At 41.4% G+C, this 72,089-nt stretch overlaps 2 protein-coding genes across 2 annotated transcripts; both read right to left on the bottom strand.

Moving 5' to 3' along the window:
- Nucleotides 1–19,537: 19,537 nt before the first annotated feature.
- Nucleotides 19,538–39,468, bottom strand: moxd1 (monooxygenase, DBH-like 1). The gene is made up of 12 exons (XM_076271848.1): nucleotides 39,075–39,468; nucleotides 37,828–37,974; nucleotides 36,701–36,868; nucleotides 36,463–36,546; nucleotides 33,755–33,934; nucleotides 33,528–33,630; nucleotides 32,785–32,951; nucleotides 32,248–32,439; nucleotides 30,865–30,924; nucleotides 28,036–28,178; nucleotides 25,556–25,724; nucleotides 19,538–21,165 (listed from the first exon to the last, which is right to left on the bottom strand). Exons 1-12 carry the CDS (start codon nucleotides 39,336–39,338, stop codon nucleotides 20,959–20,961), a joined length of 1,884 nt encoding a protein of 627 aa, XP_076127963.1. The 5' UTR covers nucleotides 39,339–39,468; the 3' UTR covers nucleotides 19,538–20,958.
- An 8,171-nt stretch (nucleotides 39,469–47,639) lies between these two features.
- Nucleotides 47,640–48,644, bottom strand: LOC143110326 (trace amine-associated receptor 13c-like). Its single transcript, XM_076273205.1, has one exon. It carries the CDS (start codon nucleotides 48,642–48,644, stop codon nucleotides 47,640–47,642), a length of 1,005 nt encoding a protein of 334 aa, XP_076129320.1.
- Between the last annotated feature and the right edge of the window lie 23,445 nt (nucleotides 48,645–72,089).

The raw sequence follows: 72,089 nt of genomic DNA on the forward strand, positions 1-72,089 counted from the left end.
AATACAAGTCTTGTCCTGTTGTCATGAAACAATTTGATTAGTTCTTCATCACAGAACAGCATTACATCACAGACCACTGGCATTAACAGAACTGGAATCCAACCATCAACAGAATTGAGATAACTTTGCTCAACTTCAGAGTTCATCTAGTATATTTGGTCCAGCCCATGTGGTTATCCACTCACACAAAAGAAAAAAGTCCAGTTTTCAGATGGTGTCTACAGGGACGTTTATGGGTGACTTGTGTACTGTAAACGGGATTCTGAAGTTGGTCGTCTATAGAGCAGGGTCCCAGCGACAGTACAGGGCACCTAATGACGTTTCAAGTGACGACAGCTCTACCGTTTATGTGTTTACTCTCCAAACGCCCCTTTCACAGACCGTGTTGACTTATCTCACCATAAACCTGCGAGCCTCCACAAAGTGATGGGAACCTTCAGGAGACTGTTGGTTGGGTTTAGGTCCTGCGGGGTAGGGTGGGGTTGAGGTTAGTGGTGGGATACGGTAGAAGAATGGGGGGAGGGGGGGCTGTCTCCAAACAAGCATAGATGTAGACAGATGGTGTTGGGGGCGATGTGGGAGCATTTTTGGATGCTAGTGATGGAGCTGTTGGGTGGGTGGTGGGGGGGTTGTGTAGTGACTGTAGTCTGACTCACGGCAGCATATCTGGTGGGTCTGGTTCACTGAATACTAACAGAGTCCCACAGCAGGCTCCTTGAAGGCTCAACAGTGGTGTCTGGTGTCCCAGACCCACTCCCCTCCACAAGATGGGTTCTCTACCTAGCAAATACTGACAAATTGTTCGGTCAGTCCTCTTCATTGCTGTGGCCATTTGTGATCAGCAACATATCCAAACAAAATGCAAACTCTTGATGAGGGCACCAAATGAGGGCAACAAATACCAACAAGTGCTTTGGTATTGTAGCAGAATGAAGTGGTGCAGTGCCCACTTTTCATTCAAGCACAGGTGGCTGCATCGTGAGTGGCTCTCGGTAGCCAGATATGGGCCAATCAGTACAACAGTGCCTCTATTTAAATTCAAGGACCCTCATTGTGTTATGCCAGACGTCAAAGGCCCGCCCCTTTTTACCGCCCTGACAATTGCCATCGCCGCAGGTATGATCACGCTTCCTGTGCTATTTTACTGGTAAAGTCTTTTTATATTTTTACTCACACTTAGTGCTTTGTCGTAGAGTCTCCCCCTCCCTGTGCGGCATTGGCCTCCGGCTGGCTGGATGTGCGTCCAGTGCAGTCCCCGGGTATGTTATATCCATTTGTACGAAGTGAAGTACTCAAGTAGTTCCCGTTTTAAGTGAGTATTTTGTGTGTTCCAGGGATCACCTATGTAGCAGGGGAGCGGCTGTCAATTGGCTACATTCATTGATAAGTACTCTGCTGCTTTGCCTACATAATTTTTAGCCTACGACTTCATGTGCCCGTCTAATCAGCACCACTGGTCCCGCGGTTAACGTGGCCTGCAGCTAGCTTGTCGTAGCCTACATAGTGGGATTACGCATAGAGGCCTTGGACTAGAAAGCCGCTGGAACTGATTCGGGTGCTATATCGCTCGTTAGGAAGGAATGGGTGCTTGACGAACGGACCCCATTTTATTGATTGTTTTTCTCTGTTCTGCGTTGCATCCTGTTATTGTCTGTGTTGTTTGTAGCCTACGTTTGTCTGTCTGTTTCTTTGTTTCTTATACACTTGACTGGAGGCCGTTTCCCCTAGTGCTGTTGATCGCCAAAGTGTTGACCTTTGTTTTGTGATTTGTCTTTCTGTTTGCACTAAACTTTGTTAATTTGTTTTGTCCTCACTAAGGGGAGGCTGTGAAGCTGCGGATCCTTAGTGTGACTGTTTGTTTTATTGGTTGTTGTTTGATTTACTTTGTTACACTTTATGTGAGCTGTCTGTAATCCTTGTCCGTCCCCTCTGATTAGGTGCTGAGAGCCGAAAGTGGGAGCAGTTCCTGGTGGTGATGGGTTCCCATCTTTGTGTGCTGTGACATTTGTCTCTCTCACTGAGTGTATCATTGCCGCATGTGTGTGTGTGTGTGTGTGTGTGTGTGTGTGACCAAGCACGTGTGATTGGGTGCCTCCTTCGGATACTTATTATTAGCCACTGCCCTCCCACCGGTAAGCCTCAGCCCTCTTCCTGTTTTATGTGTATGTGAATTTACAGTGTAAAAATAAACTAGATGTACCGCAGAGCGGTACAAAATATGACCGCCGCCCAGTCCAGCACATGTTTTCCAAAAATAAGTCACGCTGAAAGGCATATATGATTTTAACTGTCTCACTGAATTGCATTATGCACACTCAATTCTCACGGGTATCTGCTAGACAACAAGTACCAAAACATGATTAGTTCATAGATTTCACATGTAATATACATTTTATACAACCCCACCCCCATCTTGCCTGCTCATAATTCTGAGAAATTCTTGAATTGTGTGCATGTGTGCGTGTACATGTTTATGTTTATGTGTGTGTGGGTGGGTGTGTGTGTGTGCATGTGCATGTGCTTGTGTGTTTGCCTGTTTATGTGCCTGTGCCTGTGTGTGTGCATGTGCATGCATGCGTATATATGTCTACTGTGTGAGTATGTGTCATACGTAGGATTACTATGAATGTATGTGTGTGCGTGTGCATCTGTTTATGCACATGTGTGCATATGGAATGGGTTTACATGACCCCTGGAGGCAAACGTACGCAAAAAATTGGTCATCCTAGGCCAAGATATTCACAGAAAACTGTGTCTGCCCTACCCTCCTTTCGTGGGGTCCAGTCCAGCGGGGGGGCTACAGATCAAAACGAAAAAAGGAGGTTCCATGCTATCCATGTGGGGTTACATGCCCACCAAGTTTCGTGTATCCCGGTCTTACAGTGTCCTGGGAATCCTTGACGGAAATTTGGACATGCGAAAAAGAAAAAAAAAAGAAAAAAAAATCTGACTAAACCTATATGACCGCCGCTTCGCTGCGCGGCGTTCATAATAATTGTTTTTATGGAACCATGTCTCTGTCAGTTCTACGAACCTGAGTGCCCTACTGGGTTAAGGATATTAATCTCTGAATTATATCTTTGGGTGAAAGTCCCATCGTGGCGTAGTCAGCTATTGTGTAAAATCCCTACCACTTGCCACATTATGAACTACCAACCAACACCCCCCCCCCCACACACACACACACACACACATACTTTCCCAAGCCCCAACCCTCGGTTTGGAGTCCCACCTCAGGCCGTCTGCAGCGTCCCTCCCCACCAGGGTTACACACTCTGTCCTGCCAGCGGTAAAAAGAGAAAAGGGACTTGGCTGGTTGGCCGGCAGGCCGCGGGAGCCTTCTAGTTGCAGCTCCGAGAGAAAAACGAGACTTTGGAAATAAAACCAGACAGACCCAAGTGCCTTAATTGGTCACAGTGGGCTCAGAGGAGAAAGACATAACAAAAAAAAACAGAACATACTGGGTGGGTATGATCAAATCAATAAGAAAGAGAAAGAGAGAGAGAGTGTGTGTGTGTGTGAGAGAGAGAGAGTGAAATAAGCTTTTAATTTTATGTTGAGGTTCCAGACATTAAAAACACAGGTTGGCCAGGAGAGGCTAATTGTAAACGTGTGTATTGGAGCCTTCCCATTTCATTCCACATTTTTCTGAGGGAGCACTCAAACATGCCCCCCCCCCCCCCTTCAACACACAAACACACACACACAAGCTAGCCTAAAGGATTTATGAATTCATCCTGTCATTCATCGAGTCTCTAATTTCTATGAAACTGATTTGTGATTTGCTGTTCACCAGCAGCCATAATTGATGCATGTGTTTTTAGCACATTCTTTTGCATATTGCATATATCTTCCTAAAGTATGAATAAAGCTGTGACAGAATTTTGTGAGCTAATGGTGTACAGAAAGATAGATAGAGAGAGAACGAGAGAGGGAGAGAGAGAGAGAAAGAGACTGCCTTTTTAAAAACTTCAAATGTGCAGATATGGTGTGATTTATAAGTCCTTGCAGGGTGTGTATCACTTTTTAACAGATTGCGCAGTGCAGTGCAACGACCGCATGTTTATCCAGGTGTGGAGTATTTTGTGCGGGACAGCCCATAGGTGGCATTTCCTCCTCTTACGGGAACTGTGTGTTCACGGTCCACCCATGTTCGCGCCAGACGGCAATTATGACAGACCGGGGCTGCATTCGCCTGCTCTGCTCGCTGGCACGCAGTTTAACGCGGGGTCAGAGTCGAGATACGACACCCACAAAGCGCCTTTGCCTGTGCCGAGACCTCCTTTTTTTTGGCCCGCACTTTCATCTACAAAACACCTGTCCTTTCGTGTCCGCACACCCGCGAGCTCAAACACTATTTGCCCACTGCGCTCGTCTTCCGCGGAGCTTTGGTTTTCATGGGGAGAGATGTGAGAGGAAACAGATGTGCTGCATAATTAAGAAGGCATGTCTGTGAAAAAATATGGTAGTTCAGTAGATCAAGCAGAAAAAAAGGAAAGTCAGGCGAGCCATTAGACACGCACACAAAAAAAAGATTGCTACTCAAGCCATTGCATATTTGCATGGTACAAAAGACTTGTAAAGAGACTTAGAAAGTCTGTACATTGTTGATGTGCACTGCATTATTTCAAGACTCTGCAAGACCTCATCACCAGTTGGAAGCAATACTGTGTAGCCCTGCCTGGGGAAATTTCACAATGGAAATGTACTATTTTGAGTATGTTACAGTATGTATTTTCTGTTCTATAAGATAGGCCTACATCTCATGACAGACATGTACATCCTATGAAACTTTGCATAGCATAGCCACTGGAATGTGTCCTGTAATGATATTGTTGCATATTCTCAAATTCATCTAAACTACCTTCAGTAGCAAGCACTTATTCTTATCAAGCGATTGCACATGGATTGAGAGTGATAGCTGACCAAAGAGGAAAATCACAAACAGACCACAAATATTCCTGCCTTGTAGGTGAATGTGGATCTCAATTTAGCCATTTTTAAAATATACTAACCCCATTGCCTGGGCTTAGGCCAACAGGCACAACAGTCTGCAGCCATATGTTCTGAGGGCGAAGAGAAAAAACCAACACAAATGGCATCCAGCCCAACTTTAAGATAGGAGAACATAGAGAGGGTCTGACGAGAACAAGGGGGAGCCTGTTCATATTATAGCCATGCAGTTGTAAGGCTGTTGCTTTAAATCGTTTGTGCTTCTGTCTATTTGTTACTGTAAGTCCTATGCTATTACTTGCCTTACTACTTGCCTACTTGCCTTACAAAGAAAGGGATAGGCAGCTCAAAGAATACATGGCTCTTTTCCTATATCCTGTTGGAAAATAGTGGTGTGTATTGCACACCATTGGTGAAGGCAATAATAAACATCTGGAGATAAACTGAAAGAAAAAAAATATTAACTATGTTCAAGCCATGCAGAGATCTGCAGCAAGCAAATGGCCAAGAGAATATTAAGTAGATTACTGCCAGGAATATTTATAACACATAGATACAGTAGCTATGGCTAATTACAAGATAATTACAAGTTTGACCACCCCATACCTTCATCTTATGACAAGAGCTTGTTTGTAAGGTTGATGGTTGTTCCTAATACACTTTAGGATCTAATGCATGGCCTCAGGGGAACTTGCATTGTTTACGTGAAGATTGAGTAAATTCTAAGAAATGTTAAGAGCCCTGTGCCCTCAGAACAAATAGTCCTTAATCTACAGTGTTATACAACATGTAGGACTTTTGACAATGGCTGTGTAACAACATACAGTGAGTGACCTTGGCCTCCTTGGTCTTACTGCAACAGATGTAGATACAATGACAGGAGGACCTCCATCGAGTACCCACAGCTTGTGTGTTGGTTGTGCTTACATGGGGCACACATTTTGGTCACTCTGTGTGTGGCGTGATGACGCAGGGGTAAGCGGCACACGTGCAGGGGAAAGAGTCCGTGCGTGTGTGTGTGCATGTGTGTGGTCGCCCCGTGAGTGTGGCCGCATGGTGTTCACTTCACGTAGGTCTTTCTGTGGTTTGGGGAAATGAGGCCGAAAGGACCAACCAGGGGTTTGGCTCAAAGCACAGATAATTCATAAGGCAAAAATATCTAGGGACAAAACAACTCTCCCCTGCCACGAATCAAAGGACATGAGATGCTTTCTTTTTGCTTGGCTGCACTCTAAACAGCCCGACATGGCATTGTTCAGAGGGAGCCATTGTCCGTTTCCTCTCCACGGACATCGGTGCGTGGCGGAGCAGCAGGTGAGAAGAATCATGGAGGTCCAGCGCCTCAGGCCTCAGACAGAGCCTCAGTCACAGCCACAACCACACACGAATGTGGGAACTGGCAGAGATGATAACCAAAGTAAACTCCTGCATTTGTTTGGAGCAAGACAACTATGCCAGACCCCCCCACCACCCTCCACACGAGCCAGATTTCCAGTCTTGACTGCCCTTGGTTACTACACTTTGTTAAATATACCATCCACGTCCTCCCATCCCCACACCCCTTGGCCTTGACATGACAAAGGCCTTTCTCATCTCTGTGACGCACAGCTATAGGCATGCTCGACGGCAGTCAAAGTTCGAATGGTGCACTAGGGGTCACATTCTGTAGATTCTGATAGCCATGATGCAATGGGACCGGAATTGAAGTGAGATCACTTAGGGCTCTCTCTCTCTTTCTCTCTCTCGGGGGGTGGAGAGTGACCCGCGGTTCTGTTTTCAGAACAATGAGGTTATGGGCCTGGTTTGCACCAGATACAGCATGCAGCCATGGAGCCGTCCAAGGTATACTTTTTCTGACACATTTGGGTCTCGCTTGTTTATAAGCAGCGGGAAATGTTTTTGCGATCCGCTAAAAATGGTTTTAAACAAAACTCTACAACCTCATTACAACCCTTTAGGAAAGTCCTTCTACTTGGCAGCACAAAAAGGTCTTGTGAGGACACATCCAACCCCCCCCTTAAGTGTAACTCTACATTTAGCAACTTTTATATCATACAGTAATCTGTTCCACCATTAACTTGTCTAAACGTAGTGTAGTGTAGTATGATGGTATATGGTGTATCATATGTGCAGCACAGTATGAAACTATATGGTGTGTTGTGGGACAGTTCAATAGGCTTTAACAAACTATTTGAATCGATGTATTAGCCATTAGAGCAAAAAGAATTGTAGCCTAAGCCTAGACATATCTCAGTATTGTGAGAGTTATAGTGGTGATTGGAATGGTGATTAATTCATTAATTCAGTGATGGTCACTAAAACCAGTGTTCCAATGTCAGACCATAAACCCAATGGCTGAAATCAGGAGGAACTTGAATCATGACCCCATTAAAGCATTGGCATGTATGCTAAATGCCTTTGAATGGACATTAAATTACATTATCCTGTGGACTATGATCTCCACATAGACAGATAGATATCTGTGGCAAATTCCTTCCTCAAATCTATCTGGACTTTGTCCTTTGAAAAGGGTGAAGATGAAATGCTTGATTTTCAGAAGTGCAGTTCAGCCTGTGAAACGCTCAGACGACATGTAGGCCAGCCAGAGGAGCCTCATACCATGAGACTACAAGGTGCCTGTGACAGCACCATGAGATCAAATCAGTGTTTGACAAGACCAGGAGAAAAAAGGAAAAGAAAGACAGAAAGACAAAGAAGAAGGGGGAAAAAAACGAGTGGAAAGGTTGAGTCAGCAGGAAATGAAATGGACTGCCCTGGCTCTGTCTGAAAGCTGACCTTCTGTCACACTGGGTGGCTATGTCCTTAATCAGTCGCTAAATCTGCTAACAGAACTATTTTTTTTACCTCTGCCGCAAAAGGTGGAGAAGTCTAAGGCCTTTTGTGTCCGTCTGTGTGTGTGTGTGTCTGTGTGTCTGTCAGACAGCCGGCGCTTCCTATCTGTGGCCAGTAAAGCACTTTTGTATTCACGCCAACTGTCAAACCACTGACCCCAAGCTTGACCACTTGGATTGAGGTCAGACAACTGGTGGGAAATGTTACTTTTTAAAAGGCTGCTGCTAATAGCTTGTTTTTCAGAGTCAGGTGCTTTACTGTAACAAAAGGGAAAGCAAAGTGCACTAGTCTAAGTCCTGCCATCATGTTGTTGTGCTGTAGTACTTTGTGTGTGTGTGTGTGTGTGTGTGTGTGTGTGTGTGTGTGTGTGTGTGTGTGTGTGAACGCACACGTGTGTGCATGTGTGTGTGTGTGTATGTGCGTGTGTGTGTGTGTGAACACACCTGGTGCTACAAAGACAGGCCTGTCGCTGAGTAAAAAACATCACTGAGTCATCATGCGTGACCCTTACTGGTCCAGGCCTCTCGGGTTTGTCAGAGGCCCTCCAAAACAACAAAACCGTGCAAACATTACACATGGAAAACTTTAACACCTAGCAGAGAAGGTGGACGTCCGCTGAGTGGACCAGGCCCCTGTCTGGGAGTCCTGTTGCTCTCCCCTGGCTAATGCTACCCTGCGTCATCGAATCCCACAGCCATAATGAAAGAAATCCAGACTACTCTCATGCTCTTGGCCACATCATCTGAGTGTCGCTTTCACAAAACTATCACACACACACACACACACACACACACACACACACACACACACACACTTACAGAACAAAAAAGCACCAAATCCTGTTGACAGGTCTGCTGGATATAGGAATTTCACTGATCACTGAAGTCTGCACCAGGATGCTGGTCACCTTCCACACATACTGTAGGTGCGTGCAAGAGCTACACAAACGTGCACCAAGCATAGCTACTTTCCACTGACTCTTGCACTCCTGCACACAGTTATATGAAACTGTCTGAAAGTTTGAAATACGACAAACCTTTTTTTTTTTTGCTTGAGGTGTGCAATATGCACATGTGTGTGCAAGACCTACACAAATGCAAGTATATGCTTCTTTGTTTTTCCCACTCTATGACCAGCTGAAGTCCACTGGTGCGCCATATGTGTAGGTGTCAAAATATTAGCCAGAGCGTAGCCCCTGAAGCATTGCGCCAGCTCCTGCTGACACATTTAGGTCCCTGCAGGACGCTGCAGAATAAATGATATGGCCCAGCAGTTGGTCAAACTCAAGGCCCCTGCCACTGACTGCCAACGAAGCTGGGTTGGAACTAGAGCCACGACCCTCGGAGCAAACGTGGATGTGTTTTCAACATGATAAATTTTTGTCTCTCTTGGAGTGGACATGTGTGTATGTTTGTGTATGTGTATGTGTATGGGTGTGTGTCTGTCTTCTGTGTGTATATGTGTGTGTGTGTGAGAGAGAGAGATAGAGAGAGAGTGTGTGTGTGTCCTCCACAGCTCACTGGAAGAAAAATCCCCTCAGTAAAAGTGTGAAGTGTTTAGACAGAGAAGGCTTGGTTAGCACTGGGCCGGGGGCGCTGCCGAGCTGTTTGCCCGGGGTCAACAGTGTCTTCTCCTAACCCCGGTCTGCTCGGACATTCCTACGTTGTTCACAGGATTTACTGCCCTGCACGGTTTACCTCAGGTCACTCTCGAAAGAGCAAAAGTGGAGAAAAACAACCCCTCTTAGAAGAACCTTCTGAAGAGACCCTTCACTTTGTCTCATGAACCATTAACAGTGCATGAGTGACATTCTCTCAATCTCTCTTCAATTAGGGAAGAGGCTATTATACATTGCTGTGCACCACAATATAAAATCCCCTGTGGAAAAAAAGAGCTAAGGCTAACTTCAAGCAATAAGCTACTGGTAAACAGTGAAGCTGCCAAGTGCAAACAATAAAATTCCAGGATGCGTGCTTAGCAAGTGAGACTCAACATCCATGCCAGTGTTGCGTTCCTGCTTTTTACATCACTGTCTTCCATTGCCAAGCGTTACCTCCCCGTTATCTTTGTGTTGAAGTATTCTAAACACAGAGTCGCCGGGCGTCCTGGCGCACAGGCCTCATCGTTGTCTCATCACTCACGACTAATGAGAGGGAGTGAGCTCATTGTTAATACTTGCGTAGACGGTTGCCAAAGATGATCTTAGTAGTAGCTGGCTGCATCACTGTATAAGCTGTATGAGGCAAGACCAGGTGAATATGAAATGACGAGAGAGCATTTCAGACATGTGAATGTTTAAACAAATTGGTGGAAACCAGTTACAGTCGGTGGATGGATTGATTTGGAGAAAGTAAAGACAAACTCCTGAGCATGACATGAACATTAATTAATTTTTTGACTGTACAAGTCAAAACTCTCTCACACCTTGTTCATCATTGCAATTGCGCCAAAGCCAACAGAAGTCAGTAACTACAAGGATTGTAGAGGGATAAAAGATCATTTTTTAAAAAAGACATAGAAAAATCATGCTTGTAATCATGTACTTCTGCTAAGGTGATGTTCATTATCATATCTCTTCCTGCAAGCAAGGGTCAGAGCTCGATGGCTTGAGGCAAATATTATAGGCAGAGCAAGATATTTCATGAGGAGCCACTTTCGGGAACTCGGATCACACGAGGGGGGGGGGGGGGGGGTCAAAATCCCCCTTTATTAAGTCTATGACCATAGCTCAGAATTTCACCACATATGCTAAGATCTTGGTTCTTCTGACTATTCTGACCATTTTTGAGCATTCCAGTCTGTAGAAAATCAGGTGTGCGCCTGTTATTTTTTTTTGCTGCTGTTGGCCGATTGCTACGTACGCTCATCAATACGTCAATGACGTGCGTCTTTATGCAGACAGGACTTGATCCCTATTTCGCGCCCATAGACATGAACTACGACAAACTATCTTGCTCTGCCTATGTCTAATCTTTGCTTGAGGCTTTTGGAGGTAGGCTGATGGAGGTGGTGATTGTGGTGATGTGTGTGTGTGTGTGTGCACATGTGTGTGTTGGGGGTGGGGGGGTGCTTTGAGCTTATAAACACCCTGCTGGTATTGAGTGATCCGCATTAGCCTCGTCGGGAGCCGATAATCATTTTCTCGTGGCCAAGATTTGCGACGGGCGAGTTCCGTTTATGCATTCCTCAACGCGGAGAGGCCGAACAGCATTAGGGCCAAATCTTGGCGGAGGTGAGTCTGAGTGGTCTGCTTGCTAATCTGCGCTGATTGAAGTGGCATCATTGTTTTGCAGGAACATTCCATATGATTTCTTAAGCTTCATCCATAAGATGCACAGACGAGAGAGGATTGGGATTGGTGGTTCCGCTAAAGGCGATTGACTGTGAAAAGAAACAACACCATCCTTTTGCAAAACAAGGAAACACAGTAACAGGGCCTGTTTTTAAAAAGGAGTGGATATTTGGATGGATATGGGATATTTCATAACAAGGGATATAAATAGTGAACTGAAACTGGAAACGCTTCTATAGCAAAGTGAGTAAAGCCATTGATACTGAGTTGATAATAGGTGAAAGAAAGACCCTGTTCTTTTTCGCTTGCCATGAAAAGAAAAACTGATATTTTAACCTTGCACATGCGCTTATTCTCACCACACAAGCTTCTGATTCGGGAGGAAGTTCATCATGTCCAGTATAGCTTAATTGAAAGGTCAAGCTGTGAAAATAAACAGGTCCAGGTTATTTTAAGACTTTAATTAATTATATTTCTATTTATACCACATCAGCTTGACTTTGGACTGGCCTGGAGAGGTATACTAGGAATACTAGTGCTTAAACACACATGCACAAAAAAACACACACATACACGCATACACACACACATGCACACTCTCACACATACATACACACTAACACATACCTACAGTATACCCACTGAAGCTCACAAATACATACACACACAGCCATACACACACACACACATGCATACATACACACAAATACACACTATTGAAATATCTGAATCTTAAATAAACAGCATGAAGATACAGAGAGAGAGAGAGCAAAAAAACAGGCCAAACTTGAGAATTCCAGAGAGGTGCACTGTATGCTGTGCGGTTGATGAGCGGTCACAAAGAGATCCTGTGTTGGGGGGCGAACGTGGAAAGAGGGCCTAGCATACATTCCTCCGAGCATAAGGCCCCTCTCATGCCTCTGTCGTGGACGTGTTTTCGTAAGCTACTTTAGAATGTTTGTGCAACCCCTTTTGACCACTTCATTAAAAATATCTTTTGATGCAGCTAGCAGAAGGCTGTATGTCTTGAAGAAGGCCGGCTTCAACTGGTTTGAAAAGAGAAACAACTTTTTTTTTTGGAGGGGGGGAGTAAACAAACAAGTGACATGATTCCCCCTCTTTTTTACAGACAAGCACAGCAAGCTGATAGAGAGATAGAAAAAGAGGAGTCATGATATTATGTTATCATGAGAGAGAGTCATGATATTATGCTATTATGAGAGTCATGATATTATGCTATCATGAGAGAGAGTCATGATATTATGCTATTATGAGAGTCATGATATGCTATCATGAGAGAGAGTCATGATATTATGCTATTATGAGAGAGAGTCATGATATCATGCTATTATGTTTTCATATAAACACCGGAAACTCTTTTGGGAGATTCTGTACAAGAGATGCTTATGTCGAACCATCTTTTAAACACAGCTAGGCCTACTGTTTAACGTTCCCATGGACTGCCTTTTGTGTGCAACTGCTGTCTGACAGGAAAGTAACAAGAGACAGGCAGGTGTGCATGCACATCCACCCACCCACATGCCTAGACTCACTCACTCACTCACTCGCACACACACACGCCTAGACTCACTCACACAAACACACACACACACACACACACGCACACACACATATAAAGATGTACACATGGCGAAACGGAAACAGGGTCATCTGCTCTCGACAGTGAGTGTTACATGACGAAAGTAACGGCAGTGTGAGAGCAAACAGCAACCATTCAAACCGGGGGAATGTTTTGCAGGTGTCACTTGGCCAGCTGCAGGAGCTGTGTTTGCGGTCGGCTAGGTGCTACGGATACGCGCTGGGTGCAGACACGATGGAGCTTCCCTCGCACTTCCTCCCTCTCTCCCTCTCAATCGTTCTTTCCCCCGCTGTCTCGTTCAGCCATCCACCACGCCTTAACCTTTCACATCGCCAGTTACGCCATCCCTCACCTTCATGCCAAAAACAAAGAGTACCCCCCCACACCCACCCACGCCCTGTTTAATAGTCAGGGGCAGGCTGTTATTTTTCCTTTATTGATGGAAAACACCGGAACCGAACTGAAACATCATGACCCCTTTAACATCGTCTGGCCGTAGACAGGGGAACAAAAGTTCTATTTTATTGTAGAATCCACTTTCCTCTGGAAGGCCCTGATTGTCCATGAAGAAAGACAGTTAGACAACTAGCTACTGTTCATTTGGCTTAATCCTCTTGAGGAATTAGAGGAGAATGGGGTACTCGTTTAACCCTTACCCCCCCCCCACCACCACCCCTTTCCGCATTTGATTCCTGTAGTGTCAGTGGGAAGCCCCCCTTCTGTGGTTGTTCAAAAGCGGGTGTCACAGAGTCTTCTGGAAGGGGGGCTACACGGGGGAGTAGTGGGCTGCTCCTCGTGTGCCTCAAATCAAAAGCCAAGGCCCCTGCAGCCTGCTTCCCTAATGCGCTATGTAATTTCAACAACAAACACTGTCTGTCGTCCGGGTAACAGGCTTGGGAACTTGTGGCGGTTTTTACTCCGTTTTGTTTGGCAAAAAGAGACGGCCTGAATCTTCGACGGCAGCAAGCGAACACGCACTCGAGGCCTCCCCCCCCCCACTTTTGCCTTGCGTTTTCTAGTTTTTTTTTTTTGGCTTGTTTTTTCCCCCCTCTGGCCTGTGGCTATGACCACATCCAGCCATTGCGAAGGCCATCGGAAAAGGGCGCCGCATTTTTAAAACCCCTATGTTCTCAAAGTACTAATTTTTCATAGAGAATGTGATAATCTGATGACAGTGGAGAGCTCAGTAGTCCTACAGGAGTTGGCAAGGTTGTAATGGAAAGGAAGGAAAAAGAGCAAATAAGAAAAAAAAAAGCAAAGAACAAAAAACAAACCAGTTCTTAAAAGCTATTTGGTCTTAATGTACACACACACACTACCTAGAAATGAGGTAGCTCTTCTGTTTCTGGACTCAGTGTTACAGGTGGTTTGCTCAAGGCCTGTGCGTCACTTGTGGTGGTGGATCAAATGCTTGGGATTGTTCACAGGTAAGGGGGGAATGTGAGTAACCTTGAGGGGGGGGGGGGGGTCAGATGCTGAGCATTGTCCTTGGCTCAGGCTGCACCGATGCGTGTTTGCAGAAGTCCATGCTGGTGTTCTGCTTCAGCTTGGTGTATGTGCATCTAAGTACCTCTTAGATCATTAGTGGGTCTAAGTTGTACATATGCAGAGAGAGAGAGAGAGGGAGAGAGAGGGAGAGAGAGAGAGAGAGAGAGAGAGACCTGAGCAAATCAGGTTCTCAACATTCCCTAGCTACTGTGTTTCAATCTCTGCGATGACAACTGAGCACCTCCTGGTCTGGGCGCTAATAAATAGAAACTGTTTCATCACTTTGAATTTGGGCCCGGCTGTAAGGTGGCCCAGTGTTGCACAAACACACACATTAGTCCCTAAAGAGAACGGCCAGATCAAATATTCCTGGGAGTCGCCCAACAACATCAAACAGCTATAAGGCAGAGTGACATTTGCTGAGAAACAGCAGGTTTGGTTGAAGGCCCTAATACATACTACAGCAGGTGATGTTGCAAAAACATCAATATTTGCGCTGAAAAAAAAGGGTTCCCGGCCATGAAAGTGGTCTTATGTCAAAGCTACCGGAGGAAAGAAATGTGAGGATGTGTGTGTATATGTGTGTGCACATGTGCTTGTGAGCGTGTGTGAGGCATTCCATCTTTATTTATTACGCTTAGAAAACATACTGCCCCTGCTTTTTTATTTATTTATTTATTTATTTAAAAGGAGGACCACCACCCAGCACACTCTGCCTGCAAATACGAAATTTCTTTTGTACATAGATGTGGAAACAGCCATGAACAACGAGCTGTCTCCAAAGTAAAGTTTGCAGATCCACAGAGGGTTTGACATGAAATTTGCTGGAATGTGTTGTGCAAGGGCCCTGTGTTTTTAAGGCCAGGGCCCTGTGTATATTGAGGGTAGGGGGGCTTGCTTTATTGGGCGGTGCAGGAATGTACATTTTCTAACACAGTTGTAGCTTTTGGTTTCCAGCTATTTCCCCTCACTCACTGAAAGACAAATAAAGATATATATTTCCCGTGGGCCGGAGCTAGACCTAAAAATACTGTCAGCATAACATTATTGCGGCATCTGGGCTGGCAGTTCGAGTCTGTCTTCAACGTGAGGGCAATATATATGAGGCCGAGAGAGAGCTGTGAAACAAAATGGCCAAGACAACATTGGCTGTTACTAAACTGAACATGATTCAAACTTTACAGAACACAAGGCTTAATAAGTCACCAGATCCTAACTGTAGTTAATTCTCCACATCAATTATTTGCCACAATCAATTTGTTTAGTTGTATTGGTCATATTGATCACCTCACAACTGTTTGTTTTCTGTTTTTTTTGCATCCCAACACTCTACCAAGACTGTTATTCTATTCAGATGAATCAGGACATTCTTGATAGACCATTAGTGGGTAGAACTAAATGTACAGTATGTGTTATACTGGCCAAAGCATCTGCCTTCCCACACTGCACTGGCAACAACATCAACATGGCGTGTGGAGCTTGCGCTGCCATAACCATGAAATGTAGGTCAGTGTGTGCTGGTCTGCAAGCCAATTATACAGGTACTGTACAGTCCGAGGGGGTGGAGGGCGGCCACTAATGAGGAAACCGTGCAGGCCAGACGAACATCTGCATCCCCACGGAGGCCGAGTCCATCCAGGGAGACAAGGCCCTGCACTCCAGCACGACGCGTGCACGTTTTACTGGCCCTGAGCGGTGAATATGAGGACTCTGATGGCTTAGATGCTGATTTGCTGCACAAGCATGGCTGATTTCCTTTGATACAGGAGAGGAACTATCTGGAAACAGTCAAGGTCCTCTGTTGTCGGTGGGGAAGACTGATATGTAACGACTGTGAAGGCCTAATTTACTATACTTACTGTAACAGACACCCTACTGTAACAGTCAGTCATCATAAAATTGAGGGCATTTAGCTGCCCCACCAGACCTGCTAGGCCCACAAGGCCTAATGGATCCTAAATACAGTCTTGACTCCAGTAGCACTGGCGACTAAAGGAGCTGTCAGTTTGATCATTCCCATGAGCGGATGTACAACAGAGGCCTTCAGCAGACCTGCTGTGTCTTCTCCCAGACGATGTGCCTGCCACTCTTATATAAGCAGCCTGGAGAATCACTTCAGCCGCACGCAAGCAGGGTGTTCCAACTGTTGACCGTGAGTCTGCCACTGTAAAACACACGAGACTGGGGAGGGAGAAAGGGGAAGGATGAAGGCTGAAAAGGAGGGGGGTGGGGGTGTGTGGAGGAAGGGTCGTTCCACGGTGGTTTGGCCAGACACGTATTTACGCTCCCCCTGCTGTTAAAAAGCCCCGTCTGCTCAGCCTGCAGAGAAACGCCGGCGACTGGCCGAGTCTGGGTTTCTCAGCACCGACTTCCTCTCTGCATCAATTATCTCACTGTTACAGGAAGAGCGAAGCATGTTCAGTCCCAGACATGAAAGACAACACACAAAAGCAGCAGCGTGCTGAGGTGACTCACTGTTCGGTCGAAGGACCTCAGCCATCGGCGATTGCCGTTGGAATAATTCCGACTGAGATTAATTTAACGATAAACCAGAGAGAGTGAGAAAACAGAGGCGAGCAGTCAGCCCTTGTGTCTATTCCAAGTCTGAAAGTACAGGCTGGCAGGACTGACAGACGTTTGAATGTCATGTTTTAGAGGTTAGTCACCAAAGTGAAAACAAGCGTGTCTGATGTGATGTCTGGGGAATGTTCAACCAAAACAGCTCATGTCCGTGTCCCAGGTTCTCAAATGGGACAAGGCTTACTGTAAATGAAAAGAAGAGTAGGCCTACACCACCTTGATCGAAACCCAGTGGTTTTTGAGACACATGCCATGAGTTAAATATACTTTCTGTTAGTGACAGGCCAAGAATAATGCTAGATAAGCTCAGTGATGTTTTTATTCTATGAGGAGGACTTGTTGAGGTCGAAAGCTATATACATCTTTCTACGATCCAATAGCGCTCTCTGCTGGTCAACATCAGAAAATGTTTATCCAAGAAAAGCAAGAAAATTAGTATTTCTTTCCTCTCCTGCTGTCTATTGTCAGATTGGTTAGGTTAATAGGTTGTTTTCCTTTGTTAAGCTTCACATTTATTCTGGCCCTTCTAATAACAGGATTATACTATACAATATACAATTGACCCTCAATGTCCCTCTAATAGACAGTTTTACTCTGACATAATACTGTGTCAATCATAAATCAAAGAAATGTAGTCACACACAGTACAAGAAAAATGATTGGAACAGGGTTTCAATCATTATGACTGAGGAAACAACCTGAGGACTGCTGCTGAGTAAACAGTAATGACTCCCCCAGTAAACTGGATGTGGTAATATACAGTAGTGTATCCTAGTGGCTAAGGAGATGAGCTAATATGCAGTAGCCAGAAAAGTTGTGGGTTCAATTCCCAGCTGCCACCATTGGGCACTTGACCTGGGGAGACGAGGCCTTGTAATATTTGACGTATGTAAGTTGCTTAAGTCAGTAAACTACACTGTTTAATGCATGGTCTGGGACCACTAACAATGCATGGATCACCTTGGTTTAGCAGGTTCAAATCAGGCATTGCTTTACTATATTACCATACCATTGCTTTACTATATTACCAACACAGACAGAATTTCCAATAGGCCCTTAAATATATTTGATTTTAAGATTATGGCGTGCTCTTAATCCACAGGAAAAATGTACTTCTTAGGTTCGGGTGCTCTTTGGCTCAAGGTTACAAAAAATGTCTTTACACTGACATGTCCTAAATGGACCAATTAAAAAAGCCCACGCGTATCGTAGGGCAGGGCAGGGCAGGGCACTGAAGAAGACTTTATGCTGCTATGTGTGGGCTTTTTTAACTGGTACTGGTCCATTTAGGACATGTCAATGTAATTAAAGACATTTTAATTAAGGAGTGCCTTGGCTGGAGAATTTTTTTTCTCTCTTTTTTGACAGAACCTTAAATATAATTTCGAAACCTGCATTAACCAAACATACAGTCCAACGCACTGTAATTCACCAAGCAAAACAAATGTTTGAGGACATTCAAGGCATCTTCCCCACACTTAAAGACAAATGTAGACTTCCAACCTGGCAATCATAACAGACTAGAGTGAACTGAATTAAAATCTTCCAGCGTTTGGCAACATCATTACACTCTCAAAACAGCATGAAACACGAGTGAGACAATGGAATGGAATGACTCGTGGACCAGGTGGAGTGGAATTTCCTGTGATGTGACAAATTCTCCTACCCCTTGTCAGGTGGTAGTTTCCTCAGCCTATAAAGATGCCAAGCTCAGTGGAGGACACAACACAACAACCATACCACAAGTAGCAGCAAGGTCATTCTTCAGTAAACCCTTCATAAATATTTACAATGAAAACAGACAAATAAACTGAGATTTCTTGGGCTCTCAAATTCCTGGGTTTGTAAACATGCAATATTCAGTTTACTATGTGAGGATCTGATATTTGTGGTTTATGAGTGACTTCTGTCTGGTTAGTATGTCAAGAATCGAAAGTGATACTGTGAGTCTATTGTCAAAAGATAGAATTTCACTGAGATGATCTCAAAATGAGAGAATGTGTTATCGTAAATGGATTCATACATCACATTAAACTCTAATTATCTATAACTAATCTATCAGTGTTAATCAATCATTAATCAATCAATTACCCTGACTGTTTACTAACAACTCAAACGCTCACTATGATTCCATTGGGACCAGCTCTCACTAGAAGCTGCCCATGAGCAGTCTCAGGTAGATGATGTCACATGACACAGGATGACTAGCAAGCAGCAGAGCAACACTTACCCAGGACACCTTTCCACCGGGAATCCTAGAAAAATAAAATCCTCTGCCAGCTCTGTTCTCCACCACAGAATCCACGTAAATGCAACAGAACATGCTCTCCCCACTCTGTTTTCTGAATACACATTGGCACCACTCGGCATTCGTTTAGTGTAATCGTGGTAAGTCGGCCCTGGGGGCCTTAAGGAGAGATGTTCCGTGCAGTACCAGGGAGTCCGTGGTGGTAACAGTGCTGTTATATAAAAGCACCTTGAGCTCTCAGGAGAATGGGATAATCTTGTCAGGCATCGGTTTCCACCACCTCTCCTTCAGCATGTACTCAGTCACCTTTTACTAGCAGCAACTTGAACAATTTCTTACACACAGACATACACACACACAATGCAACACATGAAGATGATTGATAATCTCATGTTGTTTCATCGTGTGAAACAGGCCACCAAAATAATTAATCATAAATGTATCAGATAATTATCAATACAACATAAACATAATAATAATCAAACATTTTTTTTAAAATACATTTATTGTTTTTTCCCCTAACATACAGAATAAAAAACCGGAACTAAATGTGAACCATTTTGTTTGGCAAATCAGAAAATGTATATTTATTTTCATTTGTTCCCTTTGACCTATATATTTGTGGCTAATTTTACTTAAGTGTGTGCAGAGCACTGAAATATCTATTCTTGTAAGGACCATGATGATATATGGGACTTTGATACAAAGAAAAATGTTGATGAAAAAAGGTTCTCCAAACGTTACGCTTTAAGTATATTTCCGACTGATCATCAGTTTAATGCAAAGTTACAGTAACAATGACCAATAGCATCTACATTGTACAAAAATTCCAAAATCGTGCATAACAGCATTAGCTAAAATTATTTTTTTTCATATGGTGAACAGTTAAACTCTGTGATCCCAATTAATCCACTTGTGTAGAAACAGGTCAGAAAATATTTGACTACACTGACTTGAGAGTGTGATACATATTTCTAAGATTTGACTCTCTATGGTTCTACAACCACAAACCAGAAAAAGTTGGGACGTTGTGTAAAATGTGAATAAAAATGTGTAATAATCTGCAAATGTCTTAAACTCAGATTTAGTTGCTAAAAGAACACACACAACATATCAAATGACAAATTTGACTGTTTCATGGAAAATATATGGGAAAATATACAAGGGAAAGAGCTGAAAAACAAATTGGATGGCCATGGTCTTTTGGACCTCAGATGGCACTGCATCAAAACCAGACCTGTTTCCAGACCTGTCATTGTATGGGCTCAGGAAAACCTCTGATAACCATTGTCTATGTGCACAGTTTGATACTCAATTCAAGAACTGCAGCCAAAATTGTAATCGCCAAAATTGTATTGATACAGAAAATACCACCGTCTTATCTGGGCCTGAGCTTGTTTGAAATGGACTGAGGTAGTAACATGGAATAAGGTCCTGTGGTAAGACTAATCAAAATTTGCCATTCTTTTTGGAAATCATGGACTCATCTGAGCTAAAGAGGAGAGGGCCTATCCAAGTATTTAACCTATCCAACTTGTTGTTTTAGTGCTCAGTTTGAAACCCAACATCTATGACGGTGTAGAGGAGCATTAGTGCCTACAGCATGGGCATCTTGCACATTTGGGAAAACACAACCAATTCTGAATGATGTATACAGATTTTGAGCATTTTGAACATATACTGCAATTCAATGTCTTTTCCAGGGAAGACCTTGAATATTTCAGGAAAACAAAGCCAAAATGAATTCTGCACATATTTAAACAGCATTTCTTCCAGGTGCTAAAATGGCCTGTCTGCTGTCCAGTTTATGTCAAATTAAGTGCATCATGGAATGAAAAACATGACTAAGAATAAGCAACTAAACGTCAATGGAGGTCTCAATTGATAAAAGGCTTTTAGTCAAGGACTAGGATTAATGTATGTACGGTAAAGGCAGGGCTGTGGTTAAAGGCTTGACCAGAGGTGTGCTGAGAATAAGAGGCAACAGGAGAGGAGTGCAGTCATAACAGAGAGGGGAGAGGAAGAGGAGGGAGATGAGGAAGATGAGGAGGAGGTAGAGGAAGAGGAGGCCCTCCTCCTTGGGCTACAGAGGGAGGTGGTGGGCTTGGAGTCACGCGGCACTTCAGGAGGAGGCACAGTCATGCCCTGAATCTGTGAGGGGAAAAAGAGGGGGAGTGAAAGAGAGAAAAAGGGAGTGAAGATGGGAAACATGGATTTAGAGTAAAATACTTTTACAGTGTCAACATGATTTCCTCGAGAACAACCCAAAAACATACTGATGCCAAAGATGTTAGTCACTATAGTATGGGAATAGATTATATAGGGGTGCCACAATTCTCCAAATCCTTGATTTGATTTAATTCTCAAACTTTTAAAAATTATACTGCTATAATTGAATTTCTTATGTTGTTTACTTTTCTGGACTTTCTGGAGTTTTGTTTTGAGGGGCTTTTATTTTTAAACTATGAATTTGGCTTAAAGGTGCTCTAAACGATGTTTCGCAGTTTCTAAGCTAAAAACATTTTTTGTCACATACAGCAAACATCACTTCACCATCTGCTAGCTGCCTGTGCCCTGAATACACTTTAAAAAAACGCGGCTCCAAAAACGGCAACAAAAACAACTTGGTCCAGCCTGGACCATAAAACCATAATAAACTGTTCCAGCCAATCACCGACGAGATGCGTGTTTAGGAGAGTTTCAGTTGCACAGGAGGGAGAAGCAAGCTAGCTCTCTCTTTGTTTGAACGTCAACAGAAGTGACGTTAGTTTAGAGCATCTTTAAGTAAGAGTAGAGTTACTAAACAGAGACGTGAACGTTACATCACATTACATTTGGCTAACGCTTTTTAACCAAAGCGACTACCAACAAAGGAAAGATCAAGGTAGAGTACGATAGGGACAAGTTAATGCACCAGTAAGTGCTACTTCCACCAATGGGGAACAACAGATGAGAAAAGTTTGGATTGGCCTAAGTGTACGGGTGCAGAGCCAGACCAAAGTCCTTTTAGGCAAGTCCCTCCACTCGGCAGCCATATTGTAACAAGCACTTATCAGGCATCTATATTTCAGTAAGAACTGTGTGTGCGCAAGGCTTCACGAATCACGACACACCAACCTCGCTCTAGCTGCGAGATCACAACACATGATTGGCACGCTGTGTCTCCTCATTAGAAAGTCTCTGGCCAGACATTCATCTGTTCATCTGAGGAGTGCAACGGTCGGGAGGTAACTATGCCTGTATGAGGGCATTCAAGTAAGTGGGAGCCGGGTAACATGTGCCCTTTTAGGTTGGTTGAAGACCAGGCGCAGCGCCGCGTGCTGGATTATTTGAAGGGGTTTCACTGTACAGGCTGGGAGACCTCAGGAGGGCGTTACAGTAGTCAAATCATGAGATAACTATAGCCTCTACCAGGAGTTTGGTAGCATATTGAGTAGAGATGCACCGATTGATCAGCTGGTGACCGGAATTAGACCATTTTCATGTGATCGGCCATGACCGGCAACCGGACGGTCAGTCTGAGACATGCCGATTTTATGCCGGTCAAATGTCAAAACTCGTGCGCCGCACTTGAAACATCATCACCCAGCTGAGTTTGCAAAGTTTGAAGAAGCTAGCAAAGGCCAACACTCAGGGCTGGATGTACAAGGAAAGCGCTAATACCGAGTTTTTTTCGATGCACAGAAAGTGAACGCTGTACTTTGCCATATTGGAATTTACTAAGATGTCACTTCATTACTGTTCATTTTCTCTGTTCACCTGTTACATTTTTTTAACAGCCATTCCATTATTGAAAAGTTTATTAAACTTCTCTGTTAAAATGTTCTATTAAAGAAAAGATAGAAAATAAATCTTTGTGTGTGCGGTAAAGTGGTTAGAAGCAAATCAGAATTGGCTATAATCAGTATCGGCAGGTCAAACTATGAAAAATTAATATTGAGTCAGGTAAGTCCTGATTTTCCATATGCTGTAGAGTGCGAAACGGTGTGACCGGGCGACCGAGGCAACATGATCGGAGAAGGTTTGTTGGTTATCAAGCATGACGCCTACATTTCTTGCAGCCCTGGTAGGTGCAACAGTCAGGGAGTCAATTTTGATGTTGATGTGATGGTATATAGTAGGTTTAGCTGGGAGGACCAGTTTGGTTTTTGAGAGGTTTAGCTGGAGGTGGTGTGCTTTCATCCATATAGATATGTTTGAGGCAATCAGAGATCCATGCAGAGACCAAGGGATTTTCAGGTGGAAATGACAGATAGAGCTGTGTGTCTATGAGAAGTCATGCGAACGGATAATCGGACCCAGAGAGGTGGTGTAGATAGCAAAGAGAAGGGGCCCCAGCACCAAGCCCTGGGGGACCCCTGTATTGAGATAGTGAGGCATGGACAACTGTGAAGGATGCGAAGATTAACCGTGTCAAAGGCAGCCAATAAGTCATGCAGAATGAGTACTGATGACCATGCGGTCGCCTTGGCTTCCTTTAAGGCTTCGGTCACTGACAACAGAGCTGATTCGGTTGAGTGGCCATCTTGAAGCCAGATTGGTTTGGATCAATAAGGTTGTTCCATGATAGGAATTCAGAGACCTGGACCTGTTTGGAGACTGCCCGTTCAATACCTACAGCACTACACTCTGTGGGCATGTACTGTACATGGGAGCTTACGGACATGCCCCCAGAGTGTAGCGCTGTAGCGAAGAGGTTAGCGAAGCATTGATCACTTGTTTGATGGTATGATGAGTTGGTATGATGGTCGGGCTGATGGACTGAAGTAAGTTCGTAGGTCACATAGTAAAATGAAATAACTAGGGCTGTCAAAATAACTGATTAATTTCGATTAATTAATTTAAGAAAAAATAACTGATTAAAAAAAATAGTGTAGATTAATCGATTCCGTACGACCTTTGACCTAGTTCTAGTCAGTAACCATTAGACTGTAACATGAAGAAGAGAGAAAATGTGCTGCCTAGATCATTGATTGGAACATTTACTTTTAAAAAAATGACCTGATGGTGTTGATAAAAATAAAGTGTTGATTAAAATAAAGTTCGTCAACTCTAAAGTCGCATATCAATGCAAAGAAATAGTGTTGCCATTGAGGGGAGTGTTCATTTATTTTCATTGTGTCCTCTAGGTTATATCTGTGGCCTGAAATGCCTTGTATGTGGAAAAAAAACTTCTTCCCGTAGCACTTTTGAATTTATTTCCTCAGCATTTCCTTAGGTCATATCATAGATTATTATGGCCATTATTTAAACAGTGAAAATAATAATAAAAGAGTTTTTGAACTTTAATGTCATTAATGCTGATTATTCAATGATTCATTTGAATTTAAATATTTAAAACACTTTCACAGCAAAAATGATATATGTGATTAATTTAGATTAATTAATCACAGAGTATGTAATTAATTCGATTAAATTTTTTAATCGATTGACAGCCCTAGAAATAACATGGAGATTATGTTGACTCGCCGCACTTCAACCATAGACTTCAACACGCGTGTGTTTTCCCTCTTGGCATATCTGCTGGATGTGACATTTGGGGCCTGGCTACATCCTCGAATCCACCTTTGGTTTTGAAAGTCAAGATCGTAACGTCATTTGGATCTATATCTGACTTACAACCGAGATTGTGACACCCCTAATATATTATGAGTGGGAATTGAGCTTTGCATTGTCAAATTCATATCAAAATAGGGTATGAAAGCCGCCATACCACACAAAATATTTGACAAATGTGCTGACTGGTGGTGGTAAACAGTTGTAATTTGTTATAATGTTCTCACTCTCAGAAAACCACTCTCTGAATTGTTCTTTGCCCACAACACATGATTTAGTGTTCACCAGATTCTTTATGAACAAAATATCCTCCCCAAATTGAGAAAAACAAGCAAGACAAATCTTTGTATGTGTGAGGGTATGTATGTGAATAATGTACTGCACATGTGTACAGTATGTGTGAGTGTGTGAGTGAGTGTGTGTGTGTGTGTGTGTGTGTGTGTGTGTGAATATTTGTGTTCTTTATTTGTTGAATTGACATCTTGGTTTTATGATCTGTTCAAACAGAGCCAGGCCACATCAAAGAGAGAGCTGCAACATAACCCTCTGTCTGATTGTAAGCACACCTGACCACATAAAGAATGAGTGGCGGAAAGCCTATCCTTCCGCACTCATTTTCATACCGTTCATTGTAAGCTTATCCAGGACCTGAATAAATGTTTTCACTGGAACACCTGCAGCTGCCACCTATATCACTTGAGTCTCATTCATGAAATGACCAATACAATCTTTACAATATAAGGACAAAGAATTGAACACACAAAGACATTAGCGCTGTTGACCTAAAAACAGCAGATGTAAACAAGTTGCCGTAAACTTTCATTCAGCTGATGTGACTTAAGTTGACATTATGTGTTAAAACTGGTTTATTTCTTACGTTTAACTTTTACTTATTCCATTGGTCCACCACACTAGAAGAAAGATACCAGACTGTGTACAGTGCTTAAATAGTTTACCGATTAGACTGGATTTAGTGTCCACTCACCGACCACTCATCCTGACCCCACTTGGAGCAGCGCACATTCATAGGTAGCCTTAGCACAACGTCGTTGAAGGCCTTCCCTCTCTTCTTTGACCACCTGAATTTGTCCATAGCCTCAGTGAACGTGAGGTTGCTGTATTTCTTTGGACTCTTGATGACAAATGGCCAGGTCCTGAATAAAGAGAAGGAGCACCGCTATCTTACAGTCTTTCCTTCGGTTGTAGTACACATGTTGTGCTATGGAAAATTGTTGTGCAATGGACAATTCATACAGGCAGCATTTGATGCACTAGCACCAGCACTAAGGAAACAAATGGTCATGTTCTAAAAGAGAAAACATACAGTATATTGTGTTAACTGGACTTTAGCTGACAATGTCATCTATTTGGCAGTGCTGCGACCGTTGACTTCAAGGCACCTAACCCTAGCCTTAACCCTAACCCTTGCAGAGCTGCCTGGAAGACAGCGCTGAGGGCTTAAACACCATAAAACCATCTATTTCTTGTGAGTCAAAGAAAATACATTTTCGAGACAAGACATTTTCCTTCGGGAAGACCGATTTATTTCTATGCAGTCATTACCCACATGTATAAGTATGTGTTTTGAACGTGTGGTCTAAAACCAATCTTTCAGTGGTTTCCCAAACATTGCAGTAACTATTCATAACAAAGGACCATGTGCTTTTGACCAAAAATGGCACTAGATACTCTATGACATTATAGGTATGGTACGGTATGGTACTCTGTGTGTGTGTGTGTGTGTGTGTGTGTGTGTGTGTGTGTGTGTGTGTGTGTGTGTGTGTGTTTGCATGCACTTCTGTGTATGCTTGTAGTGGGGTGAAAAAAGGGTCTTTGTAACTAAATCTGTTTAGAGTGGCCTTGTCTGACCTTTTGCAAATCCCCTTCATTCCTTTCAATGAGCACAAAAGAAGCTGAGCTTTCTTGGCGCGGCGAGTGAACACAGTCTACTGGCAAACCCAGCAGACCAAATACCACCCATCGGCAGCACAGACCCCCTGCAGGCAGCGCTTAACTTTTTGGGGCACAGAGGAAAGTCTCCGGATCTGTGTCCCTCCAGTGACCAAATGTCTTAATAGTGTTATTATAGCAATACATGTAATGAAAGAGAGAGAGAGAAAGAAAGGCAGACAGACAGACAGACAGACAGACAGAGAGAGAGAGAGAGAGAGAGAGAGAGAGAGAGAGAGAGAGAGAGAGAGAGAGAGAGAGAGAGAAATAGTAATTGTTCGGACCTTGGAACAACACTGACTGGACCTTCAACACTGTTCAGAACACAGTGCTGAATTCAATATGCCATCATGCAGTTAGCATTGGGCATTCTACATTCTTTAATTCTGTTTTTGTTCTAACAGACTACAGTTTAGTTTAAGTTTACTTTGAATGGAATCAACATGGACTTGATTATGGCTCTCATAAATATGAGAACCTATATAGAGATGTTATGCCTGCTGTTTCCCCTGCCAGCCCCAAATTCTTTAGTGCTTTTATTAGCATTGACTCATTTTACGAGGACAAACAACTCGAGGAACTTAAACTAAACAAGACGATACGTTCAGCCACAGAGCCCTATAGCACAACACTGAGTTTTGGTTACACGCTAGTGAGTCAAACTGGGCCAGCCTTTCGAAACCAGCTTGTTCCAGAAGAGGCATTTGTACTGGATGATAAACTACTGAAAGAAATAAAAGACATAGTAGTTTGAAAAGATGGGAAGAAGCCACAGTACTGTACTTCTTCCAAAAGCATTTATCTTTTCTTTCTTTTACACTCTCTGAATCACGCTTCGAGTCAAGGTGACTCAATGGCCCAGCAGTGAGGCCAAAACAATGACTGCATTTTATTTAAAAAAAAAATACAATTGACAGGAAACTGATTGTGTTATTGTTTGTACTTAAGCGTAGGCCAAACCGTATGTTAACATGCACTTCCAAAAGAAAATATGAATGAAGTTTATTACTGTTCATACCATGACAATTATATTTGCTAGTTATTAATTGACCTCAGGAGTTTGCATTCTTGTCCTTAATTCAGGTCCTTGCTCCTCAACCACTGTGTTTCAATGTTGGATAGTTTTATATGCTAGCCTGCAGTAATATGGTGTTTAAGAAAAACTCAATTTTTCACAGAGATCTCTGTTTTTTGAAGTCACCGAGTACTGATTTTAAAGATGCCCCCAAAGTGTAGCACTGTAGCTGCCTGATTTTTTTTTGTACCGATACTACTCGATGACCTCGAGAAACAGAGATCTGTGTGAAAAATTGCCGGAGTTCTCCTTTTACATTCCAAAAAATCACATGCTGATCACATGTAATAGTTATTTAATACAGCTGAACTCATATACAATGTTCCAACAGATAAAATTAACTCTGTATGACAGTGTTGTCTTACACAATATCACAAAATGACAGGTCTGGGCTGCCACTGTAGCCCTGTTAACAAATAAAGCAAGGCCTTTCTGCTTACGTGACAGGCTGCTGGATCGCTTTTACTCCTATGAATTTGAGCTGTCTGTCGATTTCTGGCAGACTCTCACACCTGGCCAGGTTAATCCTGGGGTAGTACAGCAGGTAGGACAGACACATCTCATCTCTGGTGCTCAAGCCCCCCTACACAAACAGACAAATGGGACACATGATAACACGGTTAGCGGCTATGTAGCTACACACAGACACGTTTGTGTTTAGTAATCATATGGGAACTTTGGCCTTACAGAGTGGCTACCGACCCTATGAGGGGAAAAACATGCTAGCAGCATACCCATGGGTAGATGTAGAAAATTGCAATCAGTTACACTTTACACTTTTATTAGTTTCAAATTCAGATGAGGTTCAGCTAGTTTCTGACCATAATGGTTTCAAAGAATTATACTTGTGATACTTCTGTTTACTGCAACAAAAGAGTTTAATGTTAGCCTAAACCCCGCTAGCACACAGATAACTCTTAGTCCTCAGTCAAATCAGTGGGTGAGTTTGGTCTTACAGCGCTGTGCAGATCTGACTGAATCTTACAATACAAGATGCCTCACGAACAGCCACATCTGCACCACACGGGAAGAATTGGAACGTGTCCACTGATTTGACGCTACTGGGCCACAAAGTCAGGCAATGCACTTCCTTCTTTGAAAGGTCTTGTTACAACCTCTCTGTACACTTTCAAAGTTTACAATACTTTGGTTTGTCTGTCAGGACCCTACCCATGAGGTCACCTAAGAGTAGGGCTATTTTGACCCTTGTCAGTGGTTTGAAAATAGCAATTTATTTTGACATGGCTCTAATGGTCAATAGCCACACACTCTAAACCATTTCATTGTCAATGCATACCACAGTCTACCTCAAAACTCCTCCGATTAACGTAATTTTGTTCCCAAACTAAAGTTTGAACTCGTAATCATCCATAAACAGACCCCGGGTTGTTTTAACTCCGGAACTTTTCTTTAAATCTTTATATAAGGTCTCACAGTTGATGGTGTATGCCAGAGTGAAAACCAAGCTACAAGGGTCGAGAAAATTGTCCGTAGACCTGCAAGACAGGGTTGTGTGAAGACAGATAAAAAGAGATGTGTGCCTCTACTAATGTCCAGCGAATTCATTTAGGCACAGGTGGACTCCAATTAAGTTGTAGAAGCATCTCAAGGACATTTGATAGAAGTAGGATGCACCAGAGTTCAATTGCAAGCGTCATAACAAAGGGTCTGAATACTTACGTATGTATGTAAATGGAATATTTCTTTTTGTCTTTTTTTTTTTTTTTTAATTTACGAAACACTCCAAACACCTGTTTTTTTGTGGAGTGTTGGAGTATTGTGTGTAGATTGATGAAAACAAATTAAATGAATCTATTTTAAGATCAGTCTGAAAAATAACAAAATGTGGAAAACTTGAAAGGGTCTGAAAACTTTCCGGTTGCACTGTATACATAGCTTACTTTAAAGCTGAGATCAAATGGAGTAAATCATTTGTAGCTCCCCTGTAGGTCTGTGCTAATGTGACACTTTGGACTCCTCCCAAAACAGACAGCTGTGAGATCTGAAGCTCAAACCCAACTCTGAGTACAAGCGGTCAGCTTGGTTTGATGGCAGGCAAGTGGCTTCCAGAACCAATGGAAACCAACTGAGAACATTAAATACACTGACACAAGTCTGGGCTTATCACATGCCATGCACAAACCCACCAAACATTTGCATCTACTGTAAGCGTGGCCTAGCTTTGTGACTCATAAGATTGGAGTCAGATTAGAGTCTACGTTGTAAATCAAAGCCTCATTTATACATGGTCCTTTCAGTCAAGTTATGAATCATGGGCTTTTATTTATTCATTTATTCATTCATTATAGTCAAATGCTGTTAGTAGTTGTGGAAAGCATTACTGTCCTGAATATTTAATAGGCTCTCCATATGCTATGTGGAAGCCTTGAACTAATGTTGACCTCTTTCTCGCAGCTCTCTGAGCAATATAATGACATATTTTCTCTGTTGCATTTCCAGAATAGAATTTATTAAACTGGTGTTACTCTTTGTGAACTTGAAAAAAAAACTGACTGCAGAAGAAGGAATCTAGCTTCTTTTTCGCGGCGACAGGCTTTTGGTAATTTGTCCGTTTGAAGTGTCTGTCAGAATCAAGTGCCAGTAGCTGCAAACTGCTTTATAAGCAGCGATCCATCTGGGTTCCCGGGGCTTCAGTGTTTGCAGACAGATTGTTCAGCCAAGAACAGACGGGCTTCTTAACACATATGTCTGAAAGGATCGGCCAGAGGCACTGCCCGCCTCACCAGGCTCCGCTGGGCAACCAGGTCACACCGCATGTCAGCCACATGCAGCACTCAACAGGTTAAACAGAATTTAGCTGTATTTAGTAAGTGTTTAAGGTAATGACAGTTCATGTTGTTTCATGAAACAAATAGATTAACACATACAGTACATTTTGTAAATAAATGGGCCATTCAGGGATGTTACACAGAACAGATGTCAAAAATAAAGAGTGTCATTTTCTCTCTCTTCCTCTCTTGTTAGATTACAATCTTTGTCAAGCATTCAGGGTGGGCCTTGTGATGGAAGAAGTGAGGATGTTTCTTGGCAGTAAATGATGTCTGATAGCATCTAGCAGGTAGTCTACATGTGTGTACCTGATATACCCATACATTTATAGCCATTAACATGTTGTACCATACAGCTGTACAATAGTATTAACACATAAGTAATGAAGAATAGTATAACATAAAAGTAATTGGTAAATGGACTGCATTTATACAGTATGAGTAAAACGAATGTGTATCAGAATGGCAGATTTCACTCACCCATGTCATGTTAGCTCTGTCCTTGGTGTTGTATCTGCACTCTGTAATTAAGTTATCACCCTGCAAATACGAGAAGTTATCAAAACAAACATAACTTTTATGACAACAAAACACAGGTGCATGGGTATTTTTGTTTTTCTTTTCAGAATACTGTTCAGAATCTTTTACATACAGTAATTACACAAAAACAGGGCCTGATCCAGTCTGATCCAGCCTGATCCAGTTTCTCTAGGATCTGCCCTCAAACTTGAATGTAGAACAACTGAAAGGGCAAATTGGTAAATATATTTCAGCCCATTATTAGAACTATTTGGCTCAGAATAGGGTTTCATCTCCCTCTCATTAGTTGGGCTGTGGTAGATTCAGGACATGATATGACTTTGGTTTTTGCCATAATTGGTCTACCAGCTTTTTTCATTCATCTGAAAAAGAGATTGTGTAAAATTGTCTAAAACAGATCACCATTATTGGGGTGCTTAACCTTTGGAGTTTTGAGATTAAATGAAAACAGGTAACTTTTGAAAGTTATTATAGGGCATCCAGAGTCTATCACAGTTTGACTAAAAAAAGAATATATCCTTTCATTTACAGAATTTTACAATGTCCCGTACTTTATGTCTGTTTTCATGTTCTACAAGCTCATTCAGTTCATTCACCTTATTTTTGTTGATAGTTTGATCACTATTATGTTCCTGGGCTGTTCTCTTCACATAAAGTATTCTGTTCACTGCAATACTTGACACACTGGTGGTAGGTCAGTTCTACTTCAGAATCACTTGCTCTCAGGCACTCAAATATGAGGGCACTCTCAAAGTAGATGTACAGCTGAATGAGACACATTTGTTTCAAAAATGCTGTGATTTGTAATCATAATTAAATCCTACTTGAACAACAGCCAAACATTGCACTCCATTGATTGCCACGGGACAAATTTCGAGTTCAAATAATATTGTCAACTAATGAAAACATGAGAAAATTTTTTGATCTCCACCGCACAATGATGTTCACAATGACACTAAAAACTCTGTTTGTCTCAGACACTTCAGTTTCCTGACAGTAGCCTGAGTACTAGGATTCCCAGAATAAGCTATGGTGTTTGGCTCCTCCATAGCTGTTTGACGCTGTCATTTTTCCGGGGGTATTATTATTTCAAAAGGAGTGGCAACATGCTGTGGCTTGTGAGTAAACCTTTAGTCATGTCTTTCCGACTCTCCTCTCTCTCGCTGATGATTGCCCTGAAGCCTGTCCTTTTACAAGGCTAACCTGAGAGTTTTACTGCCATTTCATTTCAAATGTCTTAGTAATTTATGGTCCGCCCCCTTTGTGTGTAAAATATTTGAAAATTTGTCTTTGCAAAAGGAGTGGAAGATGACAGGTACCCACAGGAAGGAGCAGCCTCTCCTCGCTGAGAGGAAGGAATTCCTGGAAGTTGAAGTCAAACTCGTTGTCGTACGCCAGGGGCTTCATTTCCTCATAGTCCCGGAAGTGACGCGTCCGAATGGCCCGGCCAGCCAGGTGAGCGTGGAGCAGGACGGCGAACACTCGGATGCCACTGGGCATCTCCTCCTCCAGGGACTAGAGGGGAGGTGGGAAGAGGACATGCTTTGTGTAATCCAAATTTTATTTTACTTTTATTTTTCATTCAAAGATCATTTTGCCACTGTTGTAAATGGGGAATATGTCTGTAAAATCACTAAGCTACTACTACTACTACTACTACTAAAATCACAACTAAAATCCCTTGATTTGATTTTAAAATAATTTTCATTTCAATAACGTAGTAATGCTACTACTGGTAGTAGTAGTGGCAGCAGTAGTGCAAATATATACACCATGTTACAAGGCTACATATTGTAAACAGGAAATCTAGATTGGGATTTGTACTTTTTTTGTCCGGGACATCTGTTCAAGTGTTTGTACCTCTTTCAGGCATTCTCTGGTGCAGTGTCCCTCAGACAAGTAATCCTGCATGCCAGGGGGCAGCATGTGATACAGGCTAACCCACACGCCTGTCTCGATCACCCCCGCGTCATACTGCCTCAGCTTGGGGGTGTAGAAGAGGCGCAGACCAGAGCTGTCCAGTAATCCTGTGATTAAGGGGAGATGGCGTGTCAGTAAACACAAGCGACGAGGTTGCTAAGGAATATACCCCAATCTTTGTTCTACCCACACCACTGTAAACAAACTTTTCACAATGCTCCCTTTCGTTGAGGGCGTTTCCACATTTCTATTTACATTCACTTAGCAGATGCTTTTATCCAAAGTGACTTAGAAAACGAGGAATATCGTTCAAGCTACATGGGAACAGACCCCTTTGGTCACAATAAATACTACTACCAGAGGATGAGAGTGCAGAATTTTAAGTATTAGTTTAATGTGTACGACATTTACACAATGAGCTCTAGATGAACATCATTGGTATAGTGCATCTGTAATGTGTTTCACTAGGCTGCTAGTACTACTACTACTACTACTACTACTACTACTAAAATCACAACTAAAATCCCTCACTAAAATTATTTTAAAATCATTGTCATCTCAATAACGTAGTAGTGCTACTACTGGTAGTAGTAGTAGTGGCAGCAATAGTGCAAATATACCCACCATGTTACAAGGCTACATATTGTAAACAGGAAATGATGAAAATTATGTCCTCACACTACCTTGTTGTAGTGTTGGATTATCATAGTGGACTTCCATCAGGACGAAAACTGGGTCTATCGATGTTCCAATGGAGAGACCAACATGAGATGGATAAGAAAATCCCTGCAGAGTAAAGATCAAACCAAAAGACAACAACAATGTCAGAAACAGACATTTTGTCACCTCATGGATGAATCATTCTCTCAGTGCCAGCCATGCCTCTTCTCTGGTAAGAAAGATTACAAACCTCACCACCAATTGCCCAGGCGAAGACAACAGTCTCACACGTCGTGAAGGAATCTGGCATGTTTGGATGGAAACACTCGTGTCCCACTCTCAGGTCACTCTCTCCCAGGCTGCTATTACACTGGTAGAGCAGAATGTGGTGCACCAGGTTTTCGTGTCCTCTCTGAATCAAAGGCTCAATCTGGAGGAAGACAAGCAGGAATGCTGATGGGAAAACATACAAATCAGTTTGTTCTGATCATCTCTAAGCCCCCTACTGAAAAATAAACATAAGACACACACATGCATGCACACGCACACACACACACACACACACACACACACACACACACCATTACAAACAAGAATTCTATTTTGATCCAAGGCATGGATATAAATGTGAAAGGAGTGAGAGAGGCCAACAATAAGAATAGAAAAAACTGGGATTTTTTACTACCCAAACCAACATTGGAAAGGGAAGTAAGCAATTCCGTTCTATCATGTTTTTCACTATTTATTTTTCATTTTATTTTCCTACTCAGTGGGTCTCCAGCTTCAAGTGAAATCCCAAATAAAGCCACATCCCACTGACTGAACTGTGACCTCACAGTTGGAGGCTCTCCTCCCAAACATCAGGAAGAAGGACCACAACATGGCCTCTAACCATGAGATAAATATTTAAACATTCCTCCATTTCACCCTCTTTATGATCTTGTTCTGATTGAGCGACCATCATGTTTCAAGTTCAGATCTGATAGGGATATTTGTGAGGTGGGTTTTCTTTTTTTTGTTAAAACCAAGTTGTTGTCCATGTTATTGATATTCATTTTACAAACATACCCATTGAGTAGGAAGTCTATGCAGTAAATGGTTTAGTGCAACTTTTAGGTGCCTTGAGGCTAATTTATGAGAGTAAAAGAGTATATAGTGTAAATAACAGGATACTGAAAACGCCAAATCCAGCTCAACAATGCAGATGGCTAGTGAAACACATAAATTCTGTAAATGGGCCATTCAGGGATGTTACACAGAACAGATGCCAAACACACACAGAGTCCCTTTCTCTCTTTCTTTCTCTCTCCCTCTCTCTTTCTCTCTCTCTCTGTCTTGTCCAGTTCCTGCCTTCCTCTTTCATAAACACATGCACATACACACACACCCACCCCACATCTGGTTAAGAAATGCATAGATGCCATGGCCAGAAGGAATTGGTCTGTTCCTGTTTTCTGCTTATGATATGACACTACTTTATTGGTCTGAAAAAATTGTTAACAGATTTAAAAAATAAAATTGTCCCACAGCCACATGGGCCCTGAATTAATATCATAACAACATTTCCATATTTTGAGATGGGTTAGAACATAAACCATATATAGAAAATGACAGTATGACACTAGACAACTACACACATATTTTCCTGTCCCAATTAAGTGACCATTAAACATATGGTCTGACAAATGGGAGACACAGGCTGAATCAAACCTATTTCCTGCTGTTATGATGTCATGCATAACTCTCTGTGGCAGAGTAGCAGAGACAGTTTGAGACACTGTGCAACAGCAAACACATGGACAGACACATAGAATAGAAGCAGGAGAGAGAAAGAAAGAGAAAGAGAGAGAGAGAGAGAGAGGGAGAAAGAGAGAGAGAAACCAGGGAGTCTACTGGAAAAAAAAGGAAGAATAGCCCTTTATAAATGCCTTCGCATTGGCTCAATGACAGTTTGTCACTTGAGAGAGCCTTTGTTCCGTCCTGGGGGTAGGGGTGCAATGGAGGGTGGGGTTGGACGGGTGGCTTTGGCGTGTGTGTGTGTGTGTGTGTGTGTTTCTTGATTCAGGGGGGCCCCAGGACTGGAAGGGGTCCTAGAACAGGCCAGTGATAAAAATGCAGTAAATCTGTTGGGCTTCCCAAAGCCAGATTTTTTTTAGGAGAGGCCTCCCAAGACATTTACTGTGCCATTGTTTGAGGGGTCTTGTTTACACATGAACTACAACACACGTAGTGGGAAATAAAACCTGCCATTAAACATGAGGTAATAAAGGACAACAGATTTCTATGTCGATTTCTAGTCTCTTGCAGCTGTTCTGAGATTGTGTGGATCATGTCTGCAGTTCACTTTTGTCATTTGATGAAAGATTTAAAGGAAGGAGGAGCAAATCCATCACTTTGCAAGTCTACCATTTCGTTTGACAGCCAAAACATTTGGTTGGCTACTTTCATTCGCTTAATTAAATCATATTTCAAAACGTCTTAGTGTTTCTTTTTTCTTTTTTTTTTTGGTTTGGAAACTGCCTTAATTATGCTTTGGTGACATGTAATTTAAAATCCAAACTACAGGTGGGGAATCAGATGACTGGGTGAAGGGCAGGATTGAAATCACACTTGAGGGGCTCCTGTGTAATGATAGGCTGAGACAAGCAGGCACACAGACAAATACATCAACAAAGGGCACCGACAGACAGGCTGGGGACTAGATAAGGAGCCTTTGAACACAAAAAGTCTGACTTCTCGCCTGTGACTACACACTGCATGGGTTGTGCCTTTTTATATCTCACAAAACACCTGCTCTCCTGGAAAGATTAAAGGGTGAATTTCTATGTGCTGCAGGCTAAACAACATACAATACATGAAATAGAACTGTGTGAATTTAGAAAATCATCATGATACAGCAGAAAATACATACAGTGCAATATATCAAGAACGGTTTAATGGTGTTGCTGGCAGACTTACCCTAATTATGTGATGCTTCTTCTTGACCTCTGGGATTTTGAATATCTGACACCAGTAAGTTGTGTCCCTTGAAGGCACAGGCACCTGTCTTGAGGAAACAGCACAAACAATTAACACTGACAGAATTAACATGTTGTTCAGTCATTCCCAAATAATAAGCTGCTATAAAACTCTGGATAACGTTTATTTACTCATTCATTCAGTATTCTTGGATGTTGGTGTGTTTTCACTGACTTACGTGAGCGTTTTGCAGGTCGAAATAGGCAGCCCCAGGAGGAGTGGCGGCACTGCTTCCTGGATTTAGCAGTCGCAGACTCTTCCTCCCCCGGTTCACTCCGTGGTACATAGGCCCCGAGGGCCCCACGTCCTCTTCGTGGTAAGCCCAGATCACCCGCACTGTGCTGGCCTAGACAGATGGGACAGACAGAAATACAGTGAGTGTGTAACCCTCCTCAAAGCTGGAGCAGCGGGAGTGATACAGAGGCACCAGAACAGCTTTTGCACTTGGTCAAAGGTAAAACAAACTTAGAAGTCCTCCTCTCTCCTAATTAAGTCATATTTCAAAAACCTTTTCAAAAGCTCTTCAGCTATAGCCTGGTTAGCACGCAGACCTCAATTGTAATTGAGAGTGGGTCTGGAAAAGGTTCATTGACTTACAACTTCCAGCAGGGGCGTAACTAGGAGTGAAATTAAACTTAAATTGGTGCATGAAACTTGTTTCAGAAGTGTAGCAATCTTGTAAAAAAAGGTTTTAGATATAGTTGTTTACTCAATTCGAAAGAAATACATGTCCATGCCGGATTAGTGATTGTATCTGCATGCCTTATGTTTTAGGGACATTGGAAATGGGTTTCAATGGCCTCTTGGCCAGACGGACCAGCAGAGCAAATCACAAATTTGCCAAAGGTTCATATAGGTATTCCCAGGGTACTTCAGCTATCATTTGTGAAGTAAATTTTTTAGTCAACACTGCAGTAATAAGGTTTCGTAGCTGAATATGGTATAATAAGGGGAAGACTCATGGTTTGAGTCCAATTAGCAATGCATTAAGTACACTTGTCCTATGTGCAATCACAATTTGAAGGCAGTGTCCCAAAATAGTTTAGTACAATGCCTTTAGTACTGCACCATTGCTATTTGCTATAAGAAGTACCACTAACTGACCATGTAAATGTCTGTATGAAGTTTTACAGACCTTGTGGATATACACATTTGGATTTTTATACATTTAATTGACATATACCTAGTAATCCAGTGGAACACAATAGAGCATTTAAAATGGATAGGAGACTGTACAGTGTGTGTAACTATTTCTGACATACAGTTCTAAAGCACCCCCACCTGACCCAACATAATCAAACATACCGATATCTCTTTGTCGTTAGGATCGCATGTGCTTAGGTCCCTGCTAAACGCCAGGACAGTGTGTGTGACGTTTTCCCTTCCATACTCCAGTCTGTAGCTCTGCTCCGAGTCTCTGTGGACTTTTCTGCTGGGGTCAGCAAAATAATCCTGTTGAAAGCACACAGTTAAAACACTGTACAAGTGACATATGCCAAGCCTTTGTCTAAAGACAGGTGTTTGCCTTTAAAAAATAGCAAAAAGAAACATGTCTGCTGAGAATTTGGGTGTATTTGGTTTTAAATTCTTGCAGTTGGACATGTAATGATATACATTTGTCAGGGTATCCATAGATTAACTGTTTTTCTGTTTTGATGGCTACTCTTTTTAGAGTGAGCTCTTTATTTGCACAGGGATAAAAGTGGTTTTCATCTACGGAAGTGCGCAAATTAAATGTACTAAATATAGAGCGTAAGGATGAAAAGTGGTGTCACTTTTTCCTTGAATCTTTGATGCTCAGCACAACATTGGGGTACTCAGATCTAAGGCCAGGCCTACCACAGGGGAGTTTCCTGCTAAATAATGCAGAAATACAACTTCTCTTATGAATGAGATTTGAGTCTTTCACTATGCCAACACCCAGGAACCTTCTCTGGGTTTGTGTTAGAGTAAGATCTGTTATATATTTAGCAGAGATAAACAAAGACCACTCAGATAATTTTGCCAGCAAGACCCCCAATATCTTTGGCTCTTCACTACACTGAGGACATAGATAGCATCCTGCTTCACTAAGGCTCAATATTGCTCTAAGGAGCTAGTAAGAATGTTCCTACTAATAAAAGGTGCTGGCATTCATGAGGAAAAACTGTCTCGAAAATGCCACTGACTATGCATCTACTGTACCATCTGGCACAGTAGTGAACTCACTGCAAGCAGCCAAGAGTACATATCTACAGCTGTATGTGAAATCCTCCACAGATCTGTGTTGCTCTTGAGAAAGTTAGCTTTGACTCTTGATCTAGTAGCGTAGGCCTACTCACCTGCCTAATATCGTGTGATCAAGCAAGTGTCAGAAACTGATAGTTGAACACATTTTAACATATATTTCAATAAAATATTCAAATATGTAATATTGTAATGAAAACAAGTGTTGCACGTCATGTATTTCATCTGACACAGATCATTAATTTATTTCAGTAAAACTTGAAGTAGCCTACATTTCAACTATTGATCAAACTAGGCTCCACAGTTTAGAGGCAAGGTTACTATACCTGGAGGTAAGGTCTTCCATTGAACACGCCACCAATCACTATATCCGATAATGCCATCGCGCCGTTCGAAGACAAACCAAATCCTACATATCCAGTGGTCTCAACCTCTAATTCAAAAGTTACAGTTCTATCGTCGAATTTCCATTTCATTCGGTATTTCCCATTCGCATCCAAAACGGCGGAATGTCTGTATCCACTCTCTTGGGAAGAGGTAAGACGAACTGTTGAAAAAAAGAAAGCGCCTAAAAAGGCCAATTCAAACATTCTACTGAAATATTATAGAACGAAAAACATAAACCCAAACGACGAAGAAAATAAATTCAAATATTGCAGTTTCAGACTGCATGTGTGTTGTTTCCTAGTTTGCATTGGAAACTGATGATGAGCCCACCGCGGCTATCCAGATCGGCAAGCGAGCCACTTTCCTTTTCCTCCCACAGAAACTGTCTAAACTTGTGTTCTCACTCTTTGATCTGTAGAGGCACGTCCCACACGGCTCTCGTGGTCAATTTACCTCTATCCGTGTCAGTTTGAAAGGTTTCCACTATTTTATCGCCATGTGATTTAACTGATTGGTGCCAAGCTGAACACAAAAAAGTTACACGGATTTTAAGAGGGCCTATAGGGTAATGTCGGCGTGGTGTAACAGCAATAACTGCGACTGGGGTCCATTTGAAGTTGTGTCACAGAGCCTAGCTCTTGTCAAATGGGGAAAGCATAGGAAAAACAGAGTGTCCATAAAGGCATAAGTAGCACAACATACATCACTGCAGTATTAAAAGTATAGCCTAATTAATTTCCGGCTAGTACACCACGTTCATATTATATAGTTTAGATACAAATTGATGGACTTCAAACATAATCTGCCTTTATGTATGTTATGGTTTAAGACAGAGGGAATTATTAGGTGGAATATATTGTGGCGTGCAATGGGAGGCAGAACACTTGGATATTCAGCCATATTAAATCAGAGGACTGACAATGGTTTCACTCCAGAAAATAAAGGAGCTTAAATTATACTTTTCATCACTCCATAAAGAACCATGACCTTTACATCAAGGGAAAGGTTCTTCACATTGGAAAAGGTTCTTCAAAAAGACACTTTTCATATCTGTTTGCCTTTTCTTATATGGTTTTTCAAAGAAACTATCATGGACGTGGCAGTCGTGGCCTACTGGTTAGGGCTTTGGGCTTGGAACCAAAGGGTTGCCGGTTCGATCCCCTACCAGAAGAAAAATAAATGTGGACGGGGGAAGTGGTTGAGCACTGCTCTCCCATGCCCACATCCACAGCTGAAGTGCCCTTGAGCAAGGCACCTAACCCCTCACTGCTCCCCGAGTGCCGCTGTAGCAAGGAAGCTCACTGCTCTGGGTTAGTGTGTGCCTCACTGTGTGTTCACTGTGTTCACTAATTCACGGATGGGATACATGCAGAGACCTTGTATACACAAGTATACTTGGCCTATAAACCTGATTTACATTTACATATGATCTTGAGAGTTCTTTGAAGAACTACACGTTTCTTCTATGGCATTAAGAAGAAAAATGTTGTTTTTTTCTAGTTTGTAGAGTGAAAAATGTACATTCAGGGTAAACCCACTTGCTAAAAGAATCAGGGAAACCACACAAGGTACCGTACCTCACATGTCTCATTCACACTCGCAATTGCACAGACTTATAGGGAATATTATTATGGGGGTTTTGGCTTAATATTTATAAAACCATCTGAGTTTCACTAATCATATTTTTATACAAGTGGACCTACCACTCTTGTACAATTTCATCAAGAGTGGCATTAGGTGAAATGTTACAACCTGCCCCATAGGCACATTTGTGACACTGCTTGAAAAGTTTGAATGAAATTAATTCCAAACAAATTTATCTGAATGTGTATGACATATATCATCATAGTCAGATCATATCATAACGCCTGATTCACATCAGATGCGTGGCGAGTGCATGGCAGCTGCATTGCCTCATTTTGCCGCCCATGTTAACAGGTTAGAGCTTGTACACTGCCTGCATGACACGCACGTCTCAGGTGCGGCTTGAGGTGCGCTGCAATCGCGTGCCAGCTAGAAATAGAAAAGATGCCTATTTTTCACGCAACATGCAAATGTGTTGGAAGCGTTTTCAGCCAAGAGAGACAGTGAGATGTTTTAATAGTCAGACTGGCTGCAGCAGAGACAATTCTGTTATGAATGCTCACATGAAACGCAAGGTACGTCATCGAACAGGCGCGCAACGCACGTCTGAATCTGCCGCCAATCAAAATACTAAGTGCTGATTCAGACTGAGTGTGTGGCGTGAGCGTGTCAGCTGTGTGGCGTGTCCGTTTTTATTTCGGCTCCCATGTTAGCAGGTTAGAGGTTGCACACCGCCTGCTTGACACGCACGTCTCAGGCACGGCTCGAGCTGCGCCGAAAACGTGTGCATGCTAGAGATAGGATCGACGCCTATTTTTCCGAAAGTGAAGAGATGTTTAATAGGCAGGGAGGCCGCCGCAGTGCAGCGTCAGACATTTCTGGTGTGCAAAGACAGAAAACGCCACGCATCTGACACGCAACAGACACGCCACTCACTAAGTCTGAATCAGGGATGATTGTCGTCCCTCCCATTTTTAAGCATGTTACTGTCCAACCTCTTTTAAAGAAACCCAATTTAGACCTGAGTGACCTTAAGAACAGACCAGTCTCCAAGTTACCATTTATCTCCAAGATCCTTGAAAAAGTTGTCTTCTCCTCAGCTCACCTCTTATTTGAACACTTTTAATACCAGTATCCATAAGAAATTTCAGTCTGGTTTTAGAGCTCTGCACAGTACTGAATCTGCCCTGTTGAAGGTTCTTAGTCATCCTGCTTTGTGTTTTCTTGATCTTAGGGCAGCATTTCATACAACCAACCATGAAATTTTTCTAAAACGCCTAGAGGGCAGAGTAGGCTTACAGGGTCCAGTTTTAAAATGGTTTACCTCTTACCTGAAATATAGAATGTTCTCGCTTGTTTTAGGAAACTGCTTTTCATCCTCTGCTCCCATCAATTGTGGTGTTCCCCAAGGTTCGATTTTAGACCCCTTTTTATTCTCTTTGTATATGCTTTCTCTTGGCTCAATCTTTCAAAAATACAATATTCACTACCACTACTATTCAGATGACACTCAGCTTTAAATGCCATTAACACCAGGTAGTCCTTGCTTAATAACTCACTTGTTAAACTGCTTAGATGATATCCTGGCAAGCAATTTTCTCTAACTCAATGACAGTAAAACTGGAGACCATTATCCATGCTTTTATCACATCCCTTGATTACTGTAACTCCTTATACACTGGTCTGACTCCGGTAAACATTTAAAAGCTTCAGTTGGTCCAAAATTCTGCAGCTAGACTTTTAACAGCAACTAAGAAAAGGGAGCATATCACACCTGTCCTGACTCACCTGTATTGGCGTCCAGTCAAATAGAGAATTGATTTTAAAATCTTACTTTTTGTTTTTAAAGCTCTTAATGGATTAGCCCTTTCTTACATCACAGAGCCTTTAATGAACTAAGTCCATGTTGAACAGATATCCCTCTTAGATCCCTCTTGAAAGACCCAAAACTATCACAGGAATGGAGAGCACTGGGCAACTCATTCCACCAACATAGAACCACTGAGGAAAAGAGTCTTGAATTTGACCTAACGTTTATGACTGGTGTTATTCACTTGAATGATTCGGTTGTAATAAAATAAAATCAACCAAGTCAAGCAGGTGACAGTATGAATTTGATTGTAACTTTGTTGGAGAACTTAAATGGGTTCCTTAAAGTGTAACTTTCGCCAAAATGCATCCTAGGGTGTTTTTGTGAATGTACCCGAGTCAAACACTCGTTTAAAAGCATAATTACGTCCGAAGCGCCACTTTTAAGTTGTCCGTGTTGTCGTTTTCGGGTCAAATGGCCTTTTGAATGGGAATCGTAGGGGCACTACAACCCCAAAACAGAAAAAGTTGGGACGTTGTGTAAAATGCAAATAAAAACAGAATGTCATAATATACAAGTCTTGTAAACCCATATTTAGCAGCAAAAAGGACATAGACAACATATCAAATGTTGAAAATGAAAATTTGGACTATTTCATGGAAAGCATATGTTAATTTTGAATTTGATGCCAGCAACATGTTTCAAAAAAAGTTGGGACGGGAGCATGTTTACCACTGTGCTGCTTCACCTCTTCATTTAACACAATTCTGTAAATGTTTAGGAACTGAGGAGACCATTTGCTACAGTTTTGATAATGAAATGGATATAGGATTTCAGTTGCTCAACAGTATGGGGTATTCTTAGTCATGCTTTCCATTCCATTATGCACCTAATTTGACAAATCTGGACTGCAGACAGGCCATCTTAGCACCTGGACTCTTTCTCTATGGAGAAATACTATTTAAATATGTGCAGAATTCATTTTGGCATTGTTTTCCTGAAATATTCAAGGTCGTCCCTGGAAAAGACATTGCCTGGATGGCAGTATATGTTGCTCAAAACCTGTATACATCATTCAGAATTGATTGTGCCCATGCTGTAGGAATTAATGCTCCTCCACACCGTCATAGATGTTGGGTTTCGAACTGAGCACTAACGCAAGTTGGATAGGTTGGATACTTGGATAGACCCTCTCCTCTTTAGCCCAGATGAGTCCATGATTTCCAAAAAGAATAACAAACTTTGATTGGTCTAACCACAGGACCTTTTTCCACGTTACCTCAGTCCATTTTAAAAGCTCAGGCCCAGATAAGAGGGTGATATTTTCTGTATCATGTCTCAATACAAATTTAGCTGTTACAATTTTGGCTGAGTTTTTGAATTTAGTATCAAACTGGGCACATAGACAATGGTTATCAGAGGTTTTTCTGAGCCCATACAATGACATGTCTGAAAACAGGTCTGGTGTTGATACAGTGCCACCTGAGGTCCAAAAGACCACGGCCATCCAATTTGTTTTTCAGCTATTTCCCCTGTTTGCAAAGATTTCTCTGGATTCTCTGAATGTTTTAATAATATTATGTCCTGTAAATGATGAACTCCCTAAATATGTCACAATTTCATGTTAAGAAGCATTAAAATGACATTGTTTCATCATTTGTGCACACAGGTTTACACAGAGTGATGAATACCCCTACATCTTTACATCAAAGAGACCCTGCCTCTCTGGGATGCTCTTTTTCATACCCAATCGTGTTGCCAGTTACCCTAATTAGTTGTGAAACATTCTTTCTTTTGTTTTCTTTATCATTACACAACTTTTCCAGCATTTTCAACATTTCATATGTTGTCTGTGTCCTTTTTGCAACTAAATATGAGTTTAAAAGATTTGCAGATTATTACATTCTGTTTTTATTCACATTTTACACAACGTCCCAACTTTTTCTGTTTTGGGGTTGTATTTTGATACATAATCACGTCAAAATCGCTATTTTTAAAACACTAAGAAGGCTCGACACAACATGAAACTTTGATCAAGGTATTATCAGTGTCTCTACACATGAACTTGAGCATTGAGAACATTGTTTGTGTACACAGAGTACTAAAAGAAAGGTTTTGAACAACCAACTCAACTTGGTTTTTCTGCTCGCCGCCATCTTGCCTGTCAAGGAGTGAGTTGTCCAAAAACTTTCTTTTTAGTAAACTATGTGTACACAAACAATGTTCTCAATGCTCAAGTTCATGACTTCGTGTACACAAACAATGTTTTCAATGCTCAAATTCATGACTTCGGCTCTCTATAGACCTCGACAGTCCCGCCCACAGCCGATTCCGGAAGTAAGAATCCAATACAATTTCTCCATTAACAACTGGGGTATAAGCCATAAAATCGTAACCGTCTATGGTAGACTTAAAACCAGCTATGGCATGACACTGGTTCAAAGAAAAAACAACATGTAAGCCTCTAACTCGTTGCCAGTACATCACACAGTCACACTGAATTTTGAGAATTCTACTGGGTCTAAGCTTCCCAAAGAGGTCAAGCATTTGATGATGGGCCAAAGTATGTGGGAGCAGTGCCCTCCTAAGTAGATGATGTGCAATGTTAAGAATTGAAATGTTAATTTATACTGACTGACATGAACCAAGGAGTACATTACCGTGAAGACCCGCGAGAGGGCGCTATAGGCTTGTGGAATGCAGAGCGCGCATCTTTTTTTCTCTCTCGCTCTCGGAGGTACATTTTCTCTGCTGCCGGCTTGTGCCTCCACATAGCCCAAAATGCTTGATTGCATTGCATTCTCCACATTTCTAGCTACATTTTCATGTACCACATCAGCATTTTCGTTCAGTGAATCTTTTATTAATTGTTTTACAATTACCGTCAGGCCCTCCTCGTTGACCGCCTTAGTTATCGCCCGGCTCACCTCAGCTTCGTCGCCATTCACTTCTTCGTCTGCACGTTGTTTTAAAACATGCATCTTTTTTCCATCTCGCGAGCATGCTCTACGATGCTGGGTAGAAGCTGTTTTGAAAGCACTTTTTATTCACTCTTATGCTCTCCAGTCTATGGTGTCTCAGCACACGACCAGAGCTTCTCCACCTTAACAGAGAGTGACTGGGGTGATGTGGATCCTGGAGAATGGATTTGATTTTGTTCCTGCTGCAATCTGTGTACAGGATGTATATGGAGGGGAGCTGTGTCTCTATGATCCTCATTGCTGTTTTAATAATCCTCTGGAGGGCCTTCCTCATGTTCTTGTACCAGCATAAACTAATTAAAAATAATTGAGAAGTTTGTTGGTGTATGGAACTGATTAAAGTGTGAGAGTACAGATGATTGTGGACTCTAAAGTCACAAATACATAAATAAGTAAAACAACAGGTGTCACTTGAACATTTTGACATGTGTAGTTCAAGCAACTGTAGTTTAATCACAATAGTCAAATTCATTGATCTATTGAAATGTCTTATGAGTTCAGAGGTAATGAATACTGAGACAAAACCTTACACTGAGAGTGACATCCCTCCATATAAGACCTGGTAGAGTTTGTTGTGTTGCACATTCATTGTGAGGAGGACAGGAGGTCATATAAGCACTAGGAAGGACAAGGTCATTTACTGTAAGCACTAGGAAGCAGTGAAGTTGATGATTATATGTATGCAGTACTGTTGTCATGGGATGGAAGGCAGCAAACAGAAACAAAGATATGATGTAATACTGGCATGTTTCAAAGGGATTTCAGAAATATGTTTTTAATGCATTGTGACAAAATACAAAATATGGTCCATGAACCACTTGACCATTTATCAAATTTGACTTCTGACAAAGTCAAGCTCCCAGAGGAATATTTTGCTGTTTTGTCTATGTCTATTGTTTACACATTTCAGTCAAAATAACAAACAAAAAAAAGGTTTTGAAGAATTACAATTGGGGATTGGACCTTATTATTTAAAAACAACCAACAATTATCTGTGTCAACTGATATAAAATGGTTATTGTGATGTTTTCGCCTGTCACTCAGCAGACATAAAATACAGATGACCACACAAAGAAACTAAGCAGTCTGGTAACACTGACATGCATAACACTCAGTCAATTCCTTTCATAGTAGATTAATAAGAAATTGTTTACATATAGGTTACTAGAAGCATGAAAATAATTGTTTTATTTAAATTATGCCACACTCCATTAGTAATATTATAGTTTCATTTATAAATTAATGAGTGAAAATGTTGATGTGGTAGTGTTTAGACTAACAAATGGGTCATTCCACGCCAACTCAGCCAGTGTGCCATGTACATGACACCTCTCAGATTTTGCTGAAAAACGGTGAACAGACGTTATGGGCTTCCAAAAATGGCAAAAGATGAAATGTGAAATTCCAATGTGTCAATTAGGGCCGTGGCACCCGAAATTCAAATGGACGCCACAGGCAAACCGTTTGAGATATTGACCTGAAACTTCAGATTCCTTTGTTTGGTAACATAAGGCATATATTCACCGCTTTTCAGCAAAATCTGAGAGGGGTCATGTACATGATGCCCCGACATTGGCTGTTTTCACATGGAATGACCCAAATGTGCAATCTACACATGTACAATAATCCAGCAATGAACCAAAAATCATTACATTAGAACTAGGATTAGACATTTCGGATGGATTTTTGGCAAACATCCTAGCAGAAATTCATCTCTGTTCCATACATGCTAGACACTGCCTCGCCTCATCCATTTTAAACAGGTACACAGACTTCACTACTATAAGACTAGGTTACACAACATATTTCCATATACCTCCCTAATCTGTGACAAAAGTAATGCTGGAGAGGGGTCTTTGGCCCATAGCTTTGTTTTCTGCCCTCACCTGACAGGATACTGGCAGAGCATTTTCAAAGTCTTTACTAAGGTCACTCAGCAGCGCATTGAACTAGATGCCCTTCTCATATTGTGTGGGATGTTGAATCAGTCGCTCAGACTGTTAAAGTACGAACAACAGTTCCTAATTCTAATTTCGACTATTAACAGCAAAAAAAAAAACGAAGAAAAAAAAACAGGTCCCTTCCTCAGTCATAAGAAAACCTATTTCACAAAAATATAAATTGTTTTGTCATCCACTATCTGTAAGTACATTAACTAAGGAGGAGTCAGTATTGAAAATGTTGAGCATGAAAATGAGCTTTGCACATTTTCGGAACCAGGGGTAAAAAAGAGCATAAATTATTGGATTAATCGCAGAGTTCAGATATAACAGAGGCAGAGTTCCTTCAAACACCTTCAGTGATAATGTATCTGGAATAAAAGCACTAAATGATATAGATAAGAAATAGGGCAACAAACAAGCAACAAATACAGTCACCAGAATCCCAAGTGTGGTGGCTGCTTTCCTTTTTGAAGCTTTAGGAACACCGCCTCCATACTTTCTATTCCTTGTAGCGGGGTTTCCTTTGGCAAGCCTAATGCTTTTAGAATGTTTTCTAGCTATAATAAAAATCTTCATGTAGGAAAGAAGTATGACAGAACATGGCAAGATAAAGACTAAAAAAAGGTCTATGCTTGCCCAAAGTCCATCTGCAACTACAGTGCAATTTCCAAAACACAACACATTACCAGTGCTAATTCCATTAATGTATATATAAGCCATACTGTAACCAAATGAAGTTAACCAATTGAAACAGTTAACTGTGAAAATCAGTTTGAATGTGACTTTGTTTGAGTATTGGAATGGGTTGCTTAAAGCATACAGCCGATCCACAGAAATGAAGGACACATTATAAATAGATAGAAAGGTAAAGTGAAAAGAACACAGTAGAGAGAAATAGCAAAATGTCCTGTCCATACGCATGCAGAAACTTTTAGATATAAAATATATCGGCAAAACAGTTACTCCCACCATCATGTCAGCTGTAGCAAGAGAAAGGATTAATAAATTTGTCGGTGTGTGGAGCTGCTTGAAGTGTGAGATGGAGATGACCACAAGCAAGTTCCCACAGACGGTCAGAATAATCACTGCTGCCATACATATATAAAGAAGCACAGATGAAGCCGTCAAATGAACATTTTGACATGTGTCATTCGAGCAAAGTATCAGTTCATCCACAGTGCTAAAATTCATTGGCCTTGTGAAATGTTTGAGAACAGCTGATCATGTAAATGAGAGCAAATCCCTCCATAAATGTCCTGTTGGAGACTGTTGTGCTGAAAACTGATTCTGTAGAATTGAGGAGGTGTTGCAGTGATGCAGTCTCAGAGATGCAGTAAGAGGGTGTGAAGTTGCTCATCCATTTTATGCCCTACACCAAGTCTAATAATTGATAGGTTAATGATGTCTGTTATTATGGGATTACTATGAAAACAACAGAGACTAACAACAGGCCCAGGATTTCTCACAAGGATTTTAATTGGATAGTCTGTCCATTCCAGGGATGGATTACTGCAAGGGCCTCCCAGGCCCAGGGGCGCAAGGGATCAGGGGGCCCTTAGGCCCAAGCCTTTGCATGGAATCATTGCCTCAATATCAACAAATCAGGATGCAGGCTATGAATCTGATTGAATTAAAGTATTGGCCATCCCCAAAATGCACCAGAATACAGGAAATCACATCAAACAAATAAAAAAATTCTGGGGGAGCCCCTCCCCCCCCACACACAAATGCGACAATTAGTGGGGGGCCCGTAATGCATCTTGGCCCAGGGGCCCGAAAGTTCATAATCCGCCCATGGTCCATTCGACTATCAGATGCTCAGATTCAGCAAAATTATTTGCTGACACTCTGTTAAAGGTGCTGTCAGGGATTTTACGCTACAGTACTTCAAGCCCATAACATTTTTTGTCACATTCAGCAATCATCCCCTCATGACATTACATTACATTATTTTTTTAAAAACAGGTCTACACACTCTTTACCTCCCTCTGATTTTATTATCCAACTCACTGAATGGACATTGAAAAATAATACTTTTCTGTCCCAAGACCATTTGTATATTCAGGTACGTAGAACTGCTACAGGGGCATGTTTCGCCCCAAATTATGCCAATCTTTTTCTAGGTCTATGGGAGAAGGATTTTGTCCAGGGTAATATCTACAGTGACAAGATAAAATGGTGGGGGAGGTACATTGATGATGTACTTCTGATTTGGACTGGTTCTCATGATGAATTGTTATTGTTCTATGATTTCTTGAATAATAATGATAAGAATGTAAAACTGTCTATAGAATATTCTAAAACTACAATTAACTTAAGGTCATGATAGCCAGCTCCATACCACAGGGTTTCGAGAAGAAACAGACAGAAATACTATGTTAAGAGCGGATAGTTTTCATCCAGTTTGGCTCAAAAACAATATACCTATTGGACAATTCCAACATCTAATGGCCTCCTTACACCAAACAACTTTGACAAGATTTGGAAAAGATTCTTGAAAGATTGGCGTCTTTTGAGTAAAGCTTGAATGGGGGGGGGGGGGGGGGGGGGGGGCATTAGTTAAAAGACTACAATCTTTCAAGAATCTTTCCCAAATCTTGTCAAAGTTGTTTGGTGTAAGGTGGCCATTAGACATATTTGTGATAAAAATCAAGAGTATGAAAAGCAGGCCAAAATCATGTCAAATCAATTTACACAGTGAGCTATAAAACAGAGTTAGTACAGACTGCTAACAAAAAAGCCCACTCCACCTTAAAGCTGCAGTTGGCAAGTCTGACAGATTGAGGGGACTAAAGCCCTCCTTACACTGACAGACTTTGGAAAGATTTGGAAAAGATTTTTGAAAGACTACTGTCTCAGACCCTCTCACATCTAAAGACAAGTAATAAACTTTTAAGTCACAGACTATGATTTTGCAATGACTAGGGATCTTACAGGGTCACTATTTACAAGACTGCAACTAGATTCCTTTAAATTATTACCCATCGTGCAATAGATATCAACAGGAACTGAAATGATAGCCTACTAAACTCAAATTCATATTTTCGTGTTTTTGCAGCATTGTTTCATGCGTGACATCCCTAACCGATATAGAGTTGTTCTGTCGCGTGGAAGAGCCGACTAAAGATGTATAAGAAACGAAATAACAAATTATCATATTCATGGGTTTCATCAGGTCCCTTGCTACAGCTGTCGCCTACTTTGCCCCTTCCTGTTTGGTGTTGGGAGAGAAGTCACTATTGGTTTTATATTGTTCACATCACTATTTGCATGAGCCACGACTAGAAAGACTTGCGATAATATCAAACATGTTTGATATTGTCGTAACGGCAAAACTAGAAAAAGACTGACTCCGACTGACTTAAAACCGCTAAGATTGGCACCTTACACTTAACGATCTAGTTGACGGGAGCGCGCCGCGATTCCAGTGCAACTCCCATGACTTCTGTCCGACTTTGGAAATTTAGTCGCCGACTGTGAAAACAGACCAAAATCGTACAATGTAAGGCCGCCATTAGCTGAAATTTTGAATGTTTACATGCCCCTCCCCCACTACCACCGAGCACCCTCTCATCGAGTTTGTGCTCGTTAGTGCGCACCAGACTGTACCAGACTGTGATTGACAGTCAGATCTCACACAGCCCTGCTCTGATTGGACCAGAAGAACCGGGACTGTGGATTTTTGCAAAACAAATAACAGGCTCTAGGTGGAGGTAGAACTGCGGGGTTTTTTCCTAAAACCTGCTGATTTATGTTGCTCTGTCGGAGCATAGTGTCGGTTTCGGTGAATATGATCAAAAAAACCTTGCCAACTGCAGTTTATTTTGTTACTAAATATAGCAGTCTAGCCAATCCCATAAAACGGATAATACTGTCAAATTGGAATCTATTGAAAAGTGACCCTATTCTTAGAGAAGTGTTTGGTGACCCCAAAAATTAGTTTTAGGAGGGCCTCCACCCTTTGAGACAAACTAGTACCAAGCCATCTCAGCATGAGCAAAAAGACTACTTGGCTCCACAGACAGATATTGGGTACTACAAATGTGGATTTTGCAACTATTGTTCAAACATCAAAGAGTGCAAACAGTTTGTTGATTTTAAATCTAACAAGATGTACAACATACAAGCATTCATCAATTGCAATACCACTTTTGTGGTATACCGTTTATCCTGTGCACTGTACAGTATGTGGTTTTTGTATAGGCCGAACAAAGAGGCGTCTCTAAGACAGAATGTCAGAACATAAGAATGCTATTAAAAAGGCAAATTTGGCCAAACCCAATGGCCAAACATTTTTATAATGCATGGGTGTGTTTGGGGCGTTACATCATTTAAACCAATGAGAATGACATCTGTCATTCCCTTTAACGGCACAAAGCGCAACATTAAAGAATGCATCAGTATTTTGACAGTCAACAGCACATTTGAAGGAGTCTGCTTGCAAGACCGTATGGAACAGTCATTCCACTAAACCTTTTTTGCTTTACTAAAACCTAGCATAGCCTTTACGTGTTTGCCATTGAATTCAAATAATAGACAAGTGCAAAGTGAAACTAACTTCACCATGGTGTCAGTTGAAGGGAATATTTTGTATTCATATTTTATGTGAATGGTTTAATGATTCAAGTCTTTATGACTTGAAGACTGTATAGTTCTTATGGTCATTTGTGATTGTGTACCCATGTGTACCCTGTGTGTGTGTCTTTGGTCTGTATGCAGTGTATCCATTGTTTATGCCTTTTGCCCATCACCAAGGTGTGAATGTTTGTAGAACAGCATGTGTCCAAGCCTCTGAAGGACTTCCCAGGAAAGGGGGTAGTTTTAATTAAAAGATAATAGAAGCTGACCAGACCTGATGAAGGCCTAATCCTCATCCTCCCTTTCTATTGCATATTCAAACTGGGTTGGACCTAGAGGTCACTCCTTCTTTGTGTGTAACTTTAAATATGGTCTCTGTTAGTCAGAGAAGTTAGAAGAGAATATTGAGAATCTGGTGAAACCCATGATGGGGTGACACAAACATGTACTTTTCTCCCTTGAGGGGCACTAGGCCCCTCATTGAAAAGAATAAAGCCTGGATACTGACTTGCATCGTCCTGATTGAGTCTCAAGAGAAATATGGTAGTAAAAAATATACTATCAGTTATGGAGGTTCCAACCGTGAGATAAAAACTTTGGATTTAAATTGGATTCAACGTTTTGCTGAAAGAGATTTTCAACATCGTGTTTTGACGGCACACTCTTAAGGTAAGGCAATTTATATTTTCTGGTGGTGAGATTGGGGAGTAAAAAGTCCTATATAGTTCTTGTCAGACTATCGGGCTCCAGCAGGGAGCTCTGTTGGGCGTTAGTAACAAGCTTGTTTTGTTCCTGTAAATGGCCCGTAAGTATTATTGAAAATACTTTCGTCTCTATGAGACTGGCGTTAGAACAATAGTTCTGGAAATAGCCATGTATGTTTTAGACAGAAACATATTCGGTCCTATGGACACAATCTGGAGTTTATCGGATTAAACTTTTCAGGGTAGCTGGGGTTCTGGCCACGCCTCATTTTTAAGGCTACATTTGGGGGGACTGCTTGCCTAGACTCTCACCTGAAAATGAAATTGCATAAGAGTGTTGCTGGTCATAACAGATGTATGAAACCATCTTTAGATTGTGTAACTAAGATCACAGTTTGAAGTAGCCGTACGAAGATGTTGAACTGAAAGCGTAATGTAATAGTTGGGGCATCGAATGACGCTTTCCACCGTTTAAAGTAAAAACATTGGAGTGGATACGATACTGTGTTCTTCAAATTGATAAAATACAACTAATTTGAAATTGGATTGATAATAATAACTTTTTAAATTATGGAGACTTATGATGGATGATCAAACTAGGATTCATGTCGTAATAACCTTTTTCAAGTGTGCAAACATAGCATAACCTCAAGAGAGCATGGTTAGGCCTCTTTTAAGTACGCCTGAGCTAACTAGCTGCCGCTAGAGGCGCCTCGATGTCTTTGTCTAGAGCTAACATGAGAGCACATAACGAAAATGCCTTAAACTTCTTTTGTTCCGTTTTTTTTTTAAGCAGGAAATATTCTTGCAGCCCGTTTAAAGTTGTCCTCCAGCTCCATGGAGCTGTGTGTGTCCAGTATGAATGAATGCGCGTGTGGGCCGGCCCCGTGTGTGTGAAATTTGTTTATTTCTTTATATGTGTCTGTTTCCATTTTTGTTTCAAGTCCTTCGGTTTTGAAATGTATGGGTGAGGAATTGTTGCAAGTTTATAATCTTAGCAGGATCAAGGACTTAGTATCAAGTACCTTTTCTTTTCCTGTAACTTTTATTTCCCAGCTGAAATGGATTGCTGTTTATGATGTTTTAGGCCTACTTTATTTTAAGTCTTGAACTGTTGAAATTATGTTCTTTCTTTTGTCTGTTTTCTTGGGTCAAAAGTTTTCACACCTTTTGCTATCTTATCTCACTGCCTTTGTTTTAGCACCACTGTATTCTATAACCAACCCCCCAGCTTCTCCCCCATGGACACAAAGGAACTTCACTGGGGAGATATAAACCATTGTTGATTTCAACTATTTGTCTTTCTTTATTTTGTCTTTTGGGGTTTAACATGTTAAGACAGATTTTTATTTTTGCTTGTATGCCAATGGGAAATGTTTGCTACATGTTTACGCCTTGTTTGATGTGGGCAAATGTTCAATTGAATGGATTCATACCCACAACTTGAGTTTCTTTATGTTTGAAATGACTTTTATTTGGTTATAGTTAAGAAACTATAAAAAGGGGGAGATAGATGGTATTGACTTGAAATACTTTCTTATCTAAGTTTACTGGTTTTATTGCTCAAATTGTCATTTTGTTTTAAATGCCTAATGTTTTGTTTTACTGACCCTCACTTCTAATGCAAAATCTCTTTAAAAGCTGTTTGGAGGTAAATAGCCCTGAAAACATTAGCATACATTAGCATTAGTTGACGTGTGAAACTGCAAGACACTGCTTGACTCTGTAAGACACTGCTTGACTCTGTAAGTTTCTGTTGCTTTAAAGCACCTAGGCTGTACAGATGCTTGTAGTAACTAATATCATTTCTATACTTTCTTTGATTTGATTCTCTTTGACTTTGAATTTTATTTTTGTTATTCTATTGCACCTTTTATTTCTTTATGCTACGGTTTATTTCATTTGATTTCCTTTTCAGCTTGTCCTGACTAGGAATACTTGTTGCTCAGATGATATGGTTACAGATTTCCCAATTCCATTATAGGTGCTAAGATAACAGGAGGATAATTTTATATAATCCTCATTTGAGCCTTTTCTGGCTGTGTTGCTATTTTATTTTAATTTTATTTTTTCCTTGTTCTCATTGGTTTAATTTCTGATGGTCTGTTTGCTTGCCTTAACGGCTGATATATTTTAATTTCATTAGAAAACATATGGGTTGAATTTTCATTTTTATGTTGTTTGTTTGTTGTTTTGTAATGATTTAATTCATACATTTACAAGCTTTTCTCCTAGCCACCCATCACCGGATGATAGTTGATGTCTACAAACAGACCCTTACCATGTTGATGGTTTTTAACAATGGTGATGTGTGTAAATAGCCTGTTACATTACAGGTTGAGGACTTGAACCTTGTACTTCTCAAGAACACTGTTTATTAGATTTGGACGAGATGTTTTGTTACCCGTCATAAGAAATGTTTACATTATTACTAGGAATTCTGTTCTGAGGCATCACAAGCCTCAAAGTTCATGTACTGTATTGTTTGCGTGTTTGAAGGTATAACTGAGAGGTCAAGACAGACCTGACTGCAGCTGACATCATCTTTGAAAAATGTTGAACTCCACTGAATAATAATTTCCTTATTAGTACTGGAATGAAAGCTTAAACCTTTTGCTCCAAAGCTACATGTATTTGCAAGATCTGTTTACAGACTCAGACAGTCGCAGACCCAGAAACATCCTAACGACGCATATCTCACTTCCCCCGCTGGCTTCAGAAGTGTGACGAGACACAACTTATCGAAAGGGGGAAAGCAACCAACACCTCCCCCTGGAGACCCCAGCAGACTTCAGTGTTCCTGGGAGAGCAGCATTTGGAAGTCCTGTGTAACATCCCACAAAAGGACCTTAGTCAGAACATCACGAGAAAGGTTGGTTGGTAAAATAGTGGACCTGCTGTGGGCAGAATAACCCCCAAAAACAGCAAGGATCCGAAGGTTCCAGGTAGTCGACCCTGACCTTCAGACTAGAGAATTTTTATTTTGTTGGTATACTTTAACTGGAGAAGGAAACATTGAAGAAAAAGAAGAGGAACACAGGGTGTGGGGGAACGCCCCCTATTAATAGAGCCAAGCGCCGCCCTAAGCACATTTTGCACACACATACACATACTAAACATTGTGCACCACACGAAGAATGGAAACTGGCTTTGGTTGCATTTTCTTAGCTGTTTCTATGATAGACGATGTCAGTCTTTCTACTGTTGTTATTTTTATCTGTAACCTCCTTCCACACCCTAAAAGTCCTCTGTTGTTAATAAGCTGATTCATAATTTATGTAAGCAAGTTTAGATGTTCAAGTCTTTAAGGACTTGAAAAGGGGGAATTGAAGGGAATATTTTGTATTCATATTTTATGTGAATGGTTTAATGATTCAAGTCTTTATGACTTGAAGACTGTATAGTTCTTATGGTCATTTGTGATTGTGTACCCATGTGTACCCTGTGTGTGTGTCTTTGGTCTGTATGCAGTGTATCCATTGTTTATGCCTTTTGCCCATCACCAAGGTGTGAATGTTTGTAGAACAGCATGTGTCCAAGCCTCTGAAGGACTTCCCAGGAAAGGGGGTAGTTTTAATTAAAAGATAATAGAAGCTGACCAGACCTGATGAAGGCCTAATCCTCATCCTCCCTTTCTATTGCATATTCAAACTGGGTTGGACCTAGAGGTCACTCCTTCTTTGTGTGTAACTTTAAATATGGTCTCTGTTAGTCAGAGAAGTTAGAAGAGAATATTGAGAATCTGGTGAAACCCATGATGGGGTGACACAAACATGTACTTTTCTCCCTTGAGGGGCACTAGGCCCCTCATTGAAAAGAATAAAGCCTGGATACTGACTTGCATCGTCCTGATTGAGTCTCAAGAGAAATATGGTAGTAAAAAATATACTATCACAGTCAACGACAAGACAGTTATACGCAGTAAGTTACTTTCACTATTGACTGATAATGGGCTACCCTCGAAAACATAGGCTGGAAAAAGCAACACTTACCCTAATATTTTTTGAATGACTGAATAAAACAAAGTTTATCCTGCAGAGAAGTTGCTTATATCTCGTGATAGTGCGTCTTCAGCTGTGCTCTAGCCTAATCACTTTTAACAGTCATTTGCAAATGCAATGTGAGATGTATTTCGTAATATCTTTATTCTAATTATGTTTCCCATTGTAGCCTAATCGTGTAATTTCTAATGTTTTTCAACCGCTGCGTGTTGGGGTTCTGTTCTCCCTGTTGAGACTTATTTTCTGACAATTACCGGCGGACAATACATTATCCTGCTTATTATACGGCTACTTGCCAAAACGAGAAAAGAAACTTACACAATGGGTCTTTAAAAATTATTTTGCTACCGTTTCGTGGCTTCCACTGACAAAATAAATAGTTCGCCACACAGATAGAACTTGACAGTTTCAGGTGTTGCGTGGCAACATATTACTAGCTGACTTTCACTTTCAGTGAAATTCCATTGCAATAAGCGAACGGACTTCTTGCAGAGTGATATGAAAGACGTTAAAGGTCCAGTATGTAGGAAATAATGAAAAATAAACTGTAACCATTCCAAAAATTATCACCATATGTTGTCAGAGAGTGAGGAAACACGATGAATTGAAGTAATGGCTTATGACAACATTACTCTAACCCGTGAAACCCCGTAAAACCCATGAAAAAAAAATCAGTTACGGGGCGGAATCTCTTGGAATTTTCGTTTATGTTTTGAACGATTCATTCTAGAATAGCGTATTAATAATGGGCTAGCGCGTCCTCCTATTTGGGTTGCCAAATTAGCAACGGCCAACTGTCAACAGCTGTCAGTTGTAGTCATGAACGCCTACAAGAGGCAGGCAAATTTCCAAAATTAAAACAAGAAACAAATTAAGTGGACATCGGAGGAGCTTCCTGAGATGGTAACGTCTTCGTCAAACTAAGAATATCAAGTCTGATGCAGAGCTGGCCATATTTCTCCACAACAGGTAGCCTATGCTAAACTTCATCTGCATGCTAACTTCAGCTAAATATGTTACGTTGGTTAGAAAGGTATTTTTTGTTTTCACTGTTTCCGTAATGTGTAGCTGGGTCATGGTTGGAGAAACGTTAAAGCAGCTGCAGGTCAACTAACGTTAGCTAGCTGCTAAGTCTTTATTACATCTGGCAACCCAGAAGTGGCTCGCGTCTTGTAGTCTTGAGAACGTTCACCAGTGTTTTGATTTTGGCCTACAGAATGTTCGTTAACAATCCTACAAATCGCACCTTTAATCAGAAGCACAAAACCCGTTGCCATTGACAGCGGTGATTATATTTGTTAGTGATTATATAGATTTACCAGACCTCCGAATGTTGGGAAGGCCCATGTGAATTGAACTTTCTGCATTACTCGTAAGAGCCGTGTAATAAGTAAGGGATAATGCCCGACGAGTTGAACCGTCCGACGCGAAGCGTTGCTTCCGCGAAGTCCATTTATTTCTGATAATGGACGCATCAAAGGGCATTATCCCATTTATACCATGGTCACTTACGAAATAAATAAATATGAAATCAATTATTAATACTTAAGGAGTTTTAGAGCTAAAATCGTTAGTTTTTTCAGCTGTTTACTGTTGATTCCATTGTTGCGAAGCCTGCCTCCAGGCTCAACCGTCGTCCTACTATCGTTGTTATAGTTACCATTCATAAGCATTGATATGGAACGGCGATTAAACTTTTTTTTACCAGATCTACTTTATAGATGTAGTATATCACTTTTTAAACGACACCCTTTTCAACCTAGACCATGGTATAACCTAAATGAAATAACAATAACCATAAACATATTGTAGCATCGGTGGATGTTTATGTCTAACGTTGAATGAGTGTTTCCCAGAATGCAGTGCGAGTGAATGCTAGAATGTGTAATGTCGATTATAATAGTTGTAGTTACGTTTAGCATGTTGTGTATTTGTTAGCGTGTTAGTCTCTTTGGTTGTACCTCATGTGCTTATCCTCGTGGTGATGTGTGTAGTAAACCCTTATTGTGTGTAGTATGTGCAGCTGAGACTACCCCTGTGTTGCTCTATGTAGTTGTCTGTGTCCGTATGAGTCTTCCTGTTCCAATAAATGGCCGTCCTGGCCAAAGGTGAATCTTGTCTGAGGGTGAGATCGCTACATTGGTGTCAGAAGTGGGATGGGCCCCTCCCGGGGCGCGAAGATCTACGCCAGATCAAGACGGAGAAGAAGGCCGAGGACCAGACCAACAAGATGGCGGCGAACCTCAGCAGATGTTCCAATGGTCCTTTTAAGGACTAGCCAGCTAGCCGAGCTCGCCACTTCGGAGGATGGAGGACCTGTCGGCCCGGCGCGGGACCTGTGCAGGCGACCAGCGGGACCAGCCCTGCACAGCCGACGAGAGCTGCCAGCGCTGAGGAGTTCCCGGCTCGACGCCGATGTCGATGCTGCCGTCATCCGAGGATCTCATCCATAGAGAGTGCGAACTCTCTGACGGCCTTGGAACACGACCACAGCGGCCGGGTTTACACCGCCAGCTACGGAAGAGCGTCAGCTGCCGGTCGAGAGTGTGATGGAGTCATAGCTGCTAGTTCGGGAGCTTGCGGTGCTCCAGCTAGTGACCAAGAGGGTAACGTCGACCTGTAGAGCCTTGGGAGCTATCGTTTTGTGGACTGTTGAAGTTTGAAGTGCGCACGTTCGACACAAGTCGGCGCAATGTTTTTCATGTTTTGTGTGTGAGTTCCTGTGTGTCCCGAGCCTGCTGAGAGGGTCGGGGTCTCCATTTCCCGCCACAGTGGAGCATCGTTGTGCTCGAGAGACAGCCGACAAAAGTTCTACAAGAGGGCAGCGCGAGGAGGGACCTCGACGTGGACTGCTGACCGCCTGGAGATCGGCACACTGTGGACAGGTGGCAACGGCCACGAGCTGTCACAGTAGCCAGAGGGGGCTACCGAACGTCCAGGGGTTCCAGCGTATCCGGGGGTTCGGCTTGCAGTGGGACTGTTTGCTGCTGTTTCAGGTAGCGCAGCTGCACGGCGGGAAACTGAGGGCCCAAGCGACACCACGACCCATGTCTGGCCGGTTCTGGTGCTTGTTCGGGGGAGAACTGACGTGACAGAGGCAGCCGAGAGCCCTTCCAGTCGGGATGGGTTATCGTGCAGCCGGAGGCTTTCCGGTCACTTGGACTAAGCACTGGGATTGACACCGACGCAGCCGCGAGCGGTGAGCTGAGCTGTCATTGCCGGGGACGACAATGGCTCGGGAGGGGGTTATGTAGCATCGGTGGATGTTTATGTCTAACGTTGAATGAGTGTTTCCCAGAATGCAGTGCGAGTGAATGCTAGAATGTGTAATGTCGATTATAATAGTTGTAGTTACGTTTAGCATGTTGTGTATTTGTTAGCGTGTTAGTCTCTTTGGTTGTACCTCATGTGCTTATCCTCGTGGTGATGTGTGTAGTAAACCCTTATTGTGTGTAGTATGTGCAGCTGAGACTACCCCTGTGTTGCTCTATGTAGTTGTCTGTGTCCGTATGAGTCTTCCTGTTCCAATAAATGGCCGTCCTGGCCAAAGGTGAATCTTGTCTGAGGGTGAGATCGCTACAATATACAAGCTACAACTGTTAGTCTGGAAGCAAAATTTGAGGTCAGGAAATTCGGTCTTGACTTGGTCCAATGAGAAGCCTCTATGCACGTATAAAAGCTGAGCGGACTTTATACAATGATGGACAGATGAGCAATGGTACACGAGGCTGAAGTTAGCACCACTTTCGTTTCCGTGGGGGGGGGGGGGGGGCGGGTGGTTATGTAGAGGGTGGCAGATTATGTAGTTTTTTCTTTATTTTTTGTGCTGGATCTTTTGATACATGTTGTGTTATGTTTTTTTCTATTAAATAATTTTGTTCATTTTACACTGGGGGGGGGGGTGTATGTAGAGTTGGTAGCAGATTTTGAAGTTTTTCTACAGTAAATGTATTCCCTACGGCCTACATGTCATTTTGCATCGGACTTTTCAACACATTCTGAAACTACACTCTCTCCTCTTTCCAATGACACCCCACTTGTGAAATTCTATGGTTGAAAATGCCCTTTTTTGCCCCTCTGAAAATACAGTATATATTTTGTGAAATTGCAGAATTTCAACACTTGAACAGGGACAGATATCCCATGAAGGATTTTGCAAGGGATCTTTCACCACATTCTGAAACTACACTTCCTCCCCTTTCCAATGACACCCCACTTGTGAAATTCTATGGTTGAAAATTGCATATTTAGCCCCTCTGAAAATATAATATGTATTTGTGAAATTGCAGAATTTCAGCACTTGAACAGGGACAGATAGCCCATGAAGGATTTTGCAAGGGATGTTTCACCACATTCTAAAAACTACACCTCCTCCCCTTTCCAATGACACCCCACTTGAGAAATTCTATGGTTGAAAATTGCATATTTAGCCCCTCTGAAAATATAATATGTATTTGTGAAATTGCAGAATTTCAACACTTGAACAGGGACAGATATCCCATGAAGGATTTTGCAAGGGATCTTTCACCACATTCTGAAACTACACTTCCTCCCCTTTCCAATGACACCCCACTTGTGAAATTCTATGGTTGAAAATTGCATATTTAGCCCCTCTGAAAATATAATATGTATTTGTGAAATTGCAGAATTTCAGCACTTGAACAGGGACAGATAGCCCATGAAGGATTTTGCAAGGGATGTTTCACCACATTCTAAAAACTACACCTCCTCCCCTTTCCAATGACACCCCACTTGAGAAATTCTATGGTTGAAAATTGCATATTTAGCCCCTCTGAAAATATAATATGTATTTGTGAAATTGCAGAATTTCAGCACCTGAACAGGGACAGATATCCCATGAAGGATTTTGCAAGGGATGTTTCCCCACATTCTGAAACTACACTATCTCCCCTTTCCAATGACAGCCCACTTGTGAAATTCTATGGTGGAAAATGGGATATTTAGCCCCTCTGAAAATATAATATGTAGTTGTGAAATTGCAGAATTTCAACACTTGAACAGGGACAGATAGCCCATGAAGGATTTTGCAAGGGATATTTCACCACATTCTATAACTACACTTCCTCCCCTTTCCAATGACACCCCACTTGTGAAATTCTATGGTTGAAAATGCCCTTCTTTGCCCCTCTGAAAATACAGTATATATTTTGTGAAATTGCAGAATTTCAACACTTCAACAGGGACAGATATCCCATGAAGGATTTTGCAAGGGATGTTTCACCACATTCTGAAACTACACCTCCTCCCCTTTCCAATGTCACCCCACTTGTGAAATTCTATGGTGGAAAATGGGATATTTAGCCCCTCTAAAAACAGTATATATTTTGTGAAATTGCAGAATTTCAACACTTGAACAGGGACAGATAGCCCATGAAGGATTTTGCAAGGGATGTTTCACCACATTCTAAAAACTACACCTCCTCCCCTTTCCAATGACACCCCACTTGTGAAATTCTATGGTGGAAAATTGGATATTTAGCCCCTCTAAAAACAGTATATATTTTGTGAAATTGCAGAATTTCAACACTTGAACAGGGACAGATAGCCCATGAAGGATTTTGCAAGGGATCTTTCACTACATTCTGAAACTACACCTCCTCCCCTTTCCAATGACACCCCACTTGTGAAATTCTATGGTGGAAAATGCCCTTTTTTGCCCCTCTGAAAATATAATATGTATTTGTGAAATTGCAGAATTTCAACACTTGAACAGGGACAGATAGCCCATAAAGAATTTTGCAAGGGATCTTTCACCACATTCTATAACTACACTTCCTCCCCTTTCGAATGACACCCCAATTGTGAAATTCTATGGTTGAAAATGCCCTTCTTTGCCCCTCTGAAAATACAGTATATATTTTGTGAAATTGCAGAATTTCAACACTTGAACAGGGACAGATATCCCATGAAGGATTTTGCAAGGGATGTTTCACCACATTCTGAAACTACACTTCCTCCCCTTTCCAATGACACCCCACTTGTGAAATTCTATGGTGGAAAATGGGATATTTAGCCCCTCTGAAAATATAATATGTATTTGTGAAATTGCAGATTTTCAGCACTAGAACCGCGACAGATAGCCCATGAAGGATTCTGCAAGGGATGTTTCACTACATTCTGAAACTACACCTCCTCCCCTTTCCAATGTCACCCCACTTGTGAAATTCTATGGTGGAAAATGGGATATTTAGCCCCTCTGAAAATATAATATGTATTTGTGAAATTGCAGAATTTCAACACTTGAACGGGGACAGATATCCCATGAAGGATTTTGCAAGGGATATTTCACCACATTCTGTAACTACACTTCCTCCCCTTTCCAATGACACCCCACTTGTGAAATTCTATGGTGGAAAATGGGATATTTAGCCCCTCTAAAAACAGTATATATTTTGTGAAATTGCAGAATTTCAACACTTGAACAGGGACAGATAGCCCATAAAGAATTTTGCAAGGGGTCTTTCACCACATTCTATAACTACACTCCCTCCTCTTTCCAATGACACCCCACTTGTGAAATTCTATGGTTGAAAATTGCATATTTAGCCCCTCTGAAAATATAATATGTATTTGTGAAATTGCAGAATTTCAACACTTGAACAGGGACAGGTATCCCATGAAGGATTTTGCAAGGGATGTTTCACCACATTCTGAAATTACACTATCTCCCCTTTCCAATGACACCCCACTTGTGAAATTCTATGGTGGAAAATTGCATATTTAGCCCCTCTGAAAATATAATATGTATTTGTTAAATTGCAGAATTTCAGAACTTGAACAGGGACAGATATCCCTTGAAAGATTTTGCAAGGGATGTTTCACCACATTCTGAAACTACACTTATCTCCCCTTTCCAATGACACCCCACTTGTGAAATTCTATGGTGGAAGATTGCATATTTAGCCCCTCTGAAAATATAATATGTATTTGTTAAATTGCAGAATTTCAGAACTTGAACAGGGACAGATATCCCATGAAGGATTTTGCAAGGGATCTTTCACCACATTCTGAAACTACACTTCCTCCCCTTTCCAATGACACCCCACTTGTGAAATTCTATGGAGGAAAATGCCCTTTTTTGCCCCTCTGAAAATATAATATGTATTTGTGAAATTGCAGAATTTCAACACTTGAACAGGGACAGATAGCCCATAAAGAATTTTGCAAGGGATCTTTCACCACATTCTATAACTACACTCCCTCCTCTGTCCAATGACACCCCACTTGTGAAATTCTATGGTGGAAGATTGCATATTTAGCCCCTCTGAAAATATAATATGTATTTGTTAAATTGCAGAATTTCAGAACTTGAACAGGGACAGATATCCCATGAAGGATTTTGCAAGGGATCTTTCACCACATTCTGAAACTAAACTTCCTCCCCTTTCCAATGACACCCCACTTGTGAAATTCTATGGAGGAAAATGCCCTTTTTTGCCCCTCTGAAAATATAATATGTATTTGTGAAATTGCAGAATTTCAACACTTGAACAGGGACAGATAGCCCATAAAGAATTTTGCAAGGGATCTTTCACCACATTCTATAACTACACTCCCTCCTCTGTCCAATGACACCCCACTTGTGAAATTCTATGGTTGAAAATTGCATATTTAGCCCCTCTGAAAATATAATATGTATTTGTGAAATTGCAGAATTTCAACACTTGAACGGGGACAGGTATCCCATGAAGGATTTTGCAAGGGATGTTTCACCACATTCTGAAATTACACTATCTCCCCTTTCCAATGACACCCCACTTGTGAAATTCTATGGTGGAAAATTGCATATTTAGCCCCTCTGAAAATATAATATGTATTTGTTAAATTGCAGAATTTCAGAACTTGAACAGGGACAGATATCCCATGAAAGATTTTGCAAGGGATGTTTCACCACATTCTATAACTACACTTCCTCCCCTTTCCAATGACACCCCACTTGTGAAATTCTATGGTGGAAAATGGGATATTTAGCCCCTCTAAAAACAGTATATATTTTGTGAAATTGCAGAATTTCAACACTTGAACAGGGACAGATAGCCCATAAAGAATTTTGCAAGGGGTCTTTCACCACATTCTATAACTACACTCCCTCCTCTTTCCAATGACACCCCACTTGTGAAATTCTATGGTTGAAAATTGCATATTTAGCCCCTCTGAAAATATAATATGTATTTGTGAAATTGCAGAATTTCAACACTTGAACAGGGACAGGTATCCCATGAAGGATTTTGCAAGGGATGTTTCACCACATTCTTAAATTACACTATCTCCCCTTTCCAATGACACCCCACTTGTGAAATTCTATGGTGGAAAATTGCATATTTAGCCCCTCTGAAAATATAATATGTATTTGTTAAATTGCAGAATTTCAGAACTTGAACAGGGACAGATATCCCTTGAAAGATTTTGCAAGGGATGTTTCACCACATTCTGAAACTACACTATCTCCCCTTTCCAATGACACCCCACTTGTGAAATTCTATGGTGGAAGATTGCATATTTAGCCCCTCTGAAAATATAATATGTATTTGTTAAATTGCAGAATTTCAGAACTTGAACAGGGACAGATATCCCATGAAGGATTTTGCAAGGGATCTTTCACCACATTCTGAAACTACACTTCCTCCCCTTTCCAATGACACCCCACTTGTGAAATTCTATGGAGGAAAATGCCCTTTTTTGCCCCTCTGAAAATATAATATGTATTTGTGAAATTGCAGAATTTCAACACTTGAACAGGGACAGATAGCCCATAAAGAATTTTGCAAGGGATCTTTCACCACATTCTATAACTACACTCCCTCCTCTGTCCAATGACACCCCACTTGTGAAATTCTATGGTTGAAAATTGCATATTTAGCCCCTCTGAAAATATAATATGTATTTGTGAAATTGCAGAATTTCAACACTTGAACGGGGACAGGTATCCCATGAAGGATTTTGCAAGGGATGTTTCACCACATTCTGAAATTACACTATCTCCCCTTTCCAATGACACCCCACTTGTGAAATTCTATGGTGGAAAATTGCATATTTAGCCCCTCTGAAAATATAATATGTATTTGTTAAATTGCAGAATTTCAGAACTTGAACAGGGACAGATATCCCATGAAAGATTTTGCAAGGGATGTTTCACCACATTCTGAAACTACACTATCTCCCCTTTCCAATGACACCCCACTTGTGAAATTCTATGGTGGAAAATTGCATATTTAGCCCCTCTGAAAATATAATATGTATTTGTTAAATTGCAGAATTTCAGAACTTGAACAGGGACAGATATCCCATGAAAGATTTTGCAAGGGATCTTTCACCACATTCTGAAACTACACTATCTCCCCTTTCCAATGACACCCCACTTGTGAAATTCTATGGTGGAAAATGGGATATTTAGCCCCTCTAAAAACAGTATATATTTTGTGAAATTGCAGAATTTCAACACTTGAACAGGGACAGATAGCCCATAAAGAATTTTGCAAGGGATCTTTCACCACATTCTATAACTACACTTCCTCCCCTTTCCAATGACACCCCAATTGTGAAATTCTATGGTTGAAAATGCCCTTCTTTGCCCCTCTGAAAATACAGTATATATTTTGTGAAATTGCAGAATTTCAACACTTGAACAGGGACAGATATCCCATGAAGGATTTTGCAAGGGATGTTTCACCACATTCTGAAACTACACTTCCTCCCCTTTCCAATGACACCCCACTTGTGAAATTCTATGGTGGAAAATGGGATATTTAGCCCCTCTGAAAATATAATATGTATTTGTGAAATTGCAGATTTTCAGCACTAGAACCGCGACAGATAGCCCATGAAGGATTCTGCAAGGGATGTTTCACCACATTCTGAAACTACACCTCCTCCCCTTTCCAATGTCACCCCACTTGTGAAATTCTATGGTGGAAAATGGGATATTTAGCCCCTCTGAAAATATAATATGTATTTGTGAAATTGCAGAATTTCAACACTTGAACGGGGACAGATATCCCATGAAGGATTTTGCAAGGGATATTTCACCACATTCTATAACTACACTTCCTCCCCTTTCCAATGACACCCCACTTGTGAAATTCTATGGTGGAAAATGGGATATTTAGCCCCTCTAAAAACAGTATATATTTTGTGAAATTGCAGAATTTCAACACTTGAACAGGGACAGATAGCCCATAAAGAATTTTGCAAGGGGTCTTTCACCACATTCTATAACTACACTATCTCCTCTTTCCAATGACACCCCACTTGTGAAATTCTATGGTTGAAAATTGCATATTTAGCCCCTCTGAAAATATAATATGTATTTGTGAAATTGCAGAATTTCAACACTTGAACAGGGACAGGTATCCCATGAAGGATTTTGCAAGGGATGTTTCACCACATTCTGAAATTACACTATCTCCCCTTTCCAATGACACCCCACTTGTGAAATTCTATGGTGGAAAATTGCATATTTAGCCCCTCTGAAAATATAATATGTATTTGTTAAATTGCAGAATTTCAGAACTTGAACAGGGACAGATATCCCTTGAAAGATTTTGCAAGGGATGTTTCACCACATTCTGAAACTACACTATCTCCCCTTTCCAATGACACCCCACTTGTGAAATTCTATGGTGTAAGATTGCATATTTAGCCCCTCTGAAAATATAATATGTATTTGTTAAATTGCAGAATTTCAGAACTTGAACAGGGACAGATATCCCATGAAGGATTTTGCAAGGGATCTTTCACCACATTCTGAAACTACACTTCCTCCCCTTTCCAATGACACCCCACTTGTGAAATTCTATGGAGGAAAATGCCCTTTTTTGCCCCTCTGAAAATATAATATGTATTTGTGAAATTGCAGAATTTCAACACTTGAACAGGGACAGATAGCCCATAAAGAATTTTGCAAGGGATCTTTCACCACATTCTATAACTACACTCCCTCCTCTGTCCAATGACACCCCACTTGTGAAATTCTATGGTTGAAAATTGCATATTTAGCCCCTCTGAAAATATAATATGTATTTGTGAAATTGCAGAATTTCAACACTTGAACGGGGACAGGTATCCCATGAAGGATTTTGCAAGGGATGTTTCACCACATTCTGAAATTACACTATCTCCCCTTTCCAATGACACCCCACTTGTGAAATTCTATGGTGGAAAATTGCATATTTAGCCCCTCTGAAAATATAATATGTATTTGTTAAATTGCAGAATTTCAGAACTTGAACAGGGACAGATATCCCATGAAAGATTTTGCAAGGGATGTTTCACCACATTCTGAAACTACACTATCTCCCCTTTCCAATGACACCCCACTTGTGAAATTTTATGGTGGAAAATTGCATATTTAGCCCCTCTGAAAATATAATATGTATTTGTTAAATTGCAGAATTTCAGAACTTGAACAGGGACAGATATCCCATGAAAGATTTTGCAAGGGATGTTTCACCACATTCTGAAACTACACTATCTCCCCTTTCCAATGACACCCCACTTGTGAAATTCTATGGTGGAAAATTGCATATTTAGCCCCTCTGAAAATATAATATGTATTTGTTAAATTGCAGAATTTCAGAACTTGAACAGGGACAGATATCCCATGAAAGATTTTGCAAGGGATGTTTCACCACATTCTGAAACTACACTATCTCCCCTTTCCAATGACACCCCACTTGTGAAATTCTATGGTGGAAAATTGCATATTTAGCCCCTCTGAAAATATAATATGTATTTGTTAAATTGCAGAATTTCAGAACTTGAACAGGGACAGATATCCCATGAAGGATTTTGCAAGGGATCTTTCACCACATTCTGAAACTACACTTCCTCCCCTTTCCAATGACACCCCACTTGTGAAATTCTATGGAGGAAAATTGCATATTTTGCCCCTCTGAAAATATAATATGTATTTGTGAAATTGCAGATTTTCAGCACTAGAACAGCGACTGATGTCCCATGAAGGATTTTGCAAGGGTTATTTCACCACATTCCATAACTACACTTCCTCCCCTTTCCAATGACACCCCACTTGTGAAATTCTATGGTGGAAAATGGGATATTTAGCCCCTCTAAAAATATAGTATGTATTTGTGAAATTGCAGATTTTGAACAGCGACATATAGCCCATAAAGAATTTTGCAAGGGTTATTTCACCACATTCTATAACTACACTTCCTCCCCTTTCCAATGACACCCCACTTGTGAAATTCTATGGTGGAAAATGGGATATTTAGCCCCTCTAAAAATATAGTATGTATTTGTGAAATTGCAGATTTTCAGCACTAGAACAGCGACAGATAGCCCATGAAGGATTTTGCAGGGGATGTTTCACCACATTCTGAAACTACACTATCTCCCCTTTCCAATGACACCCCACTTGTGAAATTCTATGGTGGAAAATGGGATATTTAGCCCCTCTAAAAATATAGTATGTATTTGTGAAATTGCAGATTTTCAGCACTAGAACAGCGACAGATAGCCCATGAAGGATTTTGCAGGGGATGTTTCACCACATTCTGAAACTACACTATCTCCCCTTTCCAATGACACCCCACTTGTGAAATTCTATGGTGGAAAATGCCCTTTTTTGCCCCTCTGAAAATACAATATATATTTTGTGAAATTGCAGAATTTCAGCACTAGAACAGCCATACTCATCTCAGAAAGAATTTTGCAAGGGATATTTCACCACATTCTGAAACTACACCCTCTCCTCTTTCCAATGACACCCCCTATATGAAATTCTATCGTTAAGAATGGCCCTTGAAAATAAAATGTATTTGAGAAATTTATTATTTTCAGCACTAGATTTGGTCTAGATTTCCCATTTGTCATGGGAAATTTATTTTGGCCTATTTTTCTGATTATACATTTTCAGCACTACATTTGGTCCCTATCACTTAAAAGTCATTTGCCACATTTCTGTCATTTTTGGGGCCATTAGTGTTTCTACCTTGTCTTATTGGGGGGCAAGCATTGAAGCTGCGTAGGGACCCTATAGGGCTAGTAGGATTATGCTTCTTTCTAGTGCCATGGGAGTCCATGGCAGCACATACAAATGTACATAGTAAAATGCTCAAACTTTGCATACTTATTCTAGTCAGGCCACTTATTCACTTCAGGCCACTTTTCACACCTATATGTATCCACAATTGGAGATACATATAGGAAGAAACCTTGAGTGGATACAAGACTCAAGGGCCTGACCCATCTGCCTAGGGTCAGTTACAGGGCAGTAAGGTCTGTACTGTATACATAATAAATGAATAGGTCAGTTAGGTGTACAGAATAGAACACAACAACCTGAGGTATGTTACAAAGAGTTAAAATGGTTACATAACCAGTACTATGTATGCATGAATCCTATTTAGTGTCAGGAAATTCAAATAGTCCAATGTAGGGCATGTATTGTCCATAGGGATTAGGAATTGTCATATGTCAAGTACTGGGTAGCTAGGCTGCACGGGCCAAGAATCCAGACAAGGGGACTGCAATAGGCAATGGTAAGTGTTACGGCCAGCTCGTTCCCAGACCGAAACATAAAGAGGGACACGGACAACAAGGTTCAAACCAAATATATTAATTTATTAAAGTAAAGCACAAGGTTACCAATAGCAAAATGTCTAGGGGGAAATGAATGGGAGTGGTGGCGTGCGTGTATGAGTGTATGGATGTATGGATGCAAAGAAGCTAGTGAAGTAGGCCTAAAGACAAAGAAAGAGAAAGAGATGTAGAGTTAGAAATGAGGGGAGAGAGCAAAGTGTGAGAGAATCAAAGTGAGTGCCTGCAAGAAGTAAGAAAAATGGCTAATCAGAAAGATAGGGAACCCCTAATATAGCCCCACCCTAACCATAGGTGTAATCAATGAGGGTATTAGCCCAACCAGGCCCAGCCCTGCCCGTGCACTGACAGGAGAAGGCCTGAAGGGGCACAGGGTCATCACATAGGGCAGTCATACTGTAGGGATGGGACTTCAGGTGCGATGAGGGCCAAACACAAGGATGGCTGATGACTGGTAATAGTTTCTCACAAGTGAGGTAAGAGGGAAGAAAGAGAGATAAATAGTAGGTATTACTATAAGTCATGATGGTTAGTATTAATAAGTATATCAATGGTATTATATAGTGTTATACTATAGAGACAAAAGGCAAGAGAGGGAGAGAAGAGGGAGTTGAACTTGCCTAGGAGAGAAGAGGGAGTTGAATGGCAAGACAAAGACAAGAGGTAAGAGGGGGAGTTGAGAGAGAGAAAGAAGCAGAGTTGTACGGCGTGACACATGAAAAGTCCATGACAGCGCTATGCTACAGCAGCATACCTAAGGCATGGTGAAGGGTAGTCAGTTGCCACCATGACACGCATGACTAGGGCGCCAGTCACATGAGGACACAGCAGAGGTGGTCCATTCCAATAAAAAAACTTGGAAATAGGGAGGGTGTCTGCTAATAAAATTGATGGAGAGAGTTATTTCCAGAGGAGGGGTGCGCTGTAGCAGAAAGCTCTGCCTCTACTGTTGGGATTACAAGAAGTCTAGTATTCTGTGATCGTAGCAGTCTAGGTGGGTAATATGGTACTAAAAGATCTTTATTATAGGTGCCCAGCCATTTATGGCTTTGTATGTTAGAAGTAATATTTTTAAGTCAATGAGACTTTTAACAGGTAGCCAGTGTAAAGATGCTAGGATGGGGGAATTGTGTTCATATTTTTTGTGAGTGCTTCAGTGTTGACTGACCAGTCCAGTGTATTGTACAGATGTATCCCCAGATACTTGTAAGTGCTTACCACCTCCACATTGACCCCCTCAATGGTAACTGGGAGCAGAGCGGGCTTAGACCTCCGGACATTGCACAAAGTCCTTCACCAGGCTCCTATATTCCTCCTCCTGCCCATCCCTGATACACCCCACAATTGCAGTATCGTCTGAAAATTTCTGCATGTGGCATGACTCTGTGTTGTAGCAGAAGTCAGACATGTACAGGTTGAAAAGGACTGAAGAGAGCACTGCTCCCTGTGGAGCTCCAGTGCTGTTGATCACTGTGTCGGAGAGGCAGTTCTTCAGTCTGATGAATTGTGGCCGCTCTATCAGGTAGTCCAGCGGTCCCCAACCACCGGGCCGCGGCCCGGTACCGGGCCGCAGGACATTCCTAACCAGGCCGTAGCCTACGACATGAGTTTTAAAAAAAAATGCATGCAAACTAAACTAAATTTAATATGCAATAATGTCACGTTTTTACATGGCATAGGCCTATATGCAGTTGTTTGATTGCACGCATGTTTGCATTATGCAAGGTCTATTTTCTTACATCTGTCTGTCCCGCCTTCAACACTTTTACATA

Source organism: Alosa pseudoharengus, unplaced genomic scaffold (assembly GCF_046254945.1).
Source record: "Alosa pseudoharengus isolate Yale_2024_CS ecotype anadromous, Long Island Sound unplaced genomic scaffold, YU_APseudo_1.1 YU_APseudo_1.1_scf_7, whole genome shotgun sequence".
Taxonomy (NCBI): Eukaryota; Metazoa; Chordata; class Actinopteri; order Clupeiformes; family Clupeidae; genus Alosa; species Alosa pseudoharengus.

What these genes read in the sequence shown, in the direction of transcription:
- moxd1 (XM_076271848.1), bottom strand. Translation starts at nt 39,338, where the DNA reads ATGTTTGAATTGGCCTTTTTAGGCGCTTTCTTTTTTTCAACAGTTCGT. An exon ending in TAATCCAACACTACAACAAG is followed by an intron (nt 32,952 to 33,527) that starts GTAGTGTGAGGA and finishes CCTTAATCACAG; the next exon opens with GATTACTGGACAGCTCTGGT. An exon ending in CCAGAGAATGCCTGAAAGAG is followed by an intron (nt 32,440 to 32,784) that starts GTACAAACACTT and finishes CCTCCCCTCTAG; the next exon opens with TCCCTGGAGGAGGAGATGCC.
- LOC143110326 (XM_076273205.1), bottom strand. Translation starts at nt 48,644, where the DNA reads ATGAATTTTAGCACTGTGGATGAACTGATACTTTGCTCGAATGACACA.